General features: G+C 41.3%; 1 protein-coding gene, 1 non-coding gene and 1 pseudogene across 2 annotated transcripts; 2 read left to right on the top strand and 1 right to left on the bottom strand.

Moving 5' to 3' along the window:
• Positions 1–14,459: 14,459 nt before the first annotated feature.
• On the bottom strand, positions 14,460–14,570 carry LOC113461145 (small nucleolar RNA R71). The gene has a single exon (XR_003383212.3). It is a non-coding gene; the product is annotated as a small nucleolar RNA R71 (small nucleolar RNA).
• A 1,810-nt stretch (positions 14,571–16,380) lies between these two features.
• LOC120110395 (uncharacterized) lies at positions 16,381–17,466 on the top strand. Its single transcript, XM_088714686.2, has 2 exons — positions 16,381–16,800; positions 16,846–17,466. Exons 1-2 carry the CDS (start codon positions 16,381–16,383, stop codon positions 17,464–17,466), a joined length of 1,041 nt encoding a protein of 346 aa, XP_088570812.2.
• Positions 17,467–57,331: 39,865 nt separating this feature from the next.
• LOC103695907 (hydroquinone glucosyltransferase pseudogene) lies at positions 57,332–58,992 on the top strand (annotated as a pseudogene).
• The last annotated feature ends 2,895 nt before the right edge of the window (positions 58,993–61,887 follow it).

Raw genomic sequence — 61,887 nt, 5'->3', positions numbered from 1 at the left:
TATGACCCTAGGTGGAGACCGACCCAGCTTAGGTCTATCAACAAGCCCCCCCGGCTTTCTCCACGTGAGCAGGGGATCATCGACACCATCCGCAGCCTCGGGGACGGCATTTTACTGAACGGCCTCATAAGTGAGGACGCTCTAGTGAACGTGGGCCTGAGCTCGGCGCGTCCCCATGGTAAGAGTAACAGTAGTGTCTCTTTTATTTGTTTATTGTTCTCTGTCTAATCCTGCTCATCCTTGCAGATATCGCAAAGATGGTGACCAAGAGCGAGGTCCTGTACGCCCGATTTCAGAAGAGGGCAGCCGAGCTCTCAGGCGAGCCGACCGAGCCGAGGAAGAAAGCGAAAACCTCGGCGACCTCGGCGACAGCAGTGGCCGAGGCGGGCGCTTCTCGGCCTGCGCACTCCGACGCTGGTCGGAGGGAGGGCGCGGATTCCAGGGGCACGGGCCCCCGGGGAGCTTCGGTGGTGCTCCCGTGCCCGGTGCCCTTGGCGCAGATTCCTGGTCGGCAGGATGCCCCAGTTGCCAACCAGGGGAGAAGTTCCGCGGGTCTAGCGCTTGCGTGCCCCGCTCCAGTTTTGCGGCAGTTGGATCGGCCGCCTGCCCGACCCCAGCCCTCTAGCTCCGAGCCGGGGAGCAGCCAGGGGGCCTCGGGGTCGGCTCCACCCAGGCCAGCCGAAGTTGGCCTTCCGGGCCCGTCAGGCTCGGGGGAGCGGGTGCCTCACGCACCCGTCTGGTCGGTGTTCGAGGGTGATTCAGCCCTCGATAACCCTCAAGTGGCGCGCGAAGTATTTCGGGTCGCGCTGCTTCCGGCCGCCCAGGTGAAAATACGGTCCATGAGCTACGGCGCTTTCATGGACGCTACTCTCTGCAACGCCGTCCGGGTAAGTTAGTTTTCCCGTCGGTATAGTTATAAAAGTTTTTACTTTTAGTTCCTCACGTTTTTCACGTCTCTTTTGCAGCACTTGCACGAGACGGAGACGCTGATACACATTGTGCAAGACTACTGGGAGCGGGCCCGGAGGCATCAGCGGGGACACGAGGAGGCCGAGGCGAGGTGCCAGGCCTCCGAGGCCGAGCGCCAGGTGCTCCAGGCAAGGGTGGGAGCGGCCGAGGAGGAAATTCGGGCTCTAACCGCCGAGCTCGATGAGGAGAAGGGCGCGCACACGCTGGCGAGGTCCGAAGTGCGCGCTGTGGAGGCCCGTTTGGCCGAGGCCGAGCTGGCGCTGGCTACCCGCGAGCAGGAGGTGGGAAATGCCCGCCTCAGACACTTAGAGCTCGAGCGGAAAATAAGAAACCTCGAGCGGAAAGCCGCATATCACGAGGCTCGGGAGCAGGCTCAGAGCGCGGTGAAGCTTTTCCGGGAGTCGGATGAGTTCCGTGACCTTCTAGAAGAGGAAGGTGTGAACGGGCTGATCCAAGGCTTCAGGGATTTCCGCAACCAACTGCGACGGCTCCTTCCGGACTTCGACGTAGACCTGCTCAAACCGGGAGCAGGGGTCGAAAGGTCGGAGGCAGAGGCTTCGGAGGCTGACCAGGAAAGTCTGCCCGAGGCGGTCCCTGAAGTCACCGAGGTTGCCTCGGAGGCTGCTCCTGTTACTGCCGAGGCCGCCGAAGAGGAAGCCCCGACCGCAGAGCTGGCCGCTCCTGAAGCTGCCGAAGCCGAGCCTTAGTGTAGTAGTTTTTTTTTTTTTTTTTAAAGTCGGGATGGTCCCCACACTTGTAAGGGCCGAGCCCGAGCTCTGTATTTAGCCTACGGGCTTTTTTGAAATGAATATACACGTATTTTCCTTATATTTGCGATGCCTTATCTTTGATAGGCTTAGGTTCCTCTGTCTGGATCCTCTTTAGGCTCCAAAGGCATGGGCTCTATGGCCCCAACTTCGTCCGCCACAGGACTTGCGTTTAAGCTCGGCTTGCCGAGCTCCATTGCTCGGTCCTTCGACCAACAATATAGTGATGCTTACGCTTAGGGTGTTTGGGCTCGGAAAGTCTTTCCGAGCTTAGCCCAGAATTCGGCCGAGCCCTAGGACGGTCACTAGGACTTAATTTTTTAGCAAAGTTAGTGAACTTTGAGTCCGAGCCTCGAGTTGCCGGGGCGGACCGGATTTTTTTCCGACAAATGGGTTGAATGCTCGTCAGCTCGCGACGGGGATTCACCGAGCCTAGTATAAACTAAGCTTGCTGTTAATCGGTGTACGTAGGAAGGGCGAGGCCGGGCGATGATTGGCCCGACCAGGTACCTTGACGTCAGTCGGGGGTTTATTCAGATAATTAATCAGGGATGAAAGTAAATTGAGAACGTAGACATTGAGTGGGTACCTGGTACCGTGAGCGTTCTTACGCCGAGGCGACTGAAGACGCTCCTCTGCTCGGAGTCTGTTCTTTGAGGACGTCGGCAGAGAGAGAAAATCTAGGAGTAGATAAGATAATGTAAGAACATTAAATAAATGGGTACCTGGTACCGCGAGCGTTCTTACGCCGAGGCGACTGAAGACGCTCCTCTGCTCGGAGTCCGTTCTTTGAGGACGTCGGCAGAGAGAGAAAATCCAGGAATAGATAAGATAATGTAAGAACATTAAATAAATGGGTACCTGGTACCGTGAGCGTTCTTACGCCGAGGCGACTGAAGACGCTCCTCTGCTCGGAGTCCATTCTTTGGGGACGTCGGCAGAGAGAAAAATCCAAGAATAGATAAGATAATGTAAAAATATTAAATAAATGGATACCTGGTACCGCGACCGTTCTTACGCCGAGGCGACTGAAGACGCTCCTCTGCTCGGAGTCCGTTCTTTGGGGACATCGGCAGAGAGAAAAATCCAAGAATAGATAAGATAATGTAAAAACATTAAATAAATGGGTACCTGGTACCGTGAGCGTTCTTACGCCGAGGCGACTGAAGACGCTCCTCTGCTCGGAGTCCGTTCTTTGGGGACGTCGGCAGAGAGAAAAATCCAAGAATAGATAAGATAATGTAAAAACATTAAATAAATGGGTACCTGGTACCGTGAGCGTTCTTACGCCGAGGCGACTGAAGACGCTCCTCTGCTCGGAGTCCGTTCTTTGGGGACGTCGGCAGAGAGAAAAATCCAAGAATAGATAAGATAATGTAAAAACATTAAATAAATGGGTACCTGGTACCGCGAGCGTTCTTACGCCGAGGCGACTGAAGACGCTCCTCTGCTCGGAGTCCATTTTTTGAGGATGTCGGCAGAGAGAAATCCAAGAATAGATAAGATAATGTAAAAACATTAAATAAATGGGTACCTGGTACCGCGAGCGTTCTTTCGCCGAGGCGACTGAAGACGCTCCTCTGCTCGGAGTCCGTTTTTTGAGGACGTCGGCAGAGATAGGAGAATTCAGCTTATTGCCAACCACGGACTTCCCGCTGATCATGAACAGGAGAACGAGCCGAGCTCGCTTGGTCGATGAAGACCGCATCCCAACGTATCGGGGCATCCCGACCGTGGTCGAGGTAGGAGAACGAGCCGAGCTCGTTGGCTGAAGTCGATGGAGAACGAGCCGAGCTCGTCGGTTGAAGTCGATGGAGAACGAGCCGAGCTCGTTGGCCGGTGAAGACCGCATCCCAACGTATCGGGGCATCCCGACGTATCGGGGCATCTCGACGTCTCGAGGCATCCCGGCCGTGGTCGGGGTAGGAGAACGAGCCGAGCTCGTTGGTTGAAGTCGATGGAGAACGAGCCGAGCTCGTTGGCCGGTGAAGACCGCATCTCGACGTCTCGAGGCATCCGAACGTATCGGGGCATCCCGACGTCTCGGGGCATCCCGAAGTATCGGGGCATCCCGACGTCTCGGGGCATCCCGACCGTGGTCAGGGTAGGAGAACGAGCCGAGCTCGTTGGTCGATGGAGAACGAGCCGAGCTTGTTGGTCGGTGGAGAACGAGCCGAGCTCGTTGGTCGGTGGAGAACGCATCCCGACGTCTCGGGGCATCCCGACGTATCGGGGCATCCCGAAATATCGGGGCATCCCGACGTCTCGGGGTAGGAGAACGAGCCCGACGTATCGGGGCATCCCGACGTATCGGGGCATCCCAAAATATCGGGGCATCCCGACGTCTCGGGGTAGGAGAACGAGCCGAGCTCGTTGGTCGATGGAGAACGAGCCGAGCTCGTTGGTCGATGGAGAACGGGTCGCGGACTCACGAACATCTTCAGGGAGTCCACGTAGGTACTTCGTCCCAAAATATGGAGGCATTCCGACCGTGGTCAGGGTAGAATAATGAGCCTGGCATCATAAGATAGGAGAATTGATGAGCTCGAACAAGTGCACAAACCAGTACAAATTATCATAAAATGATACTTATGGTTGAATACTGAGGACCCCCTGGGGTTCTACTGGTAGTACACGCGGAGGTTTTCAGAACTCCAGCTTCGTGGAATGGGAGTCCCATCTAGGGACTCTAGCTTGTAAGTTCCGGGTCGGCAGATGCGCGTGACTCGGTAGGGTCCTTCCCAATTCGGAGCTAATTTTCCTTGCTCAGCTGGTCGGGAGGCCTCGGCTCTTCTGAGGACAAGGTCCCCTGCTTTGAAGGATTTGACCTTGACCCTGGCGTTGTAATACTGAGCTGTCTTCTGCTGGTACCTCGCCATACGAATTCGGGTGGTCTCCCTTGTTTCCTCGACCAAGTCAAGGTTACTTCTGAGCCGCAAGGAGTTGGAGCTGGCGTCGTGATGCTCGACTCTTGGAGAAGGAAGGCCGATCTCCAGCGGGATGACAGCTTCCGTCCCATATGTCAGGTTGAAGGGAGTCTCGCCAGTGGGGACACGGAACGTGGTCCGGTAAGCCCACAGGACATTGTATAGGTCTTCGACCCATTGTCCTTTAGATTTGTCGAGCCTGGCTTTGAGCCCCTGCAAAATAGTACGGTTTGTTACCTCGGTTTCTCCGTTCGTCTGAGGGTGTGCGACCGAGGTGAAGCGGTGGTCAATGCCAAGCTCGGAGCAGAATTTTCTAAAGTGAATGTTGTCGAACTGGCGACCGTTGTCGGATATGAGGATGCGGGGGAGCCCGAATCTGCAGATTATGGACTTCCAGATAAAATCCCGCATCTTCTGCTCGGTGATCCGGGCAAGAGGCTCGGCTTCCACCCACTTTGTGAAATAGTCGATGAAGACGACCAGAAACTTTCTTTGCCCGGTAGCCAGTGGAAATGGCCCGAGAATGTCAATTCTCCACTGGGCAAAAGGCCAAGGGGAGCTGATTGAAGTTAAGGGAGCCGAAGGTCGGCATTGGACATTGGCGTTTCTCTGGCACCGGTCACATCTTCGGACGAAGTCCACAGCGTCCTTCTGGAGTGTCGGCCAATAGTACCCTTGGCGCAGAATTTTATGGGCCAATGCTCGTCCTCCCAGATGGTTTCCACAAATCCCTTCGTGGACTTCGCGCAGGGCATAATCAGCCTCCGTTGGGCGAAGGCATCTGAGGAGGGGAGAGGTGAAAGATCTCCGATAGAGCTTTCTCTCATGTAGTATGTACCGGGTGGCGGAGCGCTTTATTCGGCGAGCCTCTTGTTCATTACCGGGGAGGACTTCATCTTGCAGATAGCTGATGAGCTCGTCCATCCAGCTTGGCTCGTACTCAATGCAAAGGGCCTGCTCGGGCTCCTCTGTACTGAGCTTTTGGAGATACTCAAGTGCTGCCGCCTTGGGGAGCTCGCTCATGCGGGAGGACGCCAGCTTTGATAGCTGGTCAGCCCTAAGGTTCTCCGACCTGGCAATATGTTGGATGTGGAAAGAATCCAAGGTCGAGGCGAGATCTCGTACCTTCTGGAGATATTTCTGCATTGTAGGGTCTCTGGCTTCGAAGTCACCCATGATTTGGTTGACGACGAGCTGAGAATCGCTGAAGGCCTTCAGGTCCTTTACTCCCAGCTCTCTGGCTAGTTTGAGCCCGGCGACGAGTACTTTGTACTCCGCCATATTGTTGGAAGCAGGGAATTCGAGGCGCAAGGCTTGCTCAGCGACCACCCCCTCCGGGCTGGTGAGGATGAGACCTGCTCCGCTACCCCCCGAGTTTGAAGAGCCATCGACGTACAGAGTCCATGTCAAACTCGGGGTCTGCTCCGTTGGTGGTTCAGGCTCGGGCTCGACCTCATCCGGTATGGTGCACTCGACTATAAAGTCTGCGAGCGCTTGTGCTTTGATCGCCGGTCTGGGTCGGTACTCGAGGTCAAATTCTCCGAGCTCGATGGCCCATTTAGTGATCCGGCCTGCACGGTCTGATCTTTGCAGGATCTGCTTGACTGGCTGGTCGGTCAGCACAGCCATTGTGTGGGCTTGGAAGTAGGGCCGGAGTCTCCGAGCTGAGATGACCAGAGCATAGACAGTCTTCTCCAGCTTCGAGTATCTGGTCTCAGCATCCCTCAAGACCCGGCTGGTGTAGTATACTGGCTTTTGGAGTTTGCCCTCCTCTCGGACCAGGACCGAGCTTACTGCTACAGGGGAAATGGCTAAATATAGGTAAAGAAGTTCACCCTGTTGAGGCTTTGTGAGCAGGGGAGGGGAAGCCAGAAGGTGCTTGAGCTCTTCAAAATACCGCTGGCACTCGTCCGACCATAAGAAGTCTTTTGGCTTCTTGAGAGCTGCAAAGAATGGGAGGCAGCGCTCGGCCGAGCGGGAGATGAATCTCCCGAGGGCTGCAACTCGGCCCGTGAGTCGTTGTACCTCCTTGACCGTCCTGGGAGGCGTCATTTCTTGAAGGGCTCGGATCTTTTCAGGATTCGCCTCGATTCTCCGCTGTGTAATGATGAAGCCGAGGAATTTGCCAGAGGTGACTCCGAATGCACATTTGGCTGGATTGAGTTTCATTTGGTATCTTCGGAGTGTGGAGAATGCTTCATCGAGGTCGGCCACATGATCTTGCGCTACCTTGCTTTTTACCAGCATGTCGTCTACATAGACCTCCATGTTCCGGCCTATTTGATCTTTGAAGATTCGGCTGACCAGCCTCTGATAAGTTGCCCCGGCATTCTTTAAGCCGAATGGCATCACTTTGTAGCAGTAGGTTCCCCCGTCGGTGATGAAGGCCGTTTTTTCTTCATCTTCTGGCGCCATGCGGATCTGGTTGTATCCGGAAAAGGCGTCCATGAAGGCTAGGAGCTCGTGACCCGAGGTGGAGTCCACGAGCTGGTCGATGCTGGGGAGTGGGAAGCTGTCCTTTGGGCAGGCTTTATTCAGGTCGGTGTAGTCCACGCACATGCGCCATTTTCCGCTGGCTTTTTTGACGAGGACCACATTGGCGAGCCACTCCGGGTAGGATATCTCTCGGATAAAGCCAGCTTCAAGGAGCTTATCGACCTCCTCGGCTGCTGCTCGCTGTCGCTCAGGGGCGGCGCCTCGCTTCTTTTGTCGCACGGGCTTGCAGGTTGGCTTTACTTGAAGCTGGTGGACCATGATCTCTGGATCTATTCCCGGCATATCCGCGGGCGACCATGCGAAGACATCCATATTGTCTTGTAAGAAGTTGACGAGGCGATCCCTCTCGTACTCATTGAGGCCAGAGCCGACCTGCACGGTTAGCTCGGGAAAGTTCTCGCGTAAAGAAACTTGGATTAATAACTCACCAGGCTCTACCCGCTTTTTCTGAGGGTTGACCCGTGCCTCCAGAATCTTAGTTGGGGGCTGGTCGGTTGCTGGGATAGGCACCTCGGCTGGTCGTTTTACCTCGTGGGTCGCTAGGTAGCATCGCCTTGCTACCATTTGGTCTCCTCAAACTTCGCCAACTCCTTGGCTGGTGGGGAATCGCATGAGCAGGTGGCGTGTCGAGACCACTGCTCGGAGGGCGTTGAGACCTGGCCTTCCGAGAATGGCATTGTAGACCGAGGGCAGACGTATCACGAGGAAGCTTGTCCCCACGGTACTTTCACGGGGGGCAAGCCCGGCTGTGACCAGGAGGTCGATCTCGCCCTCTACTGGGACCGAATCTCCAGTAAATCCAACTAACGGAGCATTCATCCTCCGTAGCTGCTCTTTTGTCATCCCCATTTTACAGTAGGTATCAAAATACAAAACATTCGCCGAGCTTCCATTATCGATCAAGATGCGTTTTACATCAAATTTATTTATGATCATGGAGATGACCACGGCATCATCGTGGGGAGTTTCAACTCCCTCTAAATCATTATCTGAGAAGGAGATGGCTTCCGAGGCGCGCAGGCGCTTCGAGGAGGTTCCTTCCCCTGAAGCTTCTCCAGCCGAGGCCCCGCCTCGGATGGTGTTGATGGTGCCGGCGATGGGCCTGTTGGCATTTGAACCTTCGGGCTGAGCGGTTCTTTCGGCTGGCTTCTTCTCTTCACGCCGGCCTCGCACGAATCGATCAAGCACCCCTCGGCGGATGAGTGCTTCAATTTCGTTCCGGAGCTGATAGCAGTCCTCGGTATCATGGCCGTGATCCCGATGATAACGGCAATACTTCCGGGGATCACGCCGGGTTCTGAAATCTTGTTTCGGAGGTGGGAGCCGGATGCAATCCCGACCCTCAATCTCCATGAGGATTTCAGCCCGAGGAGCAGTGAGGGGAGTATAGTTTTCATACCTCCCTTCGGATGCACGGGCCCGTGGTGGGAACCTCGGGCGAAGTGGTGACCTTTGCTGAGGCGGTCCCCGTAACCGGGGTGGACTCTTCAAGCGGGGCGAATTTTTAGCTCGACGCGGGGACAGGCTTCTGGGTTGGCCACGTTCCTCGCGGCGTCTCTTCTATTTCTTGGGGTTCTGCTCAGCCCCGCTCCGCCTAACAGCCACGGCTTCTTCAGCCTTGGCGTACTTTCGTGCCCGAACAAGCATCTCGGTGAGGTCCGCAGGGAAATTCTTCTCGATAGAGAAGAGGAACCTGTAAGACCGGGCTCCAGTTTTTAGTGCTGACATGGCAATTGACTGGTCAAGCTCCCGGACTTCCCATGTTGCGGCAGTGAAACGGTCCAAATACTCCTTGAAGGATTCTCCCTCCTTTTGTTTGATATCAAGGAGGGAGTCCGATGTCCGCCGCTGGGGCTGGCTGGCGGCAAAATTGCCAGTGAATTGTCTGCCGAGCTGCTCAAAAGAGGAGACTGTACTCGGCTTCAGCCCGGCCGGTCCTCGGAGTGTTGCTGGGAAGGCCTTACACATCATGGCCTCCGAGGCTCTTTGTAGGGCCATTAAGACCCGATAGCTTTCCAGGTGGTCGAGGGGGTCAGCCCTGCCGTTGTAAGGCTCCACCTGGGGCATTTTGAACCGCAGTGGGACTGGTTCGTCCTCGATCTCCGGGGAGAAGGGGGACTTTGTGGTGAACTCGAAGTCACCATCACGTCCTGATTTCCTTCCGTGGAGTGCCTGGATCTGGCGCTCCAACTTCTCGACCTTCTTGTCGAGTTCATCATTCTGGAGGACCGCTGCGGCGGTTCATTCTGGTGCAAGTTGCCCTGGAACCGACTCAGCCTCTGAAGGTTGTGGCCAGCCTCCAGGGCCTCTGACTGGGTGTTCTCTCCAGAGGGAGGCCTGGACTTGAGAGTCCTGGCCTTGAAGGGGGAGCCCGCTTGTAGGGGGCTCCGGTTGAACTGGAGCCGGAGGAAGTGGTGCCGTCGGGATGCCCCTAGGTTGCAAGCCTTGGACAGCGGTAGCCAAGGCTTGCACCTGTTGCACCAGGGCATCAAACTGCTCCGGCCGAACTTGAGGAGTTGTCTCGGCCGGAGGCGGCGAGTTTCGGACAGAATGTTCAGGACTAGGTGGAGGACGTCGAGAGGTGTTGGAAGCCCCTTTACTCCTTAGCTTCATGGCAGCGACTCGGGCCCTTCCTCTAGCGCCAACTGTTGCTGGAAATTGGACCCGGGGGCCGCTGCGAACCAAGGGGGGAGGAGCTCCGCCGCAGGGACGGTGGACGGCGGTGTGCCGGCTGGTGGCGTCCTCCTTGGAGAGAGAGAGAGTCCTGCAAAAAAAAAAGCCGGTGGCCGGGCTTTCCGGCGCCGGCCCTCCGATGCTTAAGTCAGAGGGGGCTAATATGTGGGGGGGAGAAAAAGAGAAGAATGTTTGTTCTTTATGTGTGTATTTGTGTTCGTGTTGGTCCCCTTCCTCCTTCCCCCCAGGTTCCCTTTTATAGAAGGGTATTTTGTTACCTGGGAGGTGACAAGGAATTTGTCCTCTTTCGTGATAATTGAGCACGATTTGGCTCATTAATGGCGTAGCGGAGAATAAGGCCGAATCAGACCGGAGTCAGGGAGTTGTCGCGGTTGATCAGACCCGTTGGAGTGGTTGAACCGTCGGCCGTGGTGGGCCTGGAGTTCGTAGATGGTGAGTGCATTAATTACCGAGTGAGCCGGCGGTCAGGGAGAGCCATACGCTTTGATGGTTCAGTGATCCGGAGATCATCTTGAGCCGTGTTCATTTAATGACTGAGTGCATCGGAGACCTGAGGGGGTCTCAAGCATTAATGATAGGTCGTGCCGAATACCTGCGGAGATCTTGTGCCTTGATGGCTTAAAAGATGGTGGCAGGTTGTAGTGGAGTTGTCAGGTCCCTTAGAGGGTTAGGCGGGGACTGAGTTTTTGGCTAAGGCACGGGCCCGGCCCGGGTTCCGAGCCGAGCTAGTTACCTAAGGGAGTGTCCTGTGGCGGGGTTGCTTCTGGTCGGCGCTTTCTGGTCGGCTCCTTCTAGCCGAGCGCCTCTATTCGGCGCTCTCTGGTCGGTGCTCTCTAGTTGAGCGCTGCTGGTCGGCGCTCTCTGGTCGGCGCTCTCTAGTTGAGCGCTGCTGGTCGACGCCCCTTTTGGTCGGGCGCCTCCGAGGCGGCATGACTTGGGTTTTTCCTCCAACAGTTTTGTAGGTCAAATCTCAATAATTGGATTAAAGAAAACGAGACGGATATTTGATCTCTATACTGGTTTAGCCGGTTAAGAGTTTTCAAAACTTTATGATGCTATCCTTCATATCCCGATATCTTGAAATATCCTCAGCAACTCAGCATCTGCTACCGCCTCCTTCTCCATTCATGATTCTTTCTCACTTCTCCAACCAAAACCCCATTAACAACCCAACGAAGTTCCTCCTCACCCAAAATTCCCCCTGAATGGAGTCCACCCAAAAAAAAATTGTAACCTTCCATCTCTTCCGAGTATTGCCCAACCATGTACGGACTTGTTTGATTCGTATGGTAAGAAGAAAAAAAATATGGTTTATAAAAAAATAACTCGGATTTAGTTGGAGTTTTCAAATAAAAGAGATAAAAAGTAATTTTAATATAGAATAAGATTTCATACATTATATGAAAAAAAAATCTATATAAAATATTGAAAAAGTTAGATTTGATTGAGAATTGTAATAAATTTTTCTTCAAAAAGTGCTCTTAAATTTTTAAATAGAATGAAATAAATTCTTTCCATGTATTAAGAGCATAATAAATATTTCTTTTAGCATGATTGACTGTCAAAATAATATTAATGATGCTAGAGGGATAGATCCTTTATCATTTCTTTGTTGAGGATGAATTAGAAAACATAGACATAAATCATGACAAATGAACTCAATTAATTTAGCACTGCTAAGAATCATGACAAATATTCTCACAAGAAAGATAAGCATGTGCAGATTAATTTAAGGTGTTGGTTCATTGAAATTTTATAAGATAGATACAACGACACAGCTATCTTCAGCAAGAACAGATGATGGATGACATTGGTGCATGTTAAGCTTCTGGGTTATTTAGTATAGTGGACCATAAGGACATCAGTAGGAGGCGAATGGTGACAACATAGTGGTTGTTTCTAATGTCCTTAATTTCACAAACATAAAAACCAAATTATTATCTATGCAGCACTATAGGCAATACAAGGATTCAAAAACTGATCTGTGCCAACTCTGCTGGACTGGTGCCAAAACAAGACATGCATGTCTCCCATCGTACCTTGGAGTATCATAGGGCATCAAACATGTTGGCCCTGCCTCCTTGTATCGAGACATGCAGGTCACTCTGTAATGAGCGCCTTTGTGTGTTTGGCTTGGACAGGAGATTTAGGAGGAGGAAGAGGAGGATGAGAGGGCGATTGGTAGTGGTGTCTTTCGATGGTGGAATTGAAGGGAAGAAATAGAGGGAATTGAAGAAAAAGGACAGCAAAACCTGCCGAACCGTTCAGTTTCCCCGCATCGGCTTAGCCCCATATATTTCCGGGGAGAAACAAGGGGGAAGAAAGAGAGAAGGAATATCTACACGAGGAAGGGGGAGATCTAGGGTTTTGAAGAAGGGACATTGATGTGAAAACTTATTTCCCACACTTTTTTAGTCTTAATTATTTTGTTTAGAGTGTTTTGTATGTTTTTACCTCATTTGTCTAGAATTTATGTGTCTTTTACATTTATTTAATTCTTAAAAATTATTGGTATTTTGTAGGTATTTAATTATTGAATTAGGTTGAAATTGGGCTGATGTGAAGAGGCAAAATTCGGGCTAGGCCTAGAGAGCAAGTCCTAGTTGGGCTGGTCTAGTCAAACCAGAATATTGTTCGATTTTTGGGTTCTAACTAGAGCTACAGACCTCAGTTTCATGCGTTGTTTGGCTTTCTGAAAAGCTAAGATGTAGGCCTAAAACTTTTATGAGATCCCAAAGCCTAGTTCTACCGTTTTGAAATTCAAAACTTAGCAGAAAAAGAGAAGTCCGAATCTATCCAAAGTTTACTGCATCCCAGACCCTATTTCGGTTTTCAGCTTGTATTTGGTGTTCTAGAAGTCAGAATAAAGCAAGTCCAGGTGCGTTGGAAATCTGAGAACGAGATCTAAAACTTTTGTGAAGGGTCCAACTCTAAAGTGTATCGTTTTGGTGCTCTAAATCCAGCTGGGAGTCGAGTAATAAAATCACCCTAGAATTCTGGATTTCAGCCAGCAGATACAGGAGAAATCTGTTTTAAAATTCAAAGAAAGAAGAATCGGTTGGGAGAAGAGGAGGGCCAGCAGACCTGAGGGGGATGGCAAGCAGATAAGAAAGGAGAAAACTCAGAGAATCTGGAATTCCGAGAGGAGGAAAAACCAGAAATTTTAGGAGGAAAAAAAAGCTGGAATTATAGGAGAAAGAACGAAGCGGAGGATTTTTGCAAATGCAGAGTTCTTTTCCTTTTTCTAATTCTTTTTATTTTTTTTAATTTGTTGAATTGTTATTAAGAATGTTGAATGTGAATTTATGTTTGAGAAATAATTGGATTGATTTATTAGTTATGATTTGCAAGTTTTCTTATCCTAGGGCTAGGACACAGTCATTGAATTTTGATATGAATTGAATATGGTTGTATTGAATATCCTTTGTTGATTGCAATTTGATGATTTCGATTTTCATTCTTGCAATTTACTGGCCATGAATTGCATGCTTAAGATGTTGAATGAAGTAACGAAAGTTGAAGTTCAATATTAGTTGGTGAATTTATCAAACATTGGCAGTGTAGTTTAGAAATAAATGCTCACCCCTGTGACCTACATTCAAGAATTTCACAGATCATAATGAATTTATATTAATTTCTATGATCACGAAAGTAGACATAGGATTAATATAGATATAGGTGTTATGCCTTGAAAGAGGATATCACATTAAAAAAAGGGATTCGGTCATTGTAATTAGCAGAATATTAACAATCAGATTTAAATTCATTGAAAAAATTCAATTGATGAAATCCAAGCCCTAGAAACCTTTCATATTTGATTTCTTAGGTTAAGAAATTGCAGTCAGTCACATCAATTTGGGGTCATCTAAATAATATAGAAAATTTATAAATTGGTACTTGAATCGCCTCCTTGTGGAAACGATACTCTTTTTGCCCTGTTCTACTTGTCACGACCCATGCACTTGTGGTAGAGTCTAGAGACTATCAAGTTTTTGGCGCCATTGCCAGGCAGGATTGTTTTTAATATCAATACAAATAATTTTCTGCATTAATTTAGACTGTTTTGTTCTTTTTGTTAATTTACGTTTTCTGTATTTAGTGTATGCCACGAAACTATGAGCTAATTGAGCTTTTTGATCCAGAAATTGATAGAACCCTACGAGCATTAAGGAAACAACAAAGATTAGAGCTAAAGCAAAAACAAGCAGTAGTCATGGCAGATAACCAAGATAACCAGAATAAAAGATTGTTGAGTGACTATGCCGTGTCGAATGTCAATGGTGCTCAACCCAGTATTGTGAGACCTACAGTCAATGCTAATAACTTTGAGATTAAGCCTGGTCTCATCTAGATGGTGCAGCAGGAGCAGTTTGGTGGAGGACCTGCAGAGGATCCACATGCACACCTTGCCAATTTCTTGGAGATTTGTGATACAATCAAGATGAATGGAGTTAGTTATGATGCTATTTGACTCCGACTTTTTTTATTTTCTCTAAAGGATAAAGCCAAGGCCAAGTTGAATTCCAAAGCGCCTAACTCTTTCACCACCTAGAATGCCTTGTCACAAGCTTTTCTGAGTAAGTATTTTCCCCTAGGTAAGACGGATAAACTTAGAAATGATATATGTTACCAGTTTTGTTCAGTTTGATGGTGAATCTTTGTATGAAGCCTGGGAGAGGTTTAAGGATTTGCAGAGGAAGTGTCCACATCATGGTCTTCCTGACTAGCTGATTGTACATACTTTCTATAATGAATTAACACATTCAGTCAGGATTACTGTCACTACAAGAAAAAGAAGCTTTGGCGACGCTTTTTAAGGTCTTTACCGACGCTTGTAAGTGTCAGTATATTTCTTCCTGACGCTTTCCAAAGCGTCGCCTATGTAAAAGTGGAAAAAATATTTGCCGATGCTTTCCAAAAGCATCGCTAAAAAGTCTTTTAGTGACGCTTTTAAGCGTCGTTAAAAGCCCCAGATTACAAACGTCACGCAGTTAGCGGCGCTTTAAAGCGTCGGTGTTTAACTGTATTTTTTTATTTAGCGACGCTTATAAGCGTCGTTATAACTATTTTTTTGAAAAAAAATATTTAAAAAGATTTTTTCCTTTTAGCAAGTTTTAGAGGTCAGAGGAGAAGGGGGATCTCTGCCGAATCACTATTCAGCAACACGCTAAGAGAGATGCGGTGATGTAGAGATTAAGCAACTGAAGTTGTAAACAGTTTGAAACGAAGGGGGAAAAAAACGAAGGAAACAAAAGCTTACAGAACAGAACATAGAGCAAGGGAACGAACCTAGGAGTGTTCATCCGGATGACGAGCTTCTCGTACTCATCCAAATAGGCACATTCCATCTCCTCTCCCTTCAACACCTCAAACGCCATTTCTCTGAAAAAATGAAACTCCCTACTCTGTCCTTTTGAACACTCCTTCCTCCCGCTCCGTCCGCCCCTTTCTCCCGCTCGAAGGCCCTCGCTCTTCCCTCTCGCTAAAGAGGTGAAGCCTCTCTGTGGGTGATGTCCGGATTTCCACCCTTGATGCGTTGGATTTCATCCCTAAGATAACCAGAAAAAGAAAAGAAAAGAAAAGAAAACTTCTTAGCATCAATAACTAAGAGAGATGGAGAGGAAATTGAACTTGGGACTTCTACTTACTTCATAAATCTGTTGTATGACAATAGAACTCTGCCTCTTCTCTGGCACCGACAGAACAAAAACAACCAAAAACACTAGTTAATCTTTTGGTTAACAAAAAAAAGCCACGAAGAGAAGCCAGGAAAAGAGGAGGGGAGCTGAAGATGAGGCCGCCTTCCATGGGGCCAGCCCACCAACCGCCGCCTGGTGTGATGGAGAGAGAGGAAGAGTAGTAGAGGCCGAGGAGGTCGGAAATGGAGAGGGAAGAGGGAGATTTGAGGAAGAGGAGGACTTGGTTGGAGAAGGAGATGGCTTCTTGAATCTGGAGATCGAGAAAGAGCAATGAAGAGAGGAGGGGAGGGGGGTGCGGCGGCTGGAGGGGTTAGGGATCGCTTTTGAAAGCGAGCGACGGAGAGAGAAGGAGAGGGGGTTAGGGATTTGTAAGGAAGAATGGGCCTTCGATGATGCTTTGTAAAGCGTCGTTCGGGGGGGCGGGACGTGGGTTTTTTTTTGGAGAAAATTTGGCCTTTGACGACGCTTTTGAAAGCGTCGTCATTTCAAAAATGGCCTCCGACAATGCTTTCAAAAGCGTCAGCCTTTTTTTATTTTTCAACGATGCTAGTTAGCGTCGTCTTAGCCCACGAAGCGCCGTCTATTGCTGATGCTTTTTAAACCATTGACAAATTGTGGTGCTAGACCAAAGCGTCGGCAAAAAAGCGTCGTTAAAACCCACTTTTCTTGTAGTGTATAGATGCAGTTGCAGAAGGTACTTTAATGAGTAAGCCAACAGAAGAGGCATATGAGTTGTTAGAAGAAATGGCCTCTAACAATTATCAGTGGTCTAATGAAAGAGGTATGCCTAAGAAAGTTCCAGGTATGTAGGATGTAGATGGCATAAACATGTTGAATGCCAAGGTTGATTCTCTGGTAAAAATGTTCAGCAAGCTAGATAATATGAATTCCGTTTCTAGTCCTGTATTGAGTTGTGATTGCTATGGAGGAGCTCACATGAGTTCTGATTGTATGCAAGTTCAATTTGTGTCTAATTATAACAAGCAGCAGCAGCAGAACAACCCTTATTCCAACACATACAATCCAGGCTGGAGGAATCATTCCAACTTTTCATGGAAAGATCAAGGTAACCAAGGTAGCAGTTCTAGACCTCCCCATCATCCTGGTTTCCAACCAAGACCATCCCAACCAGAAAGTAAGCAGTCTTGGGAGATAGCTATTGAGAAGTTAGCCAAAGCTAGTTCAGAGAGATATGAGAGACTGAAAGCAAAGGTTGACCAGTTGGAGAGTTCTAACAGAAATGTGGAGGTGCAATTAGGACAGTTAGCCAATTCCATCAATTCTCGTGGATAGGATAATTTGCTTAGTAAGACAGAGATCAATCCGAAGGAGCATTGTAAGGCAGTCACCTTAAGAAATGGTAAGCAACTTGGTCAGGTAAGTGGTGAGACTGTAGTTGGTGATGAAGTAGATTATGAAGAGGTGAGCAAGAAGGTCGGTGAAGAAGTTGAGGACCTAGTCAGGACACCATCCCCACTACCACTAGTCGAGCCTTATATTTCTCCCATTCCTTTTTCTCAAAGGCTTAAGCAGAATAAAATTGATCAACAGTTTGAGAATTTTTTGAAAGTGTTTAGGCAGCTTCACATTAATATTCCTTTTGCAGATGCTTTAGCACAAATTTCTGCATATACAAAGTTTTTAAAGGAGATCATATCTAAGAAGAGAAAATTGGAAGATTTCGAGATCATTACCTTGATGGAGAAATGCAGTGCCAATATCCAGAATAAGCTTCCACCAAAGCTAAGAGATCCAGGAAGTTTTTCTATTCCTTGTACTATAGGTGATGTTGATTTTTCTAGAGCTTTGTGTGATTTAGGTGCTAGTATTTCACTAATGCCTTTATCTGTGTCTAGGAAGCTTGGATTGAAAGAGTTGAAGCCTATTACCATCTCTTTGCAGCTAGCTGACTGATTGGTCAAATATCCTTTGGGTGTTCATAAGAATGTGTTGATCAAGGTAAAGAAGTTTATCATTCCAGTTGATTTTATTGTGTTGGAGATGGAAGAAGACACCGAGATCCCTATCATTTTAGGCCGGCCCTTTCTAGCCACAGCTGGAGCTATCATAGATGTTAAGAATAGTAGGCTGACTTTGAAGATTGGTGAAGAAAAGGTAGAGTTTAATTTATTTGAAGCTACTAAATTTTCTTCTTTTACTGATCATGTTTTTCGAGTTGATGTTGTAGATGAGTCGACCAGAAAGGTTTTTAGGGCTGAAAATACTAAAGAACCTCTTGAGACTTGTTTAGTGAGTGCAGGGACAAGTAAAGATGATAATCTAGAGGTTGCAAAAGTGGCATGTGCATTAGAGGCTATATGTCCTAAGTCGAAGCAGAGAGGTATTCATTTTGAGGATATCGGCAAAGGTAAGCCACCCCCTCCCCCTTCTAATGTGCAAGCACCAGTTCTGAAGTTGAAGCCATTACCCTCACATCTCAGATATGCATTTTTAGGTGAGAATAATACTTTGCTTGTAATTGTGAGTGCTTTTTTGTCTGATGAACAACTTGACAAATTGATGCGTATTTTGAGATCGAAAAAAAAACCATAGGATGGGCTATATCAGACCTTAGAGGAATTAGCCCTTCATTGTGTATGCATAGAATTTTAATGGAGGGTAACTATAAACCTATTGTTGAAAATCAGAGACGGTTAAATCCTAACATGAAAGAAGTAGTTATTGCTGAAGTTCTTAAATGGTTAGATGCGGGGATTATTTATCCTATATCTGATAGTTCATGGATTAGTCTAGTGCAAGTAGTACTTAAAAAGGGTGGGATGACTGTGGTGCATAATGAAAATAATGAATTAATTTCCACTAGGATAGTAACTAGGTGGAGAGTCTGCATAGATTATAGGAAACTTAATAGTGTTATCCGTAAGGATCATCTTTCTTTACCTTTTCTTGATCAGGTGCTTGAGAGACTTGCTAGGTATGCGTATTACTTTTTTCTTGATAGTTATTTAGGGTATAACCAGATTTCTATATCCTCCGAAGACCAAGAAAAGACCACCTTCACTTGTCCTTATGGTATTTTTGCATTCCGTAGGATGCCTTTCGGTTTGTGTCATGCACCTGCTACATTCCAACGTTGCATGATAGCTATTTTCTCTGATTTTGTTGACAAGATCATGGAGGTTTTCATGGATGATTTTTCTGTTTTTGAATCTTCTTTTGATAGTTGTTTAGATAACTTGTCTCGAGTTTTGCAGCACCATGAGGAGACCAAGTTGGGCTTGAATTGGGAGAAATGTCATTTTATAGTGTAGGAAGGTATTGTTTTAGGCCACAAAATTTCAGCAAGAGGCCTTGAGGTGGACCGAGCAAAAATAGAAATTATTGAAAAATTGCCACCACCTACAAATGTTAAGGAAGTTAGAAGTTTCCTTGGTCACGCAAAATTTTACCTGCATTTTATTAAGGCTTTCTCTAAAATTTCTAAACCTCTTTGTAATCTGTTGAATAAGGATGTTGTGTTTGATTTTGATAAGGACTGTTTGAATGCTTTTAACAGGTTGAAGCAAGAGTTGGTGTCAGCACCAATTATGGCAGCCCCGGATTGGAATTTGCCTTTTGAGCTAATGTGTGATGCTAGTGATTTGGCTTTGGGTGCTGTTCTCGGCCAGAGAAAAGACAGAAAGTTGCATGTTATATATTATGCTAGTAGAGTTTTAAATAATGCACAGTTGAATTATGCAACTACTGAAAAAGAATTGCTTGCTGTTGTGTTTGCTTTTGACAAGTTTTGATCTTATCTTGTAGGTTCCAAGGTGATCGTATATATGGACCATTCAACAATCAAGTATTTGCTGAAAAAGAAAGATGCCAAACTGCGCTTGATTCGGTGGGTGCTGTTGCTTCAAGAATTTGATCTTGAGATTCAAGACAAGAGAGGCATGGAGAATGTGGTGGCAGATCACTTGTCTAGATTAGAGGGGCAATCAAGAGCAAATGAGGTGCCCATTAATGAAATTAAGCTTTCCGGATGAGCAGTTGTTGGCAATTTCAGTCATTCCCTGGTATGCTGATTTGATGAACTATTTGGTGAGTAGTATTGTTCCCCTTGATTTGAGCTATCATCAAAAGAAAAAGTTTTTATGGGATGTGAAGCATTATGTTTGGGAAAAACCGCTACTCAATAAACATTGTGCAGATGGGATGATTAGAAGATGTGTGCCCCAGGATGAGATGCAGGATATCCTTGACCATTGCCATTCCTTGGAGTGTGGTGGACATTTCAGTACCTCCAAGACAGTTGCAAAGGTATGGCAGTCTGGTTTTTACTAGCCGACCATGTATCAAGATGCTAGACAGTATGTGAGCATGTGTGATGGATGTCAGAGAGTTGGCAATATTTCGAAAAAGAATAAGATGCCCTTGACTAATATCCTAGAGGTTGAACTGTTTGATTTATGGGGAATTGATTTCATGGGCCCATTTTCTTCTTTCTTCAACAATCAGTACATCCTGGTAGCAGTGGATTATGTGTCTAAATGGATTGAAGCTACTGCAACTCAGACTAATGACTCTCGGATGGTGATGAGATTTGTGAAGAAAAATATTTTTTCAAGATTTGGTGTGCCGAGAGCTATTATTAGTGATGAAGGCTTCCATTTTTGTAACCGGTCATTTGAGGCTTTGTTGAAGAAATATGGGGTTACTCATAAGGTGGCACTTGCCTATCATCCTCAAACAAATGGGCAAGTGAAACTTGCAAATAGGAAATTGAAACAAATTTTGGAAAAAACTGTGAGCAGTTCAAGGAAGGATTGGGCGAATAAGTTAGATGATGCATTTTGGGCCTATAGGACAGCTTTCAAGACACCTTTGGGTATGTCTCCTTACAGACTTGTCTTTGGAAAGTCTTGTCACTTACTAGTGGAATTGGAACATAGGGCCTATTGGGCAATCAAGGAGTTGAACATGGATTTGAAAGCTGCAGGAGAAAAGAGATTGTTACAGTTGAGTGAGTTGGAAGAGTTTAGATGGGATGCTTATGAAAATGCTCGAATTTACAAGAAAAAGATAAAGCATTAGGATGACAAACATCTTCAGATTAGAAACTTCGAAATTGGGCAGCAAGTGTTACTCTTCAACTCAAGACTTAAGTGATTTCCAGGCAAGCTTCGTTCTAGGTGGTCTGGCCCATTCACGGTAACAAAAGTGTATCCATATGGTGCTGTTGAGGTGCGTAGTGAGGTCACTGGTGCATTCAAGGTTAATGGGCAGCGTTTGAAGCCTTATCTTGCTGGTAATGCAGTTCTTAAAGGAATTGTGGAGTGATTGATTAAAACCCTATTTGATTTTGATGAGCTCAAAGCATTAGAGTATATATGTTGTTTACTAATGAATTCAATTGAGTGTTTCAGTGAAAATCTTATCTAAGTGTCTCAAGACTTGGTTCATAATATTTTGGATAAGTTAAGAAGTCAGTTTGAACCAAAGTCTGAGACTCGAGTCGACTCCAGAGTATTACGAGTCGACTCCAAGTGTATCAGGATCACTGGCACGGGCTCGAGTCGACTCCTGACCATTACGAGTCGACTCCAATTGAGAACAGACAGACAAACAGAAAGCATCAACTCAAAATCTGTCAGCGAGTCGACTCCTGAAGTGCGCGAGTCGACTCCGATGTTTACCGAGTCGACTCCGGAGAAGTATGAGTCGACTCCAAGGAGTTACAGGCAGAAAAGTCAGAGAGCGGTTTTCGACCCTGAGATTCGAGTCGACTCCTGTGGAACGCGAGTCGACTCCGATGGTTGGCAGGTCGACTCCAAAGATAGTGAGAGTCGACTCTCAGCAGTACACAAGGCAAAAGTCAGAGAGCGTTTTTCGGACTCTGAGATTCGAGTCGACTCCCGCATTGCACGAGTCGACTCCGAGACACCGCGACCCCAAAGAAGACAGAAGACCAATTTGCTGTCTCTGAGATTCGAGTCGACTCCCAGACAGCTCGAGTCGACTCCAAGGCAGCGCTCCACCAAAAAGACAGAAGGCCAAGTTTCGGAAACTGAGAGCCGAGTCGACTCCAGAGAATTTCGAGTCGACTCCAAGACTGGACGAGCTAAAAGACAGTAGATCGAGAGTTCGGGCTCTGAGCGCCGAGTCGACTCCCAGGATTGTCGAGTCGACTCGAGTGGACCAAGTTCAAAAATAGATCCACGGACTCCATGGGATGAGCCGACTCCGAAAATGCCAAGTCAGCTCCAGAAGTTGGCGAGTCGACTCCGGGTCAAGTCGAGTCGACTCCCAGTCGAAGAGGCGACTTTAATTCAAATCCGGAACAGTTGCCGAGTCGACTCCAGAAAAGCATGAGTCGACTCCCGCTACAGCCGAGTCGACTCCTGATCGCGCGAGTCGACTCCAACCCACCAACGGACATATTGTCAGGCTGTGCAGAGTGTGCAGAACGGGCAGAAAAAGGTCTCTAACGGCTAGTTTCCGTGGGGGATGGCTTAAATAGCCACAGAAGACTGTAGCAAGGAAGAGAACAACTATTCCACTCAAAGTAATCAAGCTTTCAATCTCTGCAACCTGGTTTTCAACGGAAAAGAGGGAAGAGCAACATTAACTGCATCCACCTACTTCTTCCCAACATTGAAAGAGATCTCCTCCTGCATTCAAGTCGACCAGACATTCAAGAGGAGACCCGAAGTTCAAGAAGCCCTACTCTACTCCAACTCAAATGTGTTTGAGGGCTTCTAACTTCTCTTTTGTTTATATTATTATTTATCTGCTTTTGAGAAGCTCTGTTTTTTTGTTACTCCTTTTTACTTCCATCTTGTCTTTGCTTGGTTCAATCGGGGGATTGAATCAAGGGTATTGAGGTTGGTTGGTGAGCCGAGTGTAAAACCAACGTGTAAGGGTTCGATTGTGATCCCGGAAAAACAATCGGGTTGGTTCTAGTCAGTGAGCCTGGGAAAACCGACCGAGTTCGTTGTGAGCTCGTAAAACAACAAGTTTGGTTGTGAGCTTGGAAAACAACCGGCTGTAATCCAAGGGGTTATAGTGAATTCCCAAGTGAGACTTGGGGAGTGGACGTAGGAGCAAGGGTTAGCTCCGAACCACTATAAAACATTGTGTTTGTGATTGTTTGTCTCTCTCTATCTCTCGCATTTCATTCACCGCACATAGAAACTAATTAATCATCTCGCAAAAGCATTAATTAGTTATCCACAAAAGTTTTAATAGCCAAATTATTTTAAAACCCAATTCACCCCCCCTCTTGGGTTGTCTATCTGGGCAACAAGTGGTATCAGAGCCTAAACTCTTCTACCCTAAGAGTCAAAGATCAAAATGACAACCCCATTTGGATCTTCCCACATTGAGGGTCAGTCCACCCAAAGACCCCCATTCTTTAATGGATCTGACTACTCATATTGGAAGGCTAGGATGAGAATATTCATCCAAGCCCAAGACTATGAGATGTGGACCATTGTAGCAAATGGGCCATACATCCCATCCATTTATGTAGAGGGGGTCACTGTACCCAAACTCGAAAAGGATTGGGATGAACACGACATGAGAAAGGCACAACTCAATTCTAAAGCAATGAATGTGCTTTACTGTGCACTAGATAGGAATGAATTCAATAGAGTCTCTACTTGCAATTCTGCAAAAGAGATTTGGGATAGACTTGAAGTGACCCATGAGGGCACGAATCAAGTCAAAGAATCCAAAATAAATATATTGGTTCATAAGTATGAACTATTTAAAATGGATTCTAATGAAACAATCACTTGCATGTTCACTAGATTCACTGACATTGTCAATGGCCTAAAAAGCCTTGGCAAAAACTATACTAACAGTGAGCTTGTCAGAAAGATTCTTCGATGTCTACCAAGGTCATGGGAAGCCAAGGTGACGGCAATCCAAGAAGCTAAGGACTTGAACAAGCTTCGACTTGAAGAGCTCCTTGGATCCCTAATGACTCACGAGCTAACCATAAAGCAACACAGCGAAGAAGAGTCCTCACATAAGAAAAAGGTAATAGCTCTTAAATCCACATCATCTAACAAAGATTTGTCCTGCAGTAGCAGCAGTGAAGAAGAAGATCATGAGGGAGATGATGATGAGGCTCTTCTTGTGCGCAAGTTCAGAAAATTCATCAACCACAAGAAGTCCTATCATCAAAGGAGAGGCCCCTCAAATTTCTATCGCAAGGATAAAGGTAAGAAAAGAGAAAATGAGGGGATTGGGTGTTATGAGTGCAAGAAACCGGGGCACATCCGAGCTGAGTGTCCCTTACTAAAGAAGGGGAGCAAATACAAGAAGAAGAAAGCTCTCGTCACCACCTTATCGGACTCCGACGTATCATCTTCATCATCGGATGAGGAACAAGAAGAAAAGGCCAATTTCTGCTTCATGGCCAACGAAAATGAGGTAACATCCGAAACGCATCTAGATTTTACTTTTGATGAACTTTATGATGCATTTAATGAACTAATGATTGAATATAAGGCTATAAACATTAAGAATAAAGAGCTAAAACTAGCTAATCAAACTTACATACATAAATATGATAAACTAGTTAAGGATAAGGACTGTATCACCAAAGAAAATCTAGAACTTAAGACAAGCAACCAACTCTTAATTAAAAAAACTAACACCTTAAGTAAAGATAATGAAAAACTAACTAAGGAAATTTCAGAACTTAAAAACAATAAACAAATCTTAAACGAAAATCTCATAAAAGACTTGAATACTCTAAAAACGGAAAAACAAACTCTAACTAGAGAACTTGGAAAATACAAACCTTTGGTTGAGAAATTTACTTATAGTTCTGAAAAATTAAATATGATACTTAATAGTCAACGTGCAGTATTCAATAGAGCAGGTTTAGGATATAAACCTAAAAATAAGCAAAAACTTCTTAGTAACTTCTTTGTTAAAGCAGGAGAAAGTAAAACTAAGAAAATAACCTGTTTTTGTTGTGGAAAATTAGGACATAAGGCAAATGTGTGTAATTATAGAAAAGAAAAAACAAAAGAAAAAATTAAAAGGGTATGGGTTCCAAAAGGAACCAACATGACTAACCATGAAGGACCCAAGAAAACTTGGGTACCTAAGATTACATGATTTGCTTGTGTAGGAGTGTCTTGCAGCCAAGATCAACAAAAATTGCTGGTACTTGGATAGTGGCTGCTCAAGACACATGACGGGTGACAAGGATCAATTCTTCACCCTTGAAGCTAAGAAGGGAGGTGCTGTGACTTTTGGAGACAATAACCAAGGTCACATCATTGGTATAGGTAAAGTTCAAATTACCCCTTCTACTTTTATTGATAATGTTCGATATGTTGATGGTCTTAAGCATAATATATTAAGCATTAGTCAATTATGTGATAGAGGCTATAATGTTATGTTTAAACCATCACTATGCATCGTAACAAACCCAAATAACAATAGTTTAGTTTTTAAAGGAATAAGACGTGGGAATGTGTATGTTGTAGATCTTGAGGATCTTGCCAAACACAACCCATGCTTAGTTGTTAATGAAACTAAGGACAATGATGCTAGTTGGCTATGGCATCGTAAGTTAGGTCATGCAAGCATGGACACAATATCTAAATTAGTTAAAAGAGATTCCGTGATAGGCTTGCCAAAAATAAGATTTGAAAAGAATAAAATATGTGAAGCTTGTCAATATGGCAAACAATCTAGGAACTCCTTTAAATCCATAAAATGTGTCTCTACTTCTAGACCTCTAGAATTATTACACATGGACCTATTCGGACCAACTAGAACAACAAGTCTAGGTGGAAATAAATATGGTCTAGTCATTGTAGATGATTATTCTAGATACACTTGGGTTATGTTCTTAGCACATAAAGATCAAGCTTTTTCAGTATTTAAAAAGTTTCATAAGGAAGTAACCAATGCTAGAGATACTACAGTAATAGCTATTAGAAGTGACCATGGTACCGAATTTGAAAATTATTTGTTTGATGAGTTTTGTAGTAAAAAGGGAATAACTCACAATTTTTCTGCACTTAGGACACCACAACAAAATGGAGTTGTGGAGAGGAAAAATAGAACTCTAGAGGAAATGGCTAGAACTATGTTATGTGAAAGTAACCTCCCTAAGTACTTTTGGGGAGAAGCCATTAATACTTCTTGTCATATATTAAATAGAGTTTTATTGAGACCCATTATAAAGAAAACACCTTATGAACTTTGGAAAAACAGAAAACCAAAGGTAAACTACTTTCATGTTTTTGGATGTAGGTGTTTTGTTCATAATAATGGGAAAGATAATCTAGGAAAATTTGACTCAAAATCTGATGAGGCTATATTCTTGGGGTACTCTACAACTAGCAAAGCCTATAGAGTCTTTAATAAAAGAACCCTAGTTATAGAAGAATCTATACATGTTGTATTTGATGATTCTAGTGACATCTCTTCTAGCAAGAGAGTTAATTTTGATGATGATGCTGAAATTCTTGAAGAAAAGATAGATGAGATGACATTACAAGATGATAATCAAAAATTAATTGAAGGTGCATCATCAAGCCAAGAGGCTATTGTGGATCATGGACTAACTAAAGCTTGGAGGTATGCTCACGGGCATCCTAAGGAATTAATTCTAGATGATCCATCTCAACCTATTAGGACTAGGGCATCCCTTAGGAACTTAAATAATCATCTAGCCTTTGTTTCTCATTTTGAGCCCAAACACATAGAAGAAGCTGAAAAAGATGTAAATTGGATAAATGCAATGCAAGAAGAATTAAACCAATTTACTAGAAACAAAGTATGGAATCTAGTTGAAAGACCTACTGAATATTCAATTATAGGTACCAAATGGATTTATAAAAATAAACTTGATGAAAATGGTACTGTAATAAGGAATAAGGCTAGATTAGTAGCCAAGGGTTATAATCAAGAAGAAGGTATAGATTTTGATGAAACCTTTGCTCCGGTAGCTAGACTTAAAGCAATTAGACTTTTACTAGCTTTTGCATGCTCTAAGGACTTTAAGTTATTTCAAATGGATGTAAAAAGTGCATTTTTAAATGGGTATATTAATGAGGAGGTATATGTAGAACAACCTCCTGGTTTTGAAAATCATCAATACCCTAATCATGTTTATAAATTGAACAAAGCACTTTATGGTTTAAAACAAGCACCTAGAGCATGGTATAAGAGGCTTAGCAAATTCCTATTAGAACATGAGTTCTCTAGGGGTAATGTAGATACTACATTGTTTCTAAAGAAGAAAAACAAAGATATGTTGTTAGTACAGATTTATGTTGATGATATTATTTTCGGTGCTACTAACAATCGTCTCTGCGAAGAATTTGCTAACTTGATGCAGAGTGAATTTGAGATGAGCATGATGGGAGAGCTGAATTACTTCCTTGGACTTCAAATCAAACAATCTGAAGGAGGCATCTTCATCAATCAAGCCAAATACATCAAGGAGATGCTCAAGAAGTTTGATATGGAGGGAAACAAATCAATCAGCACCCCCATGAGCTCATCATGCAAATTAGACCAAGATGAATAAGATAAATCTGTAGATCAGAAACTATATAGAGGTATGATAGGATCTTTATTGTATCTTACTGCAAGTAGACCTGATATCATGTTTAGTGTTTGCATGTGTGCTAGATATCAGGCTAATCCTAAGGAATCACATCTAATTGCAGTAAAGAGAATCTTTAAATACCTAATAGGAACAAAGAATATAGGGTTATGGTATTCTAAAGAATCTAGCCTGAACTTAATAGGTTATACAGATTCAGACTTTGCTGGATGTAAACTTGATAGAAAAAGCACCAGCGGGTCATGTCAATTCCTAGGAGAAAACTTAATATCATGGTTTAGCAAGCAACAAAACTCGGTTGCATTATCTACTGCTGAAGCTGAATATGTTGCAGCCGGGAGTTGTTGTGCTCAAATCTTATGGATCAAACAACAATTAGAAGATTATGGCATTAAACAAGATAAAATACCCATTAATTGTGATAATACAAGTGCCATTAATCTAACTAAAAATCCAATTCAGCATTCAAGAACTAAACATATTGAGATAAGACATCACTTCATAAGAGATCATGTACTGAATGGTGATGTGACACTCCAATTTGTTTGTACTGATGATCAATTAGCTGACATTTTTACAAAACCCCTAAGTGAAGAGAGATTTAGTGTGCTTAGGAGGGGATTAGGAGTGATGGATCCATCCTAGTGGTAGTTTCCACTAGATTCATTGATTTTGATGATTAGATTGTGGTTAAAATAGAGTTTCTTTTCAATGATCATCAAATCAGATCATAATTTAGTGATTTTCCCTCATTCGGCACGAACATAGCATGATTTTTAGGTGCGTGCCAAAGTTCGAGACGACTCGAGTAAGTTTCAGAGTCGGCTCGTAAGGGGGAGTCGACTCGCACTTAGTCGGGAGTCGACTCGCGCATAAGGAGAGTCGGGGTCAATAGGCGCATAAGGAGAGTCGACTCGCGCATACTTTGGAGTCGACTCGAGGTCGAGTCGACTCGCGACTCAGAGGAGTCGACTCGCAGTCGGGATCCGACTTTTTAACCCTAGCTCCATCGTTTTCAAAACATTTCTATTCTCCGCCACCACTGTTCACAAGCCCTAGAGCCGACTCCTAGGTCGTCCCCGGTCGTCCCCAAGCTTTTTCCGTCGACTTTTCACCGTCCATTAGGGCTTTTCCTCCCATTCTAGGTCACTATGCCTCGTAAAGCCGTCGTCCGGAAGAGGCCCCAACCCGAGGCCGGTCCCGAGAGGCGCTCCAAGGCTCGGCACGATCCCGCGAGGTCACAACCTCCGGCTCGTTCCCCGCCGAGGGCGGTTTCCGCGAGGCCGTGCGCCGGAAAGGCGGTCTCCACCGGGAGATACGTCGATTTCGACTATCTCTCCCGGGAGGGCTTCACCATAGGTGAGAGATTGCGTGTCCAGGGCTTAGAGTATTTCCTTACATTAGATCTCCCCACTTACCCTGGATTAGTTAGAGAGTTTTACGGTACCGTCCATCGGAGAGATGGGGGTATCGAGGGCACGGTAGCCGGTGTCCCTCTGTTCGTTACGGAGGATCTTATTGCCCACATCCTCCACCTTCCATAAGTAGGGGTGGCTCCCACACACCCCGAGGACAGGACTGAGGCCCTTACGGCCATACTAGGATATCCTCCTCAGTCCCCTTTAGACGAGGTATCCGCTAGCTCACTTCCTGTTGAGGTGCGGATCCTCCTGAGTATTTTGTCTAGGTCCATTTTCCCGAAGACTGGCCGCTTCGATTTTGTGTCTGAGAGGGACCTCGCCCTTATGTTTTATATTCTTCAGGACACCCCAATCAACTTCCCCAAACTCATTTATAGATATCTGTGTGAGCCCCTAGATAGACCTAGGCTCACCCTCCCCTACGGTATGATGTTCACTCTGTTGTTTAGGGAGTACGAGATTCCCATTCCTGAGGGGGAACCCTCTAAGGCGTTGCGATGGACTGATCGCATGCGTCCGGGGACCCTACACAGGATGGGGTTTCGGAAGGTAGAGGGAACATGGGTTAGGAAGTCATCCACCTCCACACATACCTCCAGACACTCTCCTAGCCCTGAGCCAGATTCTGACTATCCTGACTTTTCCTCCACTTCTGCTCCTACCACCTCAGCCGGACCTTCCTCCTCAGCTCCACCACCTATGGAGGTCCGGATCGCTCCTGAGCAGCTCCTGGAGTTGCGGCAGGAGATTGTTAGAGACCTGCGAGATGAGCTACTTTGGGAGCTCCGAGGTTCAGTGCCAGCTCCCACTCCTGCACCCACATCTTCTGAGTTGGTCCCTTCCTTGACAGCCGTGACTGACATGACGGCCCATGTACGGGAAGAGATCTACAACGTGAGGAGTTTGATTCAGGCTCAGTTCTCCAGTATGAGTGAGGTCACGGGCATCACTCGGAAGATGCGCGATGACATCCGGAAGGACATGAGCACCACTACCCAGGGGGCCGAGCGCTTGTCGAATGTGCTCATCGACAAGCTGGACGCACTGCAGAAGTCGGTCCTCGAGCTCGATACGACACAGAGCAGGGCCATTCAGGCCGTTATCCGACAGCTCGAGAACGTCACCAATGCGGTCCAAGCACTGGTTGAGCGCATGCCTCGGGGAGCCACATCCTCGAGAGGAGGAGATACATCCTCGAGAGGAGGAGATACATCCTCGAGAGGGGGAGCCACATCCTCGAGAGGAGGAGCTACATCCTCGAGGAGACCGTAGCTGCTTTTGTGTTTTATTTTGACATGTACTGTTTTGCTTTACTTATTGTATTCTCAAATGTATTCACATACACATCAATACAATGAGTAGACATCTTATCTTCATTTCTGTGTAATTTGATCTATGATTGATTGTGTGTTCTGCTTACCTCCTTTTTTTTGATACGATGACAAAAAGGGGGAGAAATATTGAATAGATATGTAAATGGAATCAACATAAAAGAAATCAAAATGAGAATCAAAAATTAAAACATAATTTGTTCTTAGTGGATTTGGTACCTCGAGGCTCATTATCTCTCTTTTGGGGCTCCTAATGGAGTAATCTCCAGAATCTATTCAAGGGATATTCGGAGATTAGCTGAATCCAACTCAAGAACAAATTGACAGATTTTCCCTCTAAATACCAAAATTTAAAATTCAAAAACTTCAATATACTAAAAGGAGATTCAGAGAATCAAAAAAGTAGAATGCATATGTTGAGGGGGAGAATCTGAATTTTTAAGAAAGCTAAATCATTAATTATATATAAGCCAAACAATTGATTGCATGATATGAAGGCTTATATAATTCCAAATGAAAGGGGGAGCTTTAACTCCAAAATTTATTGTTTCACACCTTTCAAGCTTGGATATATTAAATTACCAGACATATGAATTCATTTATAGATTTTATTTCCTTGTTTATTGAGCAATTCACTTTACATATACTCAAAGTTTTGTCATCATCAAAAAGGGGGAGATTGTGGAGTGATTGATTAAAACCCTATTTGATTTTGATGAGCTCAAAGCATTAGAGTATATATGTTGTTTACTAATGAATTCAATTGAGTGTTTCAGTGAAAATCTTGTCTAAGTGTCTCAAGACTTGGTTCATAATATTTTGGATAAGTTAAGAAGTCAGTTTGAACCAAAGTCTGAGACTCGAGTCGACTCTAGAGTATTACGAGTCGACTCCAAGTGTATCAGGATCACTGGCACGGGCTCGAGTCGACTCCAACTGAGAACAGACAGACAAACAGAAAGCATCAACTCAAAATCTGTCAGCGAGTCGACTCCTGAAGTGCGCGAGTCGACTCCGATGTTTACCGAGTCGACTCCGGAGAAGTATGAGTCGACTCCAAGGAGTTACAGGCAGAAAAGTCAGAGAGCGGTTTTCGACCCTGAGATTCGAGTCGACTCCTGTGGAACGCGAGTCGACTCCGATGGTTGGCAGGTCGACTCCAAAGATAGTGAGAGTCGACTCTCAGCAGTACACAAGGCAAAAGTCAGAGAGCGTTTTTCGGACTCTGAGATTCGAGTCGACTCCCGCATTGCACGAGTCGACTCCGAGACACCGCGACCCCAAAGAAGACAGAAGACCAATTTGCTGTCTCTGAGATTCGAGTCGACTCCCAGACAGCTCGAGTCGACTCCAAGGCAGCGCTCCACCAAAAGACAGAAGGCCAAGTTTCGGAAACTGAGAGCCGAGTCGACTCCAGAGAATTTCGAGTCGACTCCAAGACTGGACGAGCCAAAAGACAGTCGATCGAGAGTTCGGGCTCTGAGCGCCGAGTCGACTCCCAGGATTGTCGAGTCGACTCGAGTGGACCAAGTTCAAAAATAGATCCACGGACTCCATGGGATGAGCCGACTCCGAAAATGCTAAGTCAGCTCCAGAAGTTGGCGAGTCGACTCCGGGTCAAGTCGAGTCGACTCCCGGTCGAAGAGGCGACTTTAATTCAAATCCGGAACAGTTGCCGAGTCGACTCCAGAAAAGCATGAGTCGACTCCCGCTACAGCCGAGTCGACTCCTGATCGCGCGAGTCGACTCCAACCCACCAACGGACATATTGTCAGGCTGTGCAGAGTGTGCAGAACGGGCAGAAAAAGGTCTCTAACGGCTAGTTTCCGTGGGGGATGGCTTAAATAGCCACAGAAGACTGTAGCAAGGAAGAGAACAACTATTCCACTCAAAGTAATCAAGCTTTCAATCTCTGCAACCTGGTTTTCAACGAAAAAGAGGGAAGAGCAACATTAATTGCATCCACCTACTTCTTCCCAACATTGAAAGAGATCTCCTCCTGCATTCAAGTCGACCAGACATTCAAGAGGAGACCCGAAGTTCAAGAAGCCCTACTCTACTCCAACTCAAACGTGTTTGAGGGCTTCTAACTTCTCTTTTGTTTATATTGTTATTTATCTGCTTTTGAGAAGCTCTGTTTTTCTGTTACTCCTTTTTACTTCCATCTTGTCTTTGCTTGGTTCAATCGGGGGATTGAATCAAGGGTATTGAGGTTGGTTGGTGAGCCGAGTGTAAAACCAACGTGTAAGGGTTCGATTGTGATCCCGGAAAAACAATCGGGTTGGTTCTAGTCGGTGAGCCTGGAAAAACCGACCGAGTTCGTTGTGAGCTCGTAAAACAACAAGTTTGGTTGTGAGCTTGAAAAACAAACGGCTGTAATCCAAGGGGTTATAGTGAATTCCCAAGTGAGACTTGGGGAGTGGACGTAGGAGCAAGGGTTAGCTCCGAACCACTATAAAACATTGTGTTTGTGATTGTTTGTCTCTCTCTATCTCTCGCATTTCATTCACCGCACATAGAAACTAATTAATCATCTCGCAAAAGCATTAATTAGTTATCCACAAAAGTTTTAATAGCCAAATTATTTTAAAACCCAATTCACCCCCCCTCTTGGGTTGTCTATCTAGGCAACAGAAATGATTTACTTTTTGAAGAATCCTACCTATGGTTGATGGTGTGTGATGACCCAAAGATTGATTTAAAGATTGATTTTGATGATCACAAAATCTTGAAGTATAAATACTAATGTTTGTGCTGCAAGGAGAAAGATATTTATTTTGCAAGGAACATAGCAAGTTGGAAGAATACAAGAAGGCCTCCAAAGCTCTCAAGAAAAGTCGGAAGAAAGCTACAATTTATTGGCCCAAGTTTCAAGTTTAAAGTATTCAAGTTGGAGGAACAAATTCTAAAAAAATTTTCAAAAGAATAGTTCTCGAGTCGACTCCTCGAAAATTCGAGTCGACTCCGATACATGCCGAGTCGACTCCCAACGTTTCCGAGTTGACTCAAAAGAGTAATAGAGGAAAGACAGAACAATGAATTTTAGACCCTGCAACCGAGCCGACTCCAGAGGACCACGAGTCGACTCCGAAGTCAGGCGAGCCGACTCCTAATTGTGCAAGAGTCGACTCCTAGGAAAAAGCAAGGCAAAAAGTCAGAGAGACAATTTCGGACACTGAGAGCCGAGTCGACTCCCGCAAAGTCCGAGTCGACTCCGAGGCAGTTCAACTCCAAAGACAGAGGATCAGTTTTCGGGCTCTGAGAGCCGAGTCGACTCCAAGAGAATCCGAGTCGACTCGAGGAAGAAAATCAGAAAATATGTCCTCTGGATTCCTGAGAATGAGCCGACCCCCAAGTGCCCGAGTCGTCCCCAGCTATTGGCGAGTCGACTCCAGTTTGGTCCGAGTTGACTCTAAGACAAGGCATGCACATTAATTCAAATTTGGAACAGTGGCCGAGTCATCTCCAGTCAAGCATGAGTCAACTCCTGCAACAGGCGAGTCGACTCCAGATCGCGCGAGTCGACTCCGATCCCAACGGAAATATTGTCAGGAGGTACAGTCTGTGTCCAACGGCTCTATTTTTGTCTCTAACGGCTAGATTCTTGTTTCCACGCCATCTAAAGCTATAAAATCAAGAGGAGAGCTAGGGAAGAAGGTATGGAAGTGGGAGAGAACATTTAGGAAAGAGATTTCAAAGAGATTACAAGGAAAATCTCCCATAAGCACAAAAGGGCCATTCAAAGTAGAATAGAGAGAAGAAGAGCATCCAAGTGAATCCCAAAGCTTCCTCTCCATCCGTGTGCTGCCTCGGTGATCCTCTACTTCGTGCCAAATCAGAAGAGGGTCAAGTAAAGAAGAAGCCGAGTTCCTTCATCTTCAAAATTCGTTTGAGGGCTTCTCTTTACTCCATTTGTCTATATTTGCTATATTTGCTTAGTTAAGAAGCTTGTATTTGCTTTAAATTCTTAGTCTAATATCTTGTAACTTGATTCAATCAAGGGATTGAATCAAGGGGTTAAGGTTTGTTGGTGAGCCAAAGGAAAAACCAATGGTGTTAAGGTTTGTTGGTGAGCCAAAGGAAAAACCAATCGTTGTAAGGTTGTGGTTGGTGAGCCTTTGGGGAAAACCAACTGGGTTGATTGTGAACTCGGAAAACAATCGTTGTAAGGTTGTGGTTGGTGAGCCTTTGGGAAAACCAACTGGGTTGGATTGTGAGCCCGTGAAAACAATCGGTTGGTTCTAGTCGGTGAGCCTGTGAAAACCGACCGAGTTCGTTGTGATCTCGCAAAACAACAAGTTGGGTTGTGAGCTTGTAAAACAACCGGCTGTAATCTGAGAGATTATAGTGAAATTCCCAAGAGGTCTTGGGGAGTGGATGTAGGTGCTGGGATGCACCGAACCACTATACTTTTGTTGTGTTTGTGATGCTCTTTGTTATCTAACTTCCTCACTCACTTACTTACTTAGATACTATGCTTGCTTAACTCTTCTCCGTGCATCTTTTAGTTGCAAGCATATTCAATTTACTTAATCAAGTCTCATTCAATATAACATCATTAAGACTCATTGTATTGAATTGCATACTTGGGCAAACTTAGACTAATCTTTTATTGAGTCCGCTGCTTAATAGTTGATTAGATTAGAATCATACTCTTGCTAAGTTTAAATTCCACTATGCATCCATACAACTTAGCTTAATTAACTCTAAAAGATTAGAAGTAGTTGAAAAGTTTTTAAAAGACCCAATTCACCCCCCCTCTTGGGTTGTCACCTTGGGCAACAAGTGGTATCAGAGCAGGTGCTCTTTTATTAATTATAGTCTTAACCGACTAGAGCTAAAGATTATGACAACCCCACATAACATATTATTTGCCGAGGGACTTTCCATAAACAGACCTCCACTGTTTGATGGAACTTATTATATTCAATGAAAAGCTAGAATGAAAATTTTTGTTCAATCACAAAACTATAAAATATGGAATATCATTATAGATGGACCTCACACACTCTCTCAAAATGTCAATGAAAAAGACTTAGCACAATTGAATGCTAACGCTATGAATCTTCTATATTGTGCTATCCATGAATCTATATTTCATAAGATTTCTGCATGCTTATCTGCTAAAGAAATCTGGGATACTTTAACAATTATTTATAATAAATCTGAGATTAGCTCACATGTGCTTCAATTGCGTACTAACAATGAGATTGCAGAATCCTCCACATTAGCCGAGTCGACTCCAAGTATTTCAGAGTCGACTCCCAAGCTAGCCGAGTCGACTCCAACAAGGCCCGAGTCGACTCCAACAAGGCCCGAGTCGACTCTGAGGTAGATCAGTTCAAAAAACAAAGAGTTCGGTGATGGAAACAAGGATCCATCCCCAAACACCGAAAGATTCAAAAGCTTCCTAAAGACAAAGAAGAAGAGGAAGCAAGAAGAAAGGAAGAAAGAGATAAAAAGCAAGAAAGCCTTGACCAAGGAAGAGTCAAGCAAGAAATTGAAAGCTAGAAGCAACAATGAACTACAAGAGGTAACTAACTTATGTTTTATGGCACTAAAAGATAAAGTAGAATCTGAATCTAATTTTACACCAAATGAATTTCATGAAGAATATTCTTATGATGAACTATTAAATGCTTTTCATGATTTGTATGGTGAATGTAGAAAATTAGCTATCAAAAATAAAAATCTTAAAAAGCTAAATCTCGAAATCTCAAAAGAAAGAAATTCTATTGCTGAAATATATGACAAACTAAATTATGAAAATGAAAGCTTAAGGTTAAATTCAGAACAATTGATTCAAAAAAATCAGAATTTAATTAAAGATAATCAAAACTTAAGTGAAGAAATTAACCAATTAAAATCTTTTATTAACAAATTCACTGTAAGTTCAGAAAGATTAAAAATGATGTTTGAAAGCCAATATGTTGCTTATGATAAATCTAAATTTGGCTTGACTCCTTTACTTAATAATAAATCTCTAGAGAAAAAGGTTATCAATTCACCAAGCAAACCATTAAATAAGATAACTTATTTCAAACATGAAAAGAATGGGCATAACAACTTTACCTATCGTTCTAACATAATTAAATCAAGTGGTAAAGTTATTACAATTAAACAAATTTGGGTTCCAAAAGGAACCATATGTCCTAACTCTCAAGGACTCAAGCAAGCTTGGGTACCCAAAATGAAAATATGAGGATGTAGACATAGATGTGCCAAGATACCCATGGAACAAATAGAACTTTCATACAAATGGGTGTTCTAGACACACGTCAAAAAATGAAACTTAAAACATACTTATGAAAAGTAATTTTAAATATAATAATAATAATAATAATAATAATGATGAAATCAGTAATCCTTGCATCTCATCATTATTTTTGCTTTAGTATTTGATTAAAATCTGAATTGCAAGTATTGATCAATTTTGTGATATAAAAAATACTTTTGAAAATATAATCAAATCACTTCATTTTATAGTATGCTTTACTCACTATTGGATAAGTTGCTAAATGATTAATCAATTTATTAAGAATAACTCTATGAATTCTCTATATGCTTGATTGAGAGTTTTTATCCATGGCATTATTGTTTATTGATCATAGATATGATAATGTGTACTTGGTATGCTTTTGAATATATGCACTATGAATACCAAGATTAAAGAAACCATCTTTGGCATATAAAATCAACTCATGCTAGTATGTACTTAATCTCAAAAGACCTTGTCATTGGCTTACTTAGATTATCTTCTGAAAGGTCAAAGTTTGCTATGCATGTTAACTAAGAAAACAAACAAAAATCAGTTTCTAAATCTAAAGATGTTGTTTCTATCACTAAGTTTTCAAAAGCTTACATTAGTTTTGTTCTTGGCACTCAAATTGAAATATTTTCTACATTGGCACAAACTCACAAAAAGGGTTCAAATAAAAAAAGGTTTGCAAACTATGAAAATAAAGAAGTATCATGGCATAGTTTTGAAAACCAATTTTGTATTAAGTTGTGCACAGAAAATAATATTGAATACAATTGTTTCAGAACCAAGAACACCATAAGTAAAATAGGATTAATAGAATCCTTGAAGAAATGAAAAAGGCAATGTTGTATGATAGTCATCTACTTAAATGATTTTTTTTAAAAAAAAAGCTATCATCATTGCTTGTCATATATATGGTTTCTATTAAATCTATTTTTGATGAAAACTCCATTTGATCTTCTGAAAAATAGAAAATGATTTATTGCATATCATTCATATTTTTCAGTAGTATATGTTATGCTTGATATGGTCTTTTGAAAATAATGCCAAATCTGATAAAGATATTTCTATTTTTGGATATCATTCATCAAACAATGCATATGGAACATTTAATCAAAAGATTATAGTTGTAGAAATATCAATTCATTTTATTCTTTATGAGACTAATGATTTATTATCAAGATACTAAAATCAAATTATATATGTATATGGTTAATCTTTTACATATAACAATCTGAAAACATGTTAATAATTAGAACCAAATTGAGTTTTTTATAAATGCACTTAATGAAGAAAAATTGATGACTGCTAAAAGACTAAATCAAGAAAAGATGAAATAGATCTTGATAAAATTCTTGCATGATTAGAAGTAAAGATCACCATTATCATTTGCTTGCTTTATGAGCTTTATATTTTATCAAATGAATGTGTAGAATGGACTCCTATGTGCTTATTTTATTAAAGAAGATATATGTTAAATAACCACCATATTTGAAAACACTCATTACAAATATGATAAAGCAATATATAATTTGGAACAAGCATCAAAAACATGATATAAAAGCTTAAGTAACCTTTTTGATAGAAAGTAATAGTGATAAATCTATGCATCAAAAAGAAGAATTTGTGATATCTTATTTGCTCAAAGTATGCATTGATGACATCATTTTTGGTTCTACTAATGAAGAGTTATATGAAGATTTTACTAAGCTCATGCAAGGTGAGTTTGAAATATGTATGATGAATGAATTAACATCTTCTCTCAAACTCCAAATTAAGACAAACAAGAAAGGGGATCTTCATTGACCAAAGTTAGTCCACAAAAAAACTCTTATAGAAGATTGGCATGAAGAAGGTATGTCTATGACCCCATCTTGTAGAATTTGAAAAGGATGAGCAAAGTAGATCTATTATTTTAAAGCTGTATTGAAGCATGATAGAATAATTATTTTATCATACAGCTAGTAGACCAGATTGTATGCTCATTATGTGACCCTGTGAAAGACTTCAATCTAACTTTAATGAATCATATTTTATTGATAACAAATAAATCATAATCTGAATTTTGATAGAAACAACTGTTTAAGATAAGTTGATTAAAACTTAGCTAGCGTGTCTTATTGATAATTATCTTAAGCAAATAAAATCTAAACTAAATTGATTTTGAAAATAAGAAATTGATTTAACCTTGATAAATCTTCCTATTGCTTCACATGCTTGTCCTTGAACCTTCTTGGTTAATGAAACTATCTCTTTAGTTCAAGTGACATGTGTTTGCTTATATTTAGGCAATCTTTTGAGTAAAGTGACTCAACATTCAATTGTTGTCATATCTTATGATTGAGTCACTTAGTTAAGAAATATGCTATATGAATGTTTTGTATCTTGAAGAAACTAATGACTTTCCTTCAAGAAAGAAAAGAATTTTGTTAATAATGCAGGATCCTTGAGCAAGAAAATGAGAGATTTCAATTTGAAGGATATCTCCATGTAAGATACAATAAACATTCACATGCAAATAAGAGAGAGGACCTTCTTCAGCCAAAAGTTCATACATAAGAAATCTAGTAGGTATTTGACTGAAGAATGCAGAATGAATTGGTAATTCTAGATACCTCTCTTATAAATTAATTGAGCAAAGTCAATAACTTAAATCTTATTATGGCATGATTAAAGTCTTTAATTATTAATTTTTGATATCATGTCTATATATGTATTGATTGACTTATACTTTTAGAAATTGTTTCATGGTTTGCACAAACTAAAATATATCCTTGCCTATGTCATAACCATGAAATACACAAGTTTATGCTTAAAATTTTGATTTAAAATAACTTGTGAGAAATTATGAATCCTTGAGCACAATGAAAATGTTGTTTGCATGATATACATCTATATGATACATAAGATTATTTCTTTATTCTGCTCTTTCATGTAAATTACTTGAGAATAACAAAAACAGAGAGATAAAGAAAAGAAAATGGATATTATTCAAGAGAAGTAAAATCTAAGTAAAGGCAAATACTCCAATCTTAAGGAAAAGCAAAACAAGCATAATATATTCGGCACATTTGGAAGGGATAAAATCCGTAATTAATTACACTTAAACAGGGAGAGTTTGAAGTGAACTTTTTAACATTTCTATATTGCTCATCATAGGGATGGTGCCAATGGGGAGGCTAGTGGTAGTATCCGGCACTATTTGACCCAACTATTCGGTGTAGGGTATATTAGGGACGGCACAAGAGGGAGGCTAGTGGTAGTACCTCGTGCCCCTTTCAACTCCACCGGATAGGGAGCAAATAGAGTATAGAGCATAAGAAAGTAAAAATGAAAGACAAAGTAAGTGAAAGTATATAAAAAGAATCAAGTCAAATTTTTAATCACTTGAAAACACACTTTAAGGATGAAATCAATGCAAGAGTATGTTTAAATAGGGAGAGTTTATTTGAAAAGAATTGATTTTGATCATTGACATGCTTGTTATTTTAATGCATGACTTAACACATAATATATTTTGCATATGGCATGATGTCTTGAATTATGGGTTCTCAATATTTTGTAATGCTCCATGCTTGGACAATTTGATTGAATGTTTGGAATACTACATAAAATTTTTGTTTGGTATTATTGAAAAGAAATTTCAGATTTGTCGTTCACAATCATCGTTAAAATCTGAAAGTTGAATAAATTTGTAAAAAGGAGAAGAGAAGGATATCTCTATTTAGGCAATAACTTTGGTATATAATGTTCTAATTCATACCAAAACTCAACATAAATACAAATATTCTGAATATGCTCTTATATGTTTGAAATATGTGTTTTCAATCGTAATGATTTAAGATGAGCTACAATGTGGAAGATACATATCTCAAATTATGACTTTGAAAGCCTCTATTGAAAATCTTTATGAAATTCAGAATCTGATTTTGTATAAAAGCTTAAACTCAATATGATTTCTAAATAAAATCTTAATGTAAGAAAAACAGAATTAATTTTGATGCCTTGGTTGATTGCTCCGATACGCATCCAAAACATATCATTTCTTATCTTTAAAGTGTACTAATATTGGTCCAAATGATGTGTCTTTCGATGATCTTGATTGCAAACAAAAATTTCTAAATATATGATTTTATTTTGATATTAAAAAGATTTATTGTATTTCATATATACATTGCTGAAAAACTATGATTAAGAAATTGAGTTCTATAAATATATATACCTCAATGATCATCTATATGTTTTTCACTCCTACATTCTTAAAGACTTCCATCAGAATATATATATAGAGTGAATGATCTTAAAGCTAGAAATATTTCAGCTCACTCAAATGATTCTTAAAAGAAAGAAAATGTAAATGCTTTTGAAAGAAACTGAGCTTCAAATGAATCATTTTCTGATTAATATTTCTATACATTTTCTCTAAGATTAAGAGAAAGCATAACTTGTTCTTGAAGGATTAGAAAGAGTAATTGCTACAAATTTTAAATAATGCTAGATTACTCTACATTTTCGATATCATAGAATTTCAGTTTTATTCACGTTTATCATTAAAATCTGAAATTCAACAATAGAAAAGAATGATTAAAGAAGAATGCATCTTTTGAGGGGGAGCTTTAGATATTCAGTATCTCATACCTTGATTTTTATAGATTGATTTTGATGAACCTCCTTATATTGCAAGACTTGCTTTAATTATATAATAAGTTTATACCTTGAGATGAGTTCTATAAAGGTTGTCTTATCTCAAACATTAAGTCTTATAAAAATAAGCTGAAATTTATAGAAAATATATTTTTTTTAGATTGACAATTTTATTGAACATTATCTTCAAATTCTAAACTCTTAAATGGAATGATCAATTGAGGGGGAGAAAGAAAATCTCAGAAGGAGAGATCTTATGGAACTTAATCGCATAAATCTATAACTAAAGGAGAGAGAAAGCATACTAAATGAAAAGTGATTCTAATGCTCTCCAATATGTATCATCTGAAATTTAAATCTGAAAATCTTTATGATACACCTTGAGGCTTGTTATTTGGTTAATATATCTTATGCATAAATCATGAACCAAATTGCAATTCAAACAGTTGATCTTAAGAGCCTCTAACTTAATGAAAAAGGGGGAGAATAATGTGTTGAATTTTCTTGAGTATCTCTTAGAAAACCTATTTTTGGAATTTACTAATGAGTTCTTATTGGCTTGTTATTTAAAACTTCAATTTTTATGCCAATTCATTATTATATGTACCAAAATGTGCTTCTTTTTTAAAGGATTAAAGTCTTTATAAGAACCTTCAAAGCTTTGAATTTTATGTATGCTCTAAGATATATCATAAATTGCATGAATTCATGTTTTTGGCATTTATGCCACAATATTTTTACACCATAAAAGAACTTTGCAATCATACTTAATATACTGCTCTTATACTCTGAAAATTAGTTAAATTGCTCTCATGTTGCTAAAATACTTAATATATTGGGCAAAAGATCTTAAATGAACAAGCTTTCATACTTATTATTGAAGAGAGGTTAGATTTCCATTCGTACTTTCCTTGAATATCATTTGTGGTACTTCTTGAATTAACTTAAGAAAGATTCCATCTACACTTGAGTTGAAAACTATCCTTGGAATCACATTCGATGTGCTCTCATCATAATTTGCTCTGAAATTATCCTAAATGGCTCTGATCTATGCTCATTTATCTTTTTCTAACATTATTGCCTTGAGCATTCTTATCTTTGTGCTTAATGTTTCACTATCTTTTTGATGTTGTCAAAAAGGGGGAGAAATATCTGAGTATATGCTCATAATGCTTTATGTGTTGATTATGTTAAGATTAAATCTAAAAGCATTATCATGAAGTATATTTTAAAGATATATATTTTTTACTTCAAACAACTTAGCTGCATTACTTCTAGAACACAATATATTTTATATTGCATATACTCCAAGTTTTGTCATCATCAAAAAGGGGGAGACTGATGACCCAAAGATTGATTTAAAGATTGATTTTGATGATCACAAAACCTTGAAGTATAAATACTAATGTTTGTGCTGCAAGGAGAAAGATATTTATTTTACAAGGAACATAGCAAGTTGGAAGAATAGAAGAAGGCCTCCAAAGCTCTCAAGAAAAGTTGGAAGAAAGCTACAATTTATTGGCCCAAGTTTCAAGTTTAAAGTATTCAAGTTGGAGGAACAAATTCTAAAGAAAAATTCAAAAGAATAGTTCTCGAGTCGACTCCTCGAAAATTCGAGTCGACTCCGATACATGCCGAGTCGACTCCCAACGTTTCCGAGTCGACTCAAAAAGTAATAGAGGAAAGACAGAACAATGAATTTTAGACCCTGCAACCGAGCCGACTCCAGAGGACCACGAGTCGACTCCGAAGTCAGGCGAGCCGACTCCTAATTGTGCAAGAGTCGACTCCCAGGAAAAAGCAAGGCAAAAAGTCAGAGAGACAATTTCGGACACTGAGAGCCGAGTCGACTCCCGCAAAGTCCGAGTCGACTCCGAGGCAGTTCAACTCCAAAGACAGAGGATTAGTTTTCGGGCTCTGAGAGCCGAGTCGACTCCAAGAGAATCCGAGTCGACTCGAGGAAGAAAATCAGAAAATATGTCCTCTGGATTCCTGAGAATGAGCCGACCCCCAAGTGCCCGAGTCGTCTCCAGTTATTGGCGAGTCGACTCCAGTTTGGTCCGAGTCGACTCTAAGACAAGGCATGCACATTAATTCAAATTTGGAACAGTGGCCGAGTCGTCTCCAGTCAAGCACGAGTCGACTCCTGCAACAGGCGAGTCGACTCCAGATCGCGCGAGTCGACTCCGATCCCAACGGAAATATTGTCAGGAGGTACAGACTGTGTCCAACGGCTCTATTTTTGTCTCTAACGGCTAGATTCTTGTTTCCACGCCATCTAAAGCTATAAAATCAAGAGGAGAGCTAGGGAAGAAGGTATGGAAGTGGGAGAGAACATTTAGGGAAGAGATTTCAAAGAGATTACAAGGAAAATCTTCCATAAGCACAAAAGGGCCATTCAAAGTAGAATAGAGAGAAGAAGAGCATCCAAGTGAATCCCAAAGCTTCCTCTCCATCCGTGTGCTGCCTCGGTGATCCTCTACTTCGTGCCAAATCAGAAGAGGGTCAAGTAAAGAAGAAGCCGAGTTCCTTCATCTTCAAAATTCGTTTGAGGGCTTCTCTTTACTCCATTTGTCTATATTTGCTATATTTGCTTAGTTAAGAAGCTTGTATTTGCTTTAAATTCTTAGTCTAATATCTTGTAACTTGATTCAATCAAGGGATTGAATCAAGGAGTTAAGGTTTGTTGGTGAGCCAAAGGAAAAACCAACGGTGTTAAGGTTTGTTGGTGAGCCAAAGGGAAAACCAATCGTTGTAAGGTTGTGATTGGTGAGCCTTTGGGAAAAACCAACTAGGTTGATTGTGAACCCGGAAAACAATCGTTGTAAGGTTGTGGTTGGTGAGCCTTTGGAAAAATCAACTGGGTTGGATTGTGAGCCCGTGAAAACAATCGGTTGGTTCTAGTCGGTGAGCCTGTGAAAACCGACCGAGTTCGTTGTGATCTCGCAAAACAACAAGTTGGGTTGTGAGCTTGTAAAACAACCGGCTGTAATCTGAGGAATTATAGTGAAATTCCCAAGAGGTCTTGGGGAGTGGATGTAGGTGCTGGGATGCACCGAACCACTATACTTTTGTTGTGTTTGTGATGCTCTTTGTTATCTAACTTCCTCACTCACTTACTTACTTAGATACTATGCTTGCTTAACTCTTCTCCGTGCATCTTTTAGTTGCAAGCATATTCAATTTACTTAATCAAGTCTCATTCAATATAACAGCATTAAGACTCATTGTATTGAATTGCATACTTGGGCAAACTTAGACTAATCTTTTATTGAGTCCGCTGCTTAATAGTTGATTAGATTAGAATCATACTCTTGCTAAGTTTAAATTCCACTATGCATCCATACAACTTAGCTTAATTAACTCTAAAAGATTAGAAGTAGTTGAAAAGTTTTTAAAAGACCCAATTCACCCCCCCTCTTGGGTTGTCACCTTGGGCAACAGTGTGGAAATCAAGCTAATGACTGTAAACAAACGCTTCTTGGGAGGCAACCCAACGACAAAAAAAAAAATCCTTTCTTTTATCTTTTGTTATATGTTTTAATTGTTATTTTTATTTAAGTCTTTGAATAATTATTGCTGTGACCCCTTTCTTTTTGGTTGCGTTGTGTAGGTTCGGAAAAATCAAGCAAGAAGCTAGTTCATGTTCAATTCAATCGGACATTCATTGTGTTCAGCCTTGCTAAAAGTGGAGTATTAGTCTTCCATTTTTCTTTGCTTTCACATTGAGGACAATGTGAAAATTAAGTTTGGGGAAGTGGATATTTGATTATGCTGAATGCTAGTGCTGGTTATGTTTGTTTGAGAAAGAAATTTTTTTTCGAAATTCTGGTTTGTTCACTTTCATGCAAGTTAATTGGTGATCATATCCATGTCTTCCAAACTAGATTTTTATGTGAAAGATTAGAAGAAATGAACATGCATTTACACTTGTGTGAGACTTATTTAGGATCAACATTACACTTTTGGGTTTTTTATTGTGTTTAAGCATTGAATTTTGATTTAGGATAGGCAATATCTTATAAAGCAAGAGTAAGCATATTTGTTTTCCTTTGGGATTATTGAAGTACATCTTTCCTTGCAAAGTTGTATGAGTTGTGTGATTATACATAAAAGATGAGTGCGATGCTTTTCTTGTGATTATCCCCTTTGATCTAGTCCTAAACAGGGTTTAAGTAAATAGAGTGATAATGATTAGACAGTCGAATAAATAAATGTGTACAAAGTTCTATCTACTCCAATGTTTTGAGTTGCTTAGTAACTAGGGGTATTCATTACCAACGTTTACTTTTACATTAAACATCAACTTGAAATATGAGTATGCAAAAGCACTTTAAGTGTGTGACTTGTTGAGTAACCAGGTGCATCCATCACAAATGCTTGTATTCACGTCAAAAAGCGAGTGACAACTTAAAGACAAAGAATAATTTGCAGTAAAACAAAAAAACTCTCTAGTTTGCTACCTTGTTTGTGGTAGTGAGAAGGGGTGATTGCAGGTTGAGTTGTTACATGATTCAATTGTGTTGGTCGCATGATAAATATGATTGAGTTTGGAATATGTATGGATATTTGAACTAGAGAATATGAGTATGCTTAGTTTTTCTTTATTTGCTATTGTTGTGTACTGAATTGAACATTTGATGTTTGCATAATAGGTCCTTTGGGTGTGATAAGTTAAGCCTGACTATGATTATTGTCCTTTGTTTTTATGGTTTTTCTTTTGCTTGAGGACAAGCAAACATTCAAGTTTGGGGGTATTTGATGTGGGAATTTATTTCACACATTTTCTTAGTTTTAATTATTTTGTTTAGAGTGTTTTGTATTTTCTTAGCTCATTTCTCTAGAATTTAGGTGTCTTTTACATTTATTTAATTCTTAGGAATTCTTGGCATTTTGCAGGTGTTTAATTATTGAATTAGGTTGAAATTGGGCTGATGTGAAGAGGCAGAATTTGTGCCAGGCCTAGAGAACAAGTCCTAGTTGCGCTGATCTAGTCAAACCAGAATACTGCTCGCTTTTTGGGTTCTAACTGGAGCTACAGACCTTGGTTCTATATGTTGTTTGGCTTTCTGGAAAGATAAGATGTAGGCCTAAAACTTTTATGAAGATCCCAAAACCCAGTTCTACCGTTTTGAAGTTCAAAACTTAGCAGAAATGGAAAAGTTCGAATCTGTCCAGAAGTTTACTGCAGCCCATACCCTATTTTGGTTTTCAGCTTGTATCTGGAGTTTTAGAAGACAGAATAAATAAAGCCTAGAAAGCTGAGAACGAGATCTAAAACTTTTATGAAGGGTCCAACTCCAAAGTGTCTCATTCTGGTGCTCTAAATTTAGCTGGGAGTTGAGTAATAAAATCAGCCTAGAATTCCGGATTTCAGCCAGCAGATACGGGGGAAATCTGTTTTAAAATTCAAAAAAAGGAGAATCGGTTGGGAGAAGAGGAGGGCCAGCAAACACGAGGGGGATGGCAAGTAGATAAGGAAGGAGAAAACTCAGAAAATATGAAATTCCGAGAGGAGGAAAAGCCAGGAATTCTAGGAAGAAAAAAAAAGCTAGAATTCTGAGAGAAAGAACGGAGCGGAGGATTTTTGCAAATACAAAGTTCTTTTCCTTTCTCTGATTTTTATTTTATTTTTTTTATTTGCTGAATTGTTATTAAGGATGTTGAATGCGAATTTATGTTTGAGAAATAATTGAATTTATTTATTAGTTATGATTTACTAGTTTTCTTATCCTAGGGCTAGGATGTAGCCATTGAATTTTTGATATGAATTGAGTATGGTTGTATTGAATATCCTTTGTTAATTGTAATTTGATGATTTCGGTTTTCATTCTTGGAATTTACTGGCCATGAATTGCATGCTTAAGATGTTGAATGAAGTAACGAAAGTTGAAGTTCAATATTAGTTGGTGAATTTATCAAACATTGGTAGTGTAGTTTAGAAATAAATGCACACCCTTGTGACCTACATTCAAGAATTTCACAGATCATAATGACTTTATATTAATTTCTATGATCACGAAAGTAGACATAGGATTATAGGTACAGATGTTATGCCTTGAAAGAGGATATCACATAAAAAAAAGAAATTCGGTCATTGTAATTAGCAGAATATTAACAATCAAATTTAAATTCATTGAAGGAATTCAATTGATGAAATCCAAGCCCTAGGAACCTTTCATATTTGATTTTTCAGGTTAAGAAATTACAGTTAGTCACATCAATTTGGGGTCATCTAAATAATATAGAAAATTTATAAATTGGTACTTGAATCGCCTCCTTCTGGAAACGATACTCTTTTTGCCCAGTTTTACTTGTCACGACCTATGCACTTGTGGTAGAGTCTAGGGACTATCAAGTTTTTGGGACATACCTTAGGAAAACCGAAGAAGGGATGAAGCACGTCGAAGTCGCCGCCTCGCCGGACGTCGAAGAGACTCGCGGACGCGCAGAAGGGGCCAAGGGGGAGATCAATCTGGGAAGGAAGGAAGAGATCTAGATCTAGGGTTCCTCTCTAGAATCCAACCTCCGCCTCAGCCGTTCGAAAATTGAAATATAGAGTATGGGCTATGGGCTCTATCTAGCGGGCTGAAAGCTTGTAGGCCTGCCCCTGCAGGCTGCAGGCTTCGGGCCTGCAGCTGTCGCCTATGAGCCTGCGGGTTTAAATGGGTAACCCAGATTCGGGTTGGGTCGGATCGGGTCTATTGATAAACGATTCAAACTGGACCCAAAAAAAGAGTTGGGTTGGGTCGAGATTAGGTTGATCCTGACCTAATCCGAAAAATAAAATGGGTTCAAATTTAGGACCCGGCCCGGCCCCACGGGTTCTAAAACTCGGGTCGGGCCGGGTCTATACGAGTCGGGTCGGATCGGGTCTCAGGTCAACCCGACCCATTTGCAACCTTAATTTAAACCTACCTCTATAAGATAGAAATCTACCTTTTCAACTGGCTTATCTTTTTCTCAATTTTCTTTAATAGTGGCAACCAGTCATTTCTACAAAGTTCTTTGTTGCATAGAAGCAGTCCTAAATAGCAAATAAATAAATAACTTACCGCGACATTATCACTATGATATAACTTATAAAAAAGAAATAACCATGATGAATAGTTCTAGATTGGATATGTCAGAAATTTTAGTTGATCTCACATATTCATGGACCTATCTAGTTACTAGATGAAGTTTTTAGAATATAGTGACTAGCTAGCTAACATGATATCAGAACCAGCACATACCTATTTGTTTTTACCACCATTCCCTTTCATAGATAACTGATAGTGAAATGGTGTGCAATATAAGCCCAAAGCATATCTACTTGATTTGGATAAGGTCATCGCACAGGATAAGAAGATAAGAACGTTCCACAAAATGGTAAATCAGGTCGTCTTGACAAATAGCTTAATATTTGTTTTTTTTTACAAGTGATAAGGCTATTATTCTTCTGTGCATCTCTATCGACAATGCTGTCGGGATCAACAAGTTGTCTCTCGGGACGCATGCTGTTGGATTAAATATTGTCAACATAAGATTGTTCAAATGCACAAAAGAATTTCGCATCTAGATCGGGTCATGGCTTTACACATAATTGCTATCACTTTTGATTAATTTGGGTCGTCATTTCTAGAATTCGATTTGAATTATTCTCGTTAGTACCTTTGTATATATGTCCCTCTCAACATCGATCATTGATTTATATTCAACAAAGATAAAACAAAGTGTCAATCATCTTGTTTATTAAAAAATATTAAATTATAAAAATCGTCTTAAGATTTATATTTATTATGCTTATATCCAGCCGTTTGTAAAATTTACACTTATATCTAATTAAATTAATCGCATTAGTAAAACTGTTTAGCCCATATGAAAAATTAAAATTGTTGTTCTTAGATTGCTGTTGTACTACTTAAAGTTATTTTGATCATTTTTGAAATTTTTTTGATATAGTATTTGGATTCAATTTAAAGTTAATGATTTTGACTAACGTTTTGTTAAATTATGAATTAAAATATTTAATAAAAATAAATCTCAGGAGGGCGGATGTAGAAAAAAAGAGCAATTATTTGTAATAATAGTTATAGAAAATTTTGTTATGGCCAAGCGACCTACTCATATTGGTTGCGCAACTTTGGTCAACATGTTCATCATTAAGGTTTTGCTTCGGTCTCCTTTGTATGTTTACATGATTGTTATGTAGATAACATTTCAATAGTTGGATTAAAGAAAGAGAGACAGATATTTGATCTCTGTATTAGTTTAGCCGGTTAAGAGTTTCCAAAATTTCACGGAAATTTAGGATGCCATCCTTCATATCTTGATATCTTAAAGTATCCTCAGCAACTCAGCATCTATTACCGCCTCCCCTCCATCCATAATTCTTTCTCGCTTCTCCAATCTAAACCCCATTACCAACCTAAAGGAGTTCGCCCTTTATTAAAAAAAAAAGCTTGATAAAAAAAATAAAAAAATAACTCGAATATAGTCGGATTTTTTAAATAAGAGAGATAAAAAAGTAGTTTTAATATAGAATAAGATTTCTACATTATATGAAAAAAAAATCTATATAGAATATTGCAAAGTTAGATTTCTACTGATTGAGAATTATAAATTTTTTTTTTCCAAAAGTGCTCTTAAATTTTTAGATAGAATAAAATAAGTTTTTCTATTTATTAAGAGCACAATAAATATTTTTTTTAACATGATTGACTGTCAAAATAATATTAATGATGCTAGAGGGATTGATCCTTTATCATTTCTTTTGCAGGGTTTGTCAAGGACGAGTTAGAAACCATAGAGATAGATCATGACAAATGAACTCAATTAGTTTAGCATGCTAAGAATTAGTGACTGCAGGGAGTTTCTCCTGTGATACTGAATTTCAGTTAACAACTCGCGATATTTGTGTACTTCAGGTATACAAATATTCTCTCTGCAACATTTTACATTATCTTTAGCATCTTTGCCAAGCACAAGAAAGAAAGGTAAGCATGTACAGATTAATTTAATGTGTTGGTCCATTGAAATTTTATAAGATGGATACAGCGACACAGGTATCTTCAGCAAGAACAGATGATGACATTGGTGCATGTTGGGTTATTTAGTACAGTGGACATAAGGACATCAAGAGGAGGCGAATGGTGACAACATAGTGGTTGTTTCTAATGTCCTTTCACCAACATCAAAATCAAATTATTATCTATGCAGCACTATAGGCAATACAAGGATTCTGAAACTGATCTGTGCCAACTCGCTGGACCGGTGCCAAAACAAGGCATGCATGTCTGCCATGGTACCATGGAGTATCATAAGGCATCAAATATGTAGGGCTTGTGTGTGTTTGTGAGTGCATCTCATGGCATCACATATGCCATGAAGCCATTAATCAGCACATCCACCAACACTAGCATTTAAATCCTTGTAATCACATTGTAAACGAGACAGAAAAAACTTGGCACTACATGAAAGAACAATAAAACATAACAACCACCTCAGCATTATAACACATTTTCTAATATTCAGCCTTAAATTACGAGACAGACAAAATATCATATTCATTGCTTCTCCAGCTAATAAGGAATGTCTTATAAAGATGTAAAAATCAATAAAACTGAGCTAATCTGCAAGGGTGCCAATCTAGCCAGTGTCATATGGCTACGAAATATTAATTGGCAAAAGAAAATCAGAAGAAAAATATTAATTGACAGCCAACGCTGATGAGCCTTTTCAAACTCCCAAATCTGTTTGAAGTTACAATGCACGAGAGGAAGCGCTTTTCCATTTCATGAGCAACTTACTCAAGACAGCATGTAAATAGATATTTTAATAAGAAATTAACATTAGAGAGAAATGCTGCTCATGCACAGGCAGAGAAGAAGCTTGTAATCATGGTTAACTTATCAACCTAAAAGAGTAATCATTAGTTCATAGATTTTCAAAGAAAAAAAAATTCATATTAAGATTTGAAAACTTTATTCAATGAAAGCATCTTCCTGCGAATGGATATCTGTTACCACCCAATACAACAATAATTTGAATGACCTGGTTGGTAAATAAGCAGATATATTATTGCAATGACTGTAGTGACATTTATAAAGCCACATGTAGTTGCAAATGCACACAAAGCCACATGTGCATATATGTGAACACCGTTATGCATGCATGCATCATCACGGGGACATGCAGCAAGCTGACATATTATAATAATTGACAAAGTTTTTCACATCTCTTGTTTGGCTTTATGAATATTTCTTTTATAATTTTATATGGTTCTGAGCAAGTGATGATATACATACTGCAACTTCGAGATTCTTTAATGATGAGCGGTTTGATTTCTTCTCGGACATGCCAACTGCCTTAACCAAATTGTTAGTAGATATAATTATCGAAATATCATGACGAGGCCCTCTATGATATTTTCGATGTTGAGACCAGCTTGCTCCAAATGGCCAGGAGTTTGTATCCTCTCTGGTTCATGAAGGGAAGAGGTCTAATTTGAATCACCCACCATTTATATACTACATAATAATGAATGGTTGAACGGATCTTGTTTCAACTAAAGAGCTCTAGTTCAAATCACCCACTGTCTGAATATCGTGCAACAATCGGTGCCTGAATTGTACAAAATTGAAAGGGAAACTTCTAGCCTTGTGATTACTACTTGTACATATTAACATCACCCTATATATACCAAATGAAGGCTCTGTTTTGAGTACTTAGTCTGACTAAATCTGCAACAAGCTCTTTTACATTGCTCAGAGCAATATACAGATATGTGGGTACGTACGTATATAGTAAGTTATTATTTAGCACTTAACATGCACTAGTTGATCTTTCATCAAAGCTTTCTTATGAAAAAAGTCCATGCTTTTACTCATAGCCAGTGTAAGCCACCAAATAGCAAACTACATTAGTAATATATTTTAATGTGCAAAATTTTTCTATGATGATGATACTATTCCTATCATTCTCTAGACTTTCACATGTATGATGCAAGTGCAAAGAAACATGATGGATGGCTGAAATCTTGATCTTATTCAAGATCTATATAGATAGGCACACTTATTCAAATATTCTTAAAAGCCATGGATGTGTATGATACAAGAGATATGTGAACAACATCCCTTCGTAGAGAGTACACTAAAAGGATCGTTGGTTACTTTAAAAAATTTAGACTATGAAGGTTCTCGAAACAAATTGCATGGGCTTGTCTTCACTATAAGAAAAGTTATGTATGCCGACATTTACCTACCGATGTTAGGTAGAAGCAACGGTAATTTTGGCTCCAGCCGACGTTTCTAAATAGCATCGGCAAGTATATAATTACGACGATACGTATTAACGTTGTTGGAGGCTAAATAGGAAAAGAAGGGAAGGGATTAGATGATGCTTAAAAGCATCGTCAGAGTCCAAATGAGTCAGGACCAAGGACAACACTTATAAGCATCGTCGGAGTCCTGGACTTTACAAGGCAGCGCTTAAGACGACACTTATAAGTATTGTCGGAGGCTAACTCCCACATTGCGAAAACCCCAGCGCCCGACCTACACTAGCCATCATTTTCCATCGACCCTAGCCCCCTTTTTCTCCTCTCCGACGTCGACCGGCCGACCCCAACCCTGGATCGAGCTCTGCCTCCGCCCGAGTTATATTTCTCCTCCTCCCTCCTCTTCAGCGCTGACCGACCAACCCCAACCTCCGATCGAGCTCCGCCTCCGCCCAAGGTTTCTTTCTCCCCCTCTCTCCACTCTGGCGCCTCTTCTCCTTAATCATTTGTATGCTTTAGATACAATTTACAAATGTTTTTTTTAGGGTTGTTGGATTCCGCATTGGTTGGATCAACTAGCTGTGCCATGGTGTGCACAGGCCTAGTTCTAGGCACATCTCCCTGATTCCTTGTATTATCTAATTCTATAATTATTTTAAATTTATTATATGCAATTATTAGTTATTTTTAGGAAATAGTATCCAATGGTTACATTGTTCTAATGATCATGGCTCCCAGTCTCACCTCTTACAATTAAAAAAAAATGAAGAGAGAAAAGAGTATAATAAGATATGATAGCAATCAGGTGGTATGCAAAAAAAACAAAATTTACATTTAGATAAACCTGATTAATAATATCGCAGTTAGGATGTGCCAACAGGTAATTGGTTCTAGGAGAAGATGGAAAACTAAAAGAAACAAGGATTCTGAGTGTGTGAAACATTTTATTTCTGCTACATTGCTATCCAATTTATCCACTATGAGTGCATGATGTCAAATTTTATGTTATGGAGTGTCGTACGAAGATAGACTACTAAAAGGGCCTTTCCGTTGGGGATCCCGGTCCCAGGAGCATGGAGCAGTAGAGAGGTGTCCATATATGTATGATTTTGGCATATGATAAAACTAAATTTTGATAACATAAATTAATTTTGCACTTCATATTTGAGGCTTATGTTATAGAGTGCAGGCAATCTAGCTATCTGTCAATTCGTTTAACTAGCATGATTGTTGTTTAGCATGTGGTGATTTGATCTATCTATCATGGATGCTGTGAATTTCTACAAATTATCTTTTTTTTTTTGTGCCATTTCGATAGAAAAATCTCATGATATTATTGAGTAGAGGATGTTTGACTGATCACTATGAATCAGTCAAACTATATAAATGATAGAGACATGTCGTGATTATCCAAATAGTTAAAAGGCTAAGCTGAACAAGCATCAAGGAAAAATAAAAAAACCAATGCATGACTTGGCATCAACTAATTTTGCAATTCAGCAAGCAATAAACAATCACATACTCCATAATTACATGCATGATGCAAAGAAAATATTTTAGAATAATGATCAGCTGTGTTAAGTGAATGTATTATTCTATTTAATTTCAAATAATTTTTATGCCATCCTTCTTCGTACCCTAATTTTGTTTATCTTTTACATAAGCTGCAGTTTAATCAGTATTCTAATATAATGGACAAAAATTGGATAAATAAGTCGAGATTCAGTGCCGAATATTTGGATGGAGTTCAGAATTTTATTAAATTTGCTTTTGAGAAATCTAATATGAACGAAAAAATTTTATGTCCATGTCAAAAATGTGTAAATAATTCTTCTCTCGTTCCAAAAATTGTTAAAGAACATTTAGTGTGGAATGGTTTTCTAAAGAGTTATATATACTGAATGGGTATTTAATGAAGAGTCCATATTGTCGTCTCTGCGTAACCAACCCTCCTATATAAAATACACCTCTAGTTTTGGATCTAGTAACACAGAACGAAATCCTATAGGAGAAGATAATATAGGGGCTTACTCAGAGATGCTCTTAGACATAGTATTAGAAATTTAATAAATTTTAGTGAAGGACAAGAAATAGCTGTAATAGGTGATGAGCATACAGTTACTGATTTTATGCATGTTGAGGAATCTATATATTCTGATAATGACACAGTTCGGTATCATAACTTGGTGAAAGATTGTGATCAAGAACTATATCTGAGTTGTAAGAATTTTATAAAGATTTCTTTTCTTGTGCATTTATTTTATTTAAAATATTTGAATGGGTGGTTTAGCAAGTCTTTTACTATGCTTCTTCAATTATTAAAGTACGCATTTTCGAAAGGTATTAATTTGCCAAAAAAGTAGTAAAATGGTTGGATCTTGGATGCAAGAAGATACACAGTTGTGCGAATGACTGTATTTTATATCGTGATAAATATATTAACCAAGAGTCGTGCCGAATATGTGGATCTTCATGATGAAAAAAATATAAAGAAGACGAGCATGATTTGTTGAATGAAATAGATGCTACACGGACTAAGAAAAAACCGGCTAAAGTTTTGAGGTATTTTTCTCTCATACCTAGATTGAAAAGAATGTTTGCATCATCGAAGATAGCTTCCTTGATGAGATGGCATGATGAAGGTTATACAAAGGATGGAATATTAAGACACCCAGTGAATAGTTTAGAATGGAAAGCATTTGATTATACGCATCACGAATTTACTTTTGATGTTCGCAGTGTCAGGCTAGGTTTAGTTACTGATGGATTTAGTTAATTTCGAATGATGAGTTCTACATACAGTAATTGGTCGGTTGTTTTGATTTCATATAATTTGCCACCATGGACGTGTATGAAATAGTCTTTACTCATTTTGTCAATGGTTATTCTAGGTGATAAGGGCCCTGGTAATGATATTAATGTTTTTCTGTAGCCTTTAATAGAGGAATTGAAGCAGTTATGGGAGGGTATTGATGCATTTGATGCTTTCGCTGGCCAAACATTTAAATTGCGTGCAGCTTTTATCTAGACTATCAATAATTTTTCTACATATACTAATTTATTTGGTTGAAGCACTAAGGGGTGTATTGTATGTCTTGTGGAGATTCAATCCATTCGTATTGGTTAAAACATAGAGAAAAGTTCTGTTATATGAGCCATCATCGATGGTTAGAAGCGAGCCATCTATTTCGATTTTAGAATAATCTGTTTGATGGTACCATAGAGTTGCGATCTGCCTCTATTCCACCAACTAGAACTGAAGTTCTTAAACAAATGCATGGCACCAATTATATACCCAGTAAGGTCTCCAGATGTTCAAAGAAGAGGGGAATGGAGGATGCTGGCTGCTTAATGAACAAAGGGTTAATAGCAGAGGTTTTTGAGAATGCTGACAACTTCTTCGAGAATCATGACAACATATAAGGATAGAAAAATGATGATGACACAATGGCAGCATCTACATAAAAATATTTATAAAAAAAGGAGCATTTTTTTGATTTACCTTATTGGGATTATAATCTTCTTCGACATATTGATGTGATGCATATAGAGAAGAATGTTTGCGATAACTTGATTGAAACATTGTTAAATCTTGATGAAAAGACCAAAAATAATTTGAAAGCACGTCTTGATTTAAAAGACATGAGTATAAATCAAGAGTTTTATCCGAAAGAGTTTGCCAATGATAAATTTTTTATACCTCTGGCATGTTATACAATGTCTACTCAAGAGAAAGATTGTTTTCTAATGGTTTTGAAAAATATGAAGGTTTCAGATGGGTATACATCGAATATTTCACGATGCGTAAACCTTAAACAACGAAAACTTTCAAATCTTAAAAGTCACGATGGTCATATTTTGATGCAAAATATCTTTCTATTGGCTTTAAGATTATCAATGCTGGAATAAGTTTTTGCAATTGTTTCTCAATTTTTCTGTAGTGCTACTTTAGGAACGGATTTGTCCCACTTCTGAATGGACAAAGGGTGGCCCCGCAAGCCAAGAAAATTAGTGTTTTCCATTTGCCATACAGTTCCTCAAAACTTATACAGTTCTGCTCGGAAAAAAAAGAGAGAGAGACTTGGCGGATCTCAAGGTGGCTAGATTGCATCTCAAAGTATTTTTTTGGCATTCTAAGTTGTTGCAAACTACTGTATCAGGTTCACATCACATGACATATGGAGTGGGAAATAGAGCAGTGCAGCTTTTTAACAAATAAGCCACCCAGGGCACAAGATTTAAAGAATGCCGCACGACTCAAATTGAAAGGGACATTTGAGAAAGTGTCAAACTAATTTGAATTGGGGAAACTTGAACTTGAATGAATATTAACCTATGGTGCCTGATTGCCATGTTATCACAAATTCTTGTCTAAAATTAGTTAATTAGCTTTTAGCCCTTGTTACGTATAATAAGAATAGGGGTGGCAAAATATGACCCGACCTGCCAATCCGACCCGTCATAAACAGGTTTGGATTGGGCCTAAATAGGTTCGGGTCGTAAACAGGTCGACTCGTTTAACCTGTTTATTAATTAGGTCGGATACGGAATTTAGATGTCTGACTCGTTTACACCGTTTAACCCGTTTAACTGTTGGGCAGGTTAAACAGGTCTAAACAGATTAAACGGATTAAACAGGTTAAACTGGTCTAAATAGATCGGGTTGGGTAGATTAAACAGGTTGGATTGGGCAGGTTAAACAGGTCTAAACAGGTTAAACGGGTCGGGTTGGGCAAACAGATTAAATAGATCGGGTCGGGTTGGGTAAACAGATTACCTATTTATTAAACATGTTAAATAGATCGGGTCGGGTTATTTGTTTATTAAACATGATAGGTTCAGATTGTAATTTCTGACCAATTTAATAAACAGGTTGGATTCATGTTTATAATTTTCTGACCCGACCTGCATGTGATCCGATCTATTTATGACCTGATCTGACCCGATTTCTACCCCTAAACAAGAAGGGCCACGGTTCCATTCCCTTGGGTTATTCATCTTCTTTCACGATTATCAAGCTTTGGCTCGCGGAAAAGATGCCGAAAACTCTTACTCCCTCTCACAAAGATGCCTGTGGGAAAAAAAATCTCCCAACTCCTACTCTTCTTGACAAAACCATTCTCTAACCTATTAAAAAATAAAAACATCAACTACTCTCAAAGTCAACACTATCCATCTCTAACCAGATAACAAGAATGTAAGACTCAACCTAACTAATACAAACCAGCACAAAAGATAAAATAAAAAATATATATATTTTTTTAATGATGAGTTGAAGTTTGCAAAGGCTCCATCAAAGGTGGCATCCACTGCAACGATAAGTAAACCGAGTACCGCCAATATAAGAGTTGAAGATCATCGACCATCCTCCCTATCCACCACTCAACCTTTCTTCACTCAGACACACGCCAGACGAGCACAGCCGCCAGCCCATGGCGGCGGGAACCCGAACCCCCCACGTCGCCATCCTCCCAAGCCCCGGCATGGGCCACCTCATCCCCCTCGCCGAGCTCGCCAAGCGCCTCGTCTTCCACCACGGCTTCGCCGCCACGTTCATCACCTTCTCTGACTTCCCCTCCCCGGCGCAAGATGCCTTCCTCAACTCCCTTCCCCCTGGCCTCTCCTCCCTCTCACTCCCTCCCGTCCCCCTCGACGACCTCCCGGCCGATGCCCGCATCGAGACCCGCCTCTGCCACGTCGTCGCCCGCTCCGTCCCCCGCCTCCGCGACATCCTCGCCACCCTCAAAGTCACCACCCCCCTCGCCGCCTACGTCATCGACGTATTCGGCGGCGACACCCTCTGCATCGCCAAAGAGCTCGGAGTTCCCCACTACATGTACTGCACCACCAACTTCACGGCGCTCTCCCTCCTGTTCTACGTGCCCACCCTTCACCGGACCACCTCATGCGAGTACCGGGACCTCGCCGAGCCGGTCGTCCTCCCTGGGTGCGCGCCCATCAGGGGAGAGGACCTTCTGGACCCCATGAAAGACCGGACCAACGAGGCCTACACGTGGCTCCTCCACATCGCCGAGCGTTCAAGAGAGGCCGAGGGAATTCTGGTGAACAGTTTCGTGGAGATGGAACCGGTGGCCTCCAGGATTCTCATGGAGAACGAACCGGGGAGGCCGTCGCTCTGGCCGGTCGGGCCGCTAATCCGGGCCGGTTCGAACGACGGCGACGAGAATTGCTCCAAGTGCTTGGAGTGGTTAGACCGTCAACCTAGTGGGTCGGTTTTATTCGTCTCTTTCGGGAGTGGTGGAACCCTGTCCATGGAGCAGCTGAGGGAGGTGGCCTTTGGGCTGGAGATGAGCGGGATCCAGTTCCTGTGGGTGGTCCGGTGTCCAAGCGACACAGAGGCTTATGGGGCCTTCTTTGGCGACAAGGGCGCTGAGGACCCACTCAGCTATTTGCCGGAAGGGTTCTTGGAGAGGACCAAGGGGTCCGGTTTGGTGGTCCGGTTCTGGGCTCCACAGGTTGAAGTGCTGAGCAACGGTTCGACCGGGGGTTTCTTGACTCACTGCGGGTGGAACTCGACCCTGGAGAGCGTAGTCCGTGGCGTGCCCATGATTGCCTGGCCGCTGTACGCCGAGCAGAGAATGAACGCAGTGATGCTGTCGGAGAGCGTGAAGGTGGCGATGAGGCCGGAGGTTGGAAAGGACGGCGTGGTCCGGAGGGAGGAGATATCGAGGGTGGTGAAAGAGTTGATGGAGGGGGAGGGAGGGAAGGCGGCGAGAGACCGGATGGCCGAGCTCCGGGAGGCGGCGGCCAGGGCCTTGACGGAGGAGGGATCGTCTTACAAGGCGCTTTCCGAGGTGGCTGGAAAATGGAAAGCTGGAATAGCCGTGTGAGAAACGGATGGCGTTTGTTTTGTTGTTTGGACATTTCTCTGGTGATAAAATAACGTGCGTCTATTTTGACTGTTTCCTCGGTTTTCCCATGTTGTTGTTCATCGGTGTGGCTTTTTCTTCTTCTTCTTCTTCTTTCTTTCTTTCTTTCATTCTTTGTTTTTTTTTTTTTTTAATCAACGGTGCTTCATTTTATAGACCTCTAACGTGAATACAGCCTGGCATATTAAAAAAAATGAATAAAATAAAGAGTGTGGGATGCAATCTAAGCTAGTTCAGAAAACTTCCCCAATGTGCCGGGCAACATAAGAGATGACCCAGTCTGCTGCACTGTTCGGCTTCCGGTATATATAAGCAATCTGACAGGAGGTCAGCTTCTGCACCAATCTACTGAGTGTCCCGTATCAAGGGATGGCCATCCCCATATGTATTCACTCCTCGTATCCAGTCAATCACTGTAGAAGCATCATCCTCGAAAAAAATGTAAAGCACCCGTCTCGCATACAAAATGTCCTTCCAAGCTGCCCCCAGCTCCACTCCCATGGCAGTCATACCAGGTGTGCTCCACCCCCGACAGCAATAGAACTATCCCTATGGTTTCTGATCACAAAGCCCATGCCTTCGGGCGCCATCCTCCGCCATGACCGGTGTGGCTTTTGCTGATCTCTCAAATGTACTCTTTAATGCTTCCGGCCTTTGTACTTCGTATCGATCGTAGATGGGTGGATCTGATCTTTGTTCATGAATCGTAGGTTTTTTTCTTTATTATGATTGTTGAGGGAACTAGAATAATTACGTATTCAGAAAAAGATTATTTTTTTCCAGAGGCTCCCCTTTTTTATCTTTTCTTTTTTGTGGACAAGACCGAAAGCGCAATTAAAACTTTGCAAAAAAAGAAAAAAAAGATAGCGACAGGAATTTATTGTGTTCATAAATTTGGAGTGGCCCAGCTTCACTTGATTCCTCCACAAGACGACGGCAAGTTGGCCTTCTGAAAATGAAATTGGAGAGACCGCTTCACTTGATTCCTCCATAGGACGGCAAGTTGGCCTTCGGAAAATGAAATTGGAGAGACCGCGGTTCTATTTGTAAATCTTCCTTTGCTGCTTTCCCTCTATATACTTTGTCTCTTACTTATAAGTTCAGCTTTAATTCAATAAATTGGCGAAAGTATTTTGTTAAAACAGCAAGCTCTGACACGCACAAACAGTAACTCTGGTACACACAAACAATAACTCTGGTACAAACAAAAGTTACTGTTAGTTCTGTTAGTATGAGTTGTTAACTGTTTGATTAGTCAAACAGTTACAATGGACAAGGAGATTAGTTATAGATTAATAGTTGGATTAACTGTTTTCTATTAGTAAAAACTGTAATTAGTTATTTCAGTTAGATCAGCAGCTCTCATTTTATTTAAACATAGCATTGTAAACTGATCATCTCATCTTGAAATACAACTCTATTTTTTCTCAGACTCTATCTCATTCTCTTCCTCATTCTCTCCCTTTCTCAACCTTCGTTCCTTCCAACTTCACATGGTATCAGAGTGAGCTTCTGATGCTGCTCATGGTTCAAATTTTGTTCCCCTGTTTAATTCGGAAGAAGATACTATGGAGAATCCATACTATCTTCATCATGGTGAGAGTCCTGGAGCTAAGCTGGTTTCCCAAGCGTTGCTTGGTGACAACTATGCCTTATGGAGTAGATCAATGGAGATGGCACTCGGTGCCAAGAACAAGATTTATTTCATTGACGGATCTGTGATTATGCCAAGTCCAGAAGATCCCCTTTACTCTGCTTGGAAGAGGTGTAATCACATGGTGAGTTCATGGATCTTGAACTCTGTTTCTAAAGAGATTGGAGCAATCTTACTCTATATCAACAGTGCGCGTGGTGTTTGGCTCGACCTCAAAGAAAGGTTTTCCTAAACAAATGGTCCTCGTATCTTCCAAATGAAGAAAGCCATTTCATCTCTGAATCATGACAATGCCTCAGTTAGTTCCTATTTCGCCAAACTCAAGTCATTATGGGATGAATTAGGAAGCTATAGATCACTTCTTACCTGTTCATGTGGAGCCACTAATAATCTTGCACATTATCAGCAAGAAGAGTATGTGATTCAGTTTCTCATGGGGCTAAATGAATCATTCTCTCATATTAGAGGGCAAATACTGTTAATCGATCCACTTCCATCAATTAACAAAGTGTTTTCACTGATTCTACAAGAAGAAAAGTAGAGAGAAGTCTCTGATGCACTTACACAAAATTCAAAATCTGTTGCTCTGCTTGGAAAGTCTTTCAATACTTCCGGGCATCCAAGCCATGGTTTTATAAGAGTTTTCAATAGATCGGGTAGTTACAATGAAAGGAAAAGACCTCTTTGCAGTCACTGTGGCGTTTTAGGACACATGGTTGACAGATGCTATAAAATCCATGATTATCCACCTGGGTACAAACTGAAGCGAAGAAACTTTGCCCCAAGTTCAGCAAATCAGGTGCAGGTGGCTTCAACCTTCGTCAAAGGATGTTCTGATGTTCCACAGCCTCCACGGATGGCTTCAACCTTCACTAAGGGAGTGTTTGATGCTCCACAGTCTCCACAGTTCCCTTTTAGTCGAGAGCAATGTCAGCAGCTGCTTGCTCTTGTTCAACCGCAAGCTGATTTGGGATCCAACAAGTCTCCTGTTCAAACACAGTCCCCTATTTTTTAGCCAGGTAGCTACTCAAGTCCTCAAGAACAGTCTCTGGCCAATCTGACAGGTAAAACTTCTGTAGTTTGTAATGCTTCTATCAGTTTTAACCTGATGCATCCATCTGGGTCTTAGATACAAGGGCCACAGATCATATAGTTTATTCCATTTCCTTCCTTAACAACATCACAGCCACTGTTTCAAGGCATGTGAAACTGTCCAATGGAACTTCAGTTGCTGTTACTCACATAGGGAGTGTCAAATTATCTAAACACATCACTCTTCACAATGTTCTTTGCATACCATCTTTTTCTTTCAATCTCATTTC

Source organism: Phoenix dactylifera, chromosome 1 (genome assembly GCF_051530095.1).
Source record: "Phoenix dactylifera cultivar Ajwa chromosome 1, Ajwa_hap1_PhDact_Kaust_v1.1, whole genome shotgun sequence".
NCBI classification, from domain to species: Eukaryota; Viridiplantae; Streptophyta; class Magnoliopsida; order Arecales; family Arecaceae; genus Phoenix; species Phoenix dactylifera.
The sequence above is the reverse complement of the archived record's forward strand: the minus strand, read 5'-3'. Positions and strand labels throughout refer to the sequence as shown.

Excerpts from the sequence above, each read along its gene's own strand:
- LOC120110395 (XM_088714686.2), top strand. The coding sequence starts at position 16,381 with ATGTTGAATGCCAAGGTTGATTCTCTGGTAAAAATGTTCAGCAAGCTA. Across the intron at positions 16,801-16,845 it reads GTTCTAACAGAAATGTGGAG|GATAATTTGCTTAGTAAGAC; the intron begins GTGCAATTAGGA and ends TCTCGTGGATAG.